Genomic DNA, 72,089 nt, shown 5'->3' on the forward strand with positions numbered 1-72,089 from the left:
TTTATGCCAACTTGAAATTAGAGTTTGCGAGGTTAAAAAGGGCAAATGTGAATCATTTTTCACATTGAGAGTGAAGAGTTGAAGCAACAGAGCTAGGTGAACCAATTTTCAAGGAGATCAAAAGATTTGAAGCGATTCAATAGAAGCTATTGTGCATTCATCAGGAACAAGAGGTATTTACAGAAGAACACTCTTAACCCTAAATTTATTAGAATGACATCATCTTCTATTAATACTCCTTTGGTAGTTGAGGTTTCAGGGAGAGCAAGGCTGCAATTTAAGAAGCACCCAAGTCAGTCGAAGATGATCCAAATGGTGCCTTCTTGTTCATGCCCTGCGGTGTTTTGCATGTTGATAATGTAAGAGCCTATATTCACAACAATATTGAAGAAATCGGTAATGAGGCAATCCTATCACTTTAGAACCAACATCTTTGAGATAGGAATGGAAATATTAAACCAAAATATGCACAATTGTAGAGGAAGGGTTTCATGCAGTTTGTGCATTTCCTCACATTCGATGAAGATGAGTGGGTAAGATATATTTTGAGCTGTGTGCATGATAAATTTATCTAGCTAGACAAGCCATACAAAATCACCAAGCAAGCCATTCATGCAGTCACATGTCTACATCAAACCGGTGACAAGGCGAATCTAAGGAAGGTAGGTAACACAACTGCGACAAAGGAAATCGGTACAAAATTTGGTAATAGGTCCATGACTATTGATGATATCTGAGAGCATGAAGTGAGATTTTCATCCATGATCATTGGCTACAAGGTCTACCAGTCTAGTAGACTGAACTCAGTCTCTGAAACAACCATCTATGCAACATACCAAATAGGGAAAGAGGACATGCAATATGATCTTTGTTCAGTCTTTTTTGAAGAGCTTCTCAATAATCTAAGGAAGATTAAATCAGATAAGAAAAATGTATTTAAGTTTGATTCTCTAATTGTCTATCTGGGATTGTACTTCACGAATCAAATTCCTGGTACAGGCAGAGTGCAATGGGAATTTGATTTACCGGTGGCCACCTAGATCAAACAAGGTTTGCAAAGATTAGGAAATAAAGAAAATCATACAACAACCTTGTGGAGTTTCTTTAAGAATTTCCAAGGCTGAATGAAAGACAGAGAAAGGATTCCCAAAGATATTGTTGAGAAATATGAGAAAACTATCTACATCATGGTGGACAAAGACCAATGTCACATGGAAGTTGTGGAGCCCAAGATAGTTTGGATTTTGCCGATGGGTTATGAGGTGGATGGTAAGACCCTTGAATCTTATGTTCAACACCTTCTGAGAAAATTGGTGGACCCCAAAGAACCTAGGTTTGGCACCTTCAAGGAGAAGGATATAGAGTTGTACAAGTAGTTCACCGTGCTTGCAAGGAAGATAAAAGTATCTAAGATGGCTGAAGAAGTGGCTGTGCAAATGGGATTTACCATAGAGGAAGTAAAGAAAGAAAGGGAGAAGCATGCTCAGATGCAATCTAAGGAGGAATCCAAGAAGCCAAAGGCTGAATCGGTTCCCTTCGAAACAAAACCAAAGGAGACCAAGTTTTCCCCTACTTTGGTAATACCATCTACAAAACAAAGCTCATCCAGGAATGGAGTTTTGAAGCAAAAGGAGAAACCCAAACTAACTTATGTTGTTGTATCTCTAGTGGCTTCTAAGACTAAATCAGATGAAGAAATAGAAAAGGCCAAAAAGAAAGAAGATTTTGTAAGGGTGGTGAGGAAACCACAATCCGGTGGTTCTGTGTAGAGCAAGAAGGCTAAGTCAGAACCTACCCTTATCGGAAGAACCAAGAGGGGAAGGAAGCTCAAAAGTTAACTTGATGATGATATTGAAACTAATAATGTACAAGGTAAGTATACATTTGTTCCTCCAATGACAACAGTTCAATTGATTGATGAGATAATTGTTGATGGAAATTTGAAGAATCTTGGTGCATACTATGAATATATAGCTGAGGTAGATCAAAGAAAATTTGAGGAAGCTATTGTTTTGTACTTACACAACTTTAGTAAAACTTTGATTGAACTATAGCGTAGCATCCCTAAGGATCTATATAATAAAATTGATGTGAGGAGGTTGACAACTAGCAAAATAGATAAGGAAATGAAGGATAGAAAATTAATCAATGTTTGCACTTGTATCTCTTAAGATGAAGCTAGAAGGCTCATTGAGGAAGTAAATAAGAAGGAATTCCAAAGTAGGAATAGGGTGAATAAATTAATGATTGGCAGGGTTGAATAAGTGAGGAAGGAAACTGAAGAAATCTGGAGAAGGATTATAAAGAACAACCCTTTATACAATGATGTAGTTCAAACTTCTCATTTGGAAGTAAAGGAAGCTGTCTCTGGTGATCAGAAGGATGAAACTCAAACTGAGGGACATCTGGAAGATCAAGGCCATGCACCACTTGATGCTGAGATTAGTGTGAATCCTCTAGTGGTAGAGAATATTGAAGTATTCCTTAAGAATCCAAAGGATGACGTTGCACCAAGTGGTAACATCAGTGCACATGATAAAGGGAATAATGCTAAGGAAAAGGAACTAGAGAAGACAAAGGTGTAGGGTGATGAAGTAGATAGAGGGAAGAGAGTTGTTGATGCTCTGACAATTGACACTCCTCTAGTCAAAGGGACAAGGACCCTACCACAAATCTCAATCAATCTTGATGGCCCCCTTGATATTGGACAAATGTCACCAGCTGAGAAGCTGATGCTTGTAGTAGTCGTACAAGCTTAGGCCAGTCAAGATCTAGTCAAGTCTGAGAATGAAGGCAAAAAGCTTATTCAGATGTCGGTTGATGTGTTGCAGAAGGTGGTATTGGGTTTTCAACTAGATCCTAATTCTAGCCCCTCTACTAAATTATTGTAATTAATTAATAATGTAAATACCAATTTTGATTCTTTGGAGAAGTCTACCACTAAGTGGGTATTAAATAGATTCAAAGAGGTTCGTATGCAAATATTCCAGAAAATGATAGAGGATGATAGAGTTTGATTGAATAAAGGTCTGCAGACTATTTCTGAGGCACTAACTGAAGGCGATACAATATAATAGTCTTGTCTTATTTTGCCAAAGTTCACAGTAGATATGGACAAGCAGATTGGTATTTGTCAGGGTAAACTAGCTGGTATTTCACAGTCTTTTGACTCTAATGTAGCCTAACTGGTAGTATAGAAGGGAAGGTAATGGCTCTCAATGATTAGATCTCAAGCCTAAATGTGGAGAAGGACAAAATTTTGAGGAGAGTTGGTGAACTCCAAAATCTGATTGCCCCCTGGATGGACACCATGTTGAGTAATAAGGTAGATTGTATGAAGGCTATTTGAACTCTTGTTCCATCTAAATTGAAGGATGTGGAGATTCATGCATATGTTTTTAGTGTAGTCATTATAGTTTTGGACAACTTGAAGATAGGGTGGGATAACCACTTAGGATTTTTGAAGACCATTTTTGCTGATATCTTCAAGTATATGTAAAGTCTCTGGTAGATATCCCTGTTTATAATTTTTGGACAACACCCCATCTTTGGCATTGCTGTCAAAAGGGGAGAGTAAAGGTAAAAATGTATAGTGAATAAGGGAATGTATAGAGAATGTTACAAGTTTTTGAGTTCTTGATCTAAGGGGGAGTCTTAGAAATTTTGATCCGATATCCAGGTTGTTTCAACATTTAATCATTTTTTACGAGTGTTGCCATCAATGCCAAAGGGGGAGATTGTTGGAAACTAACACTCATCCGATGGATATTGATGCTTGATTATTGGTTTAAGGGTTGTCATTGATGGCAAATCTTCATGGGATTCTATCCAGTAGTTATAGATCTTGATAACCAAAAGTGGATGTGAACCAGTAACCAGTTAACCAATATTTCAGGTTGAGTAGAGCAGTTTTGGTCTGGAAGCTTTCTGGTGATTGTGGTGTTATGAATCATTCATGTGATGATAGGGCCAACATAGAGACACCATTTTATCATCTTTTTGGTGATCCACTTTTGTTTTTGATGATCTGGTCAAGCCGACTCAATTCTACACATTACTCTACAAGCTGACTTGATAATTATCTATTTTGTGATTGTGAATATATAAGACCGATGTAGAAGATCTTTTTGTGTATGGAATGAAGTAATATGAGTGAGTAGTGATCGAGAATCCCTTTTGGTGTAGTTTTACGTCTGCATTCTTGATCTGGTAGCTGATTGAGACAATAAACAAAGTAGAGTAGAAAAGGTGGCACAGTCAGAGTTTTGCACTTAACTGAAACTCATCCAGGCATTGCTAGATGCTATTTTGGAGTTCATTCATTGTAATTCATCATTGTAGATGATCGGTAAGGCAGTGAGCCTTCCGGGGTTGTAGCCCTTATTGTAATTGAGCTGTAAGCTCTAGGCAATGTGCCTGAATGCTAGTGCATTCCCCTTCATGTAATATTGTTTTGCTACTGGCCGTAGTGGAATAATATTGTGGGTTCAAATCCCACTGTGGTTTTTCCCATTGGGGTTTCCACGTAAAAACCCTAGTGTTATGATTTTTTGGTTGATTGTTTCGTGTCTCTACATTTCAGTTTCATGCTTATGCTTCCGGTGGTTTAAGGTTAAGTTAGAAAATTTAACAACCGGTGGAACACTGATTCACCCCCCTCTTAGTGTTCCTTGATTCCAACAATACATACACATATACATACATATGCATACATATATATACATGTATATACATATATGTGTGTGTGTGTATACATACACACACACACACACATATATATATGTATGTATGTATGTATGTATACACATACACACACACACACATATATGCATATGTATATGTATATGTATATACATATATATATATATGTACACACACACACACACACACACACACACACACATATATATACATATATGCATGTATGTATGTATGTGTATTTATATGTATGCACACACACACATATATATTTATGTATATGTATATGTATGTATGCATATACATACACATATATATACATATGTATATATGCATGTATATATATACACATTTATACATATATATATATATAAATACATATATATATATATAAATACATATATATATATATATAAATACATATACATATACATATACATATACATATACATATACATATACATATACATATACATATGTATGTATGTACATATACATATATGTGTATCTATACATATATATACATACATATACATATACATTCATATATACATATACATATACATATACATATACATATACATATATGTATACATATACATATATATACATACATATGTATACATACATATGTATACATACATATGTATACATATACATATATACATATATACATACATATATGTATATACATATACATATATATACACACACACACATATATATATATATATATACATATACATACACATATACATATACATATACATATATGTATACATATACATATACATATACATATACATATACATATACATATACATATACATACACACACACACACACACACACACACACACACACACACACACACACACACACACACACACACACACATATATATATACACTAACGCGGGAGCATCTAGTGGTGTAAGGGCAATCTTGCATCACCCCCAAAAAATTCCTTTTGTTTGTTTTATTTTAATGTTTTTTATATTTTTGGATACCCATTTGGGCAAAAAAAGAATTTCCAACTATTATAATTGTCCAACTGCTTTTTCTATTTTTTGAAAGTTTCCATTTGAAGGTAGATGGAGCCTGAAATTTGCAGGAAGCTTTAGAACAGAAAAAATAAGCACTTTGGTGAAAGAATCAGGTCAAAATCATTCATGGTTTGAAAGTTATTCAAGTTTTAGTTTCTCAAAAAACTGCTAAAAAATCTTCCTAGTCATATTTGAGGAATTAAACGGTCCTAAAAAGAAATGAGAATTGACAGAACAAATTCCTATCATATTATTCACTCAGAGAGATTTCTGATGGTTCAAATGGTGTGTTAATTCGACTATTGGATAAAAAGTTATGACTGCCGGAAGTTGGACAACTTTTCAAAAAGTTTAATTTGGCTAAATTTCAGAATTTCCGATTTATGTTTTGGTGCCACACCACCAAATTTTAAATTTTAAATTGTAATTTTGGGTTCAAACCATAGGGAGCCTATTTAGGACCCATTTTGGGGAAACTTGTGATAGTTTTTGGGTTGGAAAATTTTAGATTGTGGGAAAGGGTAATCTCCAAAAAATTATGAAAGTTGTAATGTGTCGTAGCCTGTGAGGATTTATTCCTCTTGTTTGTAATTGCATTTAATTAACAACAGTGTTTTTTTGTGTCTTTGGTTCTACCCTCATCAAGTGGTATCAAAGTAGCTTGTTCTTGAGCATGTGGACAGATCGCCGAACATGATGTAATTCGCACCAGGACTTGTGGTTGTGGGCTCAAGGTCAAGATGCCTCCAAGAGTGATGCGTGGGGGCAGAAATGTTGGTGGAAGAAATGTTTTGGCAGATGAGGGTTTTAGAGCCCTCTAGAGATAGATCTCGATTCATTGCAAGAGGAGTTGAGAAGAGGGCTTAATTAGAGAAGATGATAGAGTGAAGATGAAGAAGAGAATGAAAATACATCTGAGGAGGAAGTTGAAGAGGCGGTAGATCAAAATTAGGTTCGACTATTAAGGGCCATTTCTTAGATCGGGAAGAGACCAAAAATTCAAGTTTTCAATTATTCTGGAAATATGAACCTGGAAGAGATAATCAATTAGATAAATGAGTTGGAGGAATATTTTAAGTATAAGGAGATAAAGGACCCAGATCAGGCCAAGTTTGCAAAAATGAAGTTGAAGGGTCATGCAATTATTTGGTGGAAAGAGGTCCAGCTTGAAAGAAATAGGAGAGGAAAGGGAGATATCACCAGATGAGATTGAATGGTTGAGAAGCTAAAGAAACAATTCATTCCAATGGATTATGAGTTGGATTTGTTGAAGAAATTGCAAGTGTTAAAGAAAGGTAGCAATTCAGTTAAGGAGTATACAAAAGAATTTTACAAAATGATTATCAGAGCAGGCCATGTAGAGGCCAACAAGGAGAAAGTCACCCGTTAGCTTAATGGGTTGAGGCCAAGCATTCAAGAAGAGTTGAGCCTGGTTAGAATGACCAATATTGAGGATGCATATTAATTTACATTAAAATTTGAAGAGAAGCTAAATAAAATATTTGAAGGAAAGTAAAAAGGGAAAGATCAAGGTGGAAGGGGTGGTGGAAGATCCTTTGGGAATCAAAATGAGGATCAAACAAAAAATAAAGATGTGGGTACCAACTGAAATTAGAAGAGAGATAATTTCTATCACCCCCATGATCAAAACAATGGCAAACAATGAGAAAGAGGAAAAGGAAGACCTGGACAAAGATTTGGGAGAGGTGGTTTCAAAGGAACTCGTTTCCAGTGTGGTGAAGATGGGCATAGAGCCTACGAATGTCAAAAATTTTGATGATGCTGAAAGGGGGAAGCCCTAGTGGTTAGGATAACCTTGATAAATGAGGAGAAAAAAATAGATCAGAGGAAGAGTCTATTTTGAACCAGATGCAAATGCAAAGATAAGTGTTGTGATGTGATAATTGATAGTGGAAGCATGGAAAATTTTGGTGTCTAAAGAGTTGGTCACAAAGTTGAGGCTGAAGAGGGAAATACATCCAAATCCAAATCAGATTGCTTGGTTGCAGAAGGACCACAAATTTTTGGTCAATGAGCAATGCCTGGTGAAATTCAAGATTGGCACTTACTATGATGAGGTACTCTGTGACATCATACATGTGGATGACTGTCATATGTTGTTAGGGAGGCCATGATAGTTTGATAGGCATCTTGTACATGATGGTCATGCTAATACCTATACCCTAACAAAGGATGGAGTCTGCCATAAGTTGAAGCTCCTAAAGGAGGTGGAAGAAAAGGTATGTAGTAGTGTTAAAACATGTTTTGTTGATGGAAGAAAGTTTTTGGAAGGCATGAAACACAAACCTATGTGTTTTTCTTTGATTCCTAGAGTGGATAAAGAAGATAGTAAAAAGGTTCTTGTAGAAGTTTGTAGTTTGTTGAATGAGTTTCAAGACATTGTGTCTGATAATGTGCCTGAGAGTTTACCACTGGTGAGAAAGATCAATCATCAGATTGATTTGATCTCTAGAGCCACTTTTCCAAATAAGGCAGCCCACATAATGAATCCAACATAAAATGAAGAGTTGAACAAACAGGTTCAAGAGTTTTTGAGAAAAGGATTGATTCGAGAGAGCCTAAGTTCGTGTGTGGTACTTACAGTACTAGTACCAAAGAATGATGGGGAGTAGAGTATGTGTACAGACTCCAAGGCCATAAATAAGATAACAATCAAGTACATATTTCCCCTGCCAAGGATGGATGATCTTATGGACTGTTTGAGTGAAGATCAGTACTTCATAAAGATTGATCTGAAGAGTGTATATCACCAGATATAGGTCAGGGAAGGAGGTAAGTGGAAGACCGCCTTCAAAACCAAAGAAGGCTTGTACCAGTGGTTAGTCATGCCTTTTGGGCTAAACAATGCACTGAGCACATTCATGTAGGTCATGAATGAGGTATTGAAAGAATTTTTGGGCAAGTTTGTTATTGTGTATCTAGATGATATTTTGATTTTTAGTAAGATGCTAGATGAACATTTAATGCATATTTGTAGAGTCTTTGAGAAGCTGGGAGAGGAGAAATTGTTGATTAATTTGAAGAAGTGTAGTTTTGTGAAAAAGGAGTTAGTGTACACAAGGCTTGTTGTATTTGCAGAAGGTCTTAAAATGGACCCAGAGAAGGTGAAGGCTATTCTGGAATGGCCTACCCCAAGGAATGCTATTGAGGTGAGGTTTTTTCATGGTTTGGCTAGATTTTACAGAAATTTCATTAGAAACTTAAGTAATATCTATCCATCCTTGATTAAAACAATGAGGGGATATAAAGGAGTTCAAGTGAAGCATTTGAGCAATGGAAAGTTTTGATATGTTGAAGAAGAAGGTGACAAAGCAACCTGTTTTATCCCTTCCAGATTTCAAGAAGGTATTTCAAGTGGATTGTGATGGTAGTGGTAATGCCATTGGAGCTATTTTGAGCCAGGAAGGTAGGCCCATTGCATATTTTAGTGAAAAGTTAAATGACAGAAAGAAAAAATATTTTGTTTATGATCAGGAATTTTATGCAATAGTTCAGATGTTGAAGAAATGTAAGCATTATCTATCGCCAAAAGAATTGTTTTTGCATACCGATCATCAAGCATTATAGTACTTGAACAACCAAGGGAAATTGAATTAAAGACATCTAAAATAGGTAGAGTTTTTGCAGAGTTACACTTTTTTCTTGAAGCACAGGAGTGGAAGGTCTAACAGAGTTGCAGATGCCTTAAATGGGAGGCAAATTTTGTTGACAAAGATGCAGTTTGAGGTGGTTAGGTTCAATAAACTCAAGACCTTGTATCTTGAGGATCTAGATTTTGCAGAGGCTTGGAAAGCTTGCAAGGATCCTGTTACTTTGGATAGGACAAGATGGTTGGATTTCATAATCCAAGATGGAATGTTGTTCAAGGGAAGCTAGTTGTGTATTCTCAGGGGCTCTATGAGAGAGAACTTGATAAAGGAGAAGCATAGTGGAGGAATGGAAGGACACTTTGGTTGAGATAAGACCATTTCCATCATTAGTGAGCATTATTATTGGCCTCAATTATCACAGGATGTGAAGAAATTTATGCAAATTTGCAAAGTATGTCAGGTGGCTAAAGGAGTGAGCCATAATACATGGCTATGTCAACCATTACCTGTACTAGAGAGGCCATGGGAGGACATAAGTATGGACTTTGTTCTTGGTTTTCCAAGGACACAAAGAGGCAATGATTTAATATTTGTGGTGTTTGATAGGTTTTTGAAGATGGCACATTTATTCCCATGCCAAAAGACCCATGATGTTGTCCACATTGCTGACTTGTTCTTTAGGGAGGTGCTAAGACTAAATGGTCTACCAAAAAATATTATTTTAGATCATGATACCAAGTTTGTTGGATACTTTTGGAGGACCTTGTGGAAGAACTTAAAAATAGAGTTGAAGTTTAGTTTTGCACACCATCTATTAATCGATGGGAAAACTAAAGTAGTGAACAAGAGTCTAGGTAACCTACTGAGATGCTTGGTAGGAGATAAAACCAAGGGATGGGATCTGATCTTACCGTAGGTAGAATTTGTTTACAATAATTCTATCAACAAGAGCATTGGTAGATCACCATTCAAAATTGTATATGGAGGCAATCCAAGGACCGCTCCAGAATTAAGGAATATAGATCAAGAGAAGCATACAAGTGGAAAAGTTGAAGACTTTGCAGAACACAAAGAATATACATGAAGAGGTGAAGACCCACATTAACAAGATGAACTTGCAATATAAGGCAAAGGTAGATTAGAAAAGGAGGTATAAGGAGTTCTAGATTGGTGATGAGGTGATGGTCCATTTGAGGAAATAAACGTTTCTAGTGGGAACCTACAATAAGTTGAAAATGAATAAGTTTGGTCCCTACAAGATTTTGAAGAACCATGATTCAGGAAACACATATGAAGTAGAGTTGCCGGATGGAATTAATATTTCCCCTATGTTCAACATTGTAGACATAATATAATATCATGAAGGTGGCATAGAGGAGGAATCAGTGTTAGAACAATGTAAAATTCTTGCACCTACTTCAGAAAAGGAGGAGATTGAAGAAATCCTAGATAGTCGTGTGGGAAGGAGTACCAAAAATAGGTTGTACGAGGAATATCTAGTGAAATGGAAGGGAAGACCTATTGAATATTCATCATGGCTACCTAAGGCAGAGGTTGACCATTTGGGTTTTCTTCAACCAGGTGAGACATGATGGGATCACTTCTCAAACTACCCCAAGTGTCTGATGCAGGAGCATCCAGTGGTGTAAGGGAAATCCTTCATCACCCCCAAAAAAATCCTTTTTGTTTGTTTTCTTTTCATGTTTTTGCATTTCTGGATACCCATTTGGGCGAACAATAATTTCCAACTATCAGAATTATCTAGCTATTTTTTCTAGCCAAGCTCCTATTTTTAGAAAGTTTCCATTTGAAGGCAGATTAAGCCAGAAATTTGTGGGAATCTTCGAAACGGAAAAATAAGCACTTTGGCGAAAGTATCAGGTCAAAATCATTCACGGTTTGAAAGTTGTTCAAGTTTCAGTTTCTCAAAAACTGCTAAAAATTCTTTCGTCAGATTTGAGGCATTAAACATCCCTGAAAACTATGAGAATCAACAGACCGGATTCTTAGCATATTCTTAACTTAGAGAGATTTTCAACAATTCAAACGATGCATCAATCCGACTGTCGGACCAAAAGTTATGGCTGTCGGAAGTTGGACAACTTTTCAGAAAGTTTCCAATTTTCAAATTTGGCTCAATTTCAGAATTTCCAATTTCATGTTTTGGCACCAAACCGCCAAATTTAAAATTTAAAATTTTAATTTGGCCTCCAAATCTTAGGGAGGCTATTTAGGGCTCATTTTGGGGAAACTTGTGATAGTTTTTAGGTTGGAAAATTATAGATTGTGGGAAATGGTAATCTCCAAAAAATTCTAAAAGTTGTAATGTGTCACAACCTATGGGGATTTATTCCTCTTGTTTGTAATTGCATGTAATCAGCAATTAAATAATCTTTCGGTTGTCTATAGTTGTTTTTTTATGTGTCTTGGGTTCTACCCTCATTATATACATATGTATACATGCATGTGTGTGCACACATACATATACATGCATAGGTATATATATATGTGTATATAAATGTGTATATTTGTATATACATATACACATATACATATATATACATACATATAAATACATATATATATACACACACATATAAATATACATATACATATACACATACATATACATATACATATACTTATATATGTATATGTATGTATGTATATGCATATCTATACATATATACGTATACATACACATACACATACACATACATACATACATGCATATGTATGTCTGTATGTATATTCATATGTACATGTTTATATATACATACATATATATATATATACATACATATATACATATACATATATATACATACATATATATACATACATATATATACATACATATATACATACATACATATATATATGTATATATATACACACATACATATATACACACACACACACACACACATATATATATATACATACATAGATACATATCTACATATACATACATACACACACATATATATGTATGTATGTATGTATGTATGTACACACACATGTGTGTGTGTGTGTACATACATACATACATACATACATACATATATATATATATATATATATATATATATATATAAAAGCAAGATGAGCAAGATGAACGACTATTACTTACTCCTCAAGCCCCTCAAGACCAGGAGCAACTCCTCAAATAGCTAGAGGGAAGTCAATGGAAGTAACTAGATGAAGAGAATAAAGAGGCCTTTGAGCAAGAGGTGGGTGAAAAATTGGAAGAAATTTCTAAGCAACACCAACAAGGTTCTGAACAAGTGCTTCAAGCAAACCTTGCCCAACAACTCTCTCATCCTCCACCACATCACATGGAGAAGCAACATGAGAAACACCAAGTTGTAGATGTGGGAAAACAAGAAGAACAAGAACAATAGTTAGAACCCCACATAGTAACTGCCCAAGTCACCACACAAGGTGAACAACAAGAATCTTGTTTGCTTCAATGGTTAAATTTCAGCTTCCAAAAGAAGGAAAATATTGTCTTTCCAAGTATTACCTTGTAAGAAGCAGTTGTCGAGTCACCCCACAGAGCCAAGAAAGATAAGACTCTTCACCATCTTTCAAGGAGTGACTCTAGAGACATTATATTCAGCATTGTTGCTCCCGCACAAGATATAGAAGAAGAAGGACAAACTTCCCCAAGGTACCAAATGTCCCTAGTAAATCTTGGCAAGCAGATCAAATGGGGAGAGATAGCTTCTTTAGATGCAGCCACCACCTCCATTAAAACACATATAGAAAAGGAGCACAAATCTAAGAAAGAGGTCAAGGCTCAGCTACACCAATATAGACAGTTGGTCATCGAGATGTCAAAACCATTGGATTCAAGGCCTGGTGATGCTCTACCTTCCACCTCAACACTCCCATAAGAAGAGGCTAAAGAATTCTATGAAATGAGAAATTTTAAAACTTCGACAAGAGATAACTAAGCAAGGTGAGAATTTGTTTACAAGACACCATGGAGATATACAAAGATTCTCACTTCCTTGAGAATGGCCTCATTCTCCTTTCTACATGGTAGGAAGCTCAGTCTGATAGGTTCTTGAAACATGCCAAAGTAATCATGAAGATTAAGGGATTGGGAGAAGATATGATAAGGAAAGAAGACTTGTCAGGGGGAGAAGACCTCAACAACTTGCAATCATGCATTAATAATTTGGAGTTGATCAATGAAAAACTAGGCTTCTCAAAGAACATTTATCTTTCTTTTCTCTCTTGGAAAAATATGAGCAATATGTAAAAAAAATGTTAGGAAAATATGGAACTGACTTGATGCAGTTCAACACACATTACTAAGAAGTGGTTCTCAAGCAGTGGGAGGCGTATGCAGTTGAATACTTCTCCCCAACCACTGAGTTTGATGTCACGGTCATGGACAGGTATATGCACTTTTTTCTCTATTATTTCCAAGCTACACAAATGTTAGATGAGCTGGTTGATAAGATGGAAGGGGTCAAGGAAATTCTTGGAGTTTCAAATTTCCAGATTGAGTATGTATTTGATCCACCATCTACCTCCATAGATTGTTACATAGGAAACTACTATAACTACAAGGAAAATAAACAAAAAAAAGTGGTTGAAATGGAGTACACACCCAATAGAAGGCACGACCTTATCATTAGTGACAACTTTGAAAAGAGATCCAAACTACACTTGTCATGCACAAGCACCACTGCCAAGAAGACATACCTATGTGGAGAGTGCAGGCACAACCACATCTGAAGAAGAATCGTTGCTCTCATGCATGTAGTGTTAATTGAGCAAGGTTTAAATATAGTGACTTGCATGACAACTGTGACCTCCATCATTTCATAATTGAGTTGTAGGCATAGTTTATTCCTAGAATATAGGGGACCAGATACTATAAATGTAATGAATTAGGCCATTTTGGGGGTCCAAAAATTGAATATTGGAGGCCATAGTTAGGATTTTGTTTATAGTATTTTCATTTCTAGTATTTTAAATTTCAAACTTTGTTAAACTCTCTCAGTATCAGTGCTTGTTGGTACTAGGTAAAAGTACAAACTTGTGTCACACTTTTATAAAGGAAAAGGTTAACACAACAATAACTGTTCAATTTTGATGACATAAAAGTGGCATTTATATTTTTAATTTGAAGATGACGTAAATTGATGAAATATGTAAAATTTGATGAAGTTTGAGTCTATTATTTTTAAATTTTTTTTGTCAAGGATTGATATGTTTTTTTTTTACTTTTAAAGTCAATTTTTTTATTGCTAAAAAGTGCTGAAAATCAGGGGGTTAAGTTCCCACCAAAAAAAATTTATAAATGAACTTATTTTTTCCTAATTTTGATATCCCTAATAGATGACATAAATATACAGTGCATAAAAAATAAAAAAATAAATTTTCGATGTATATTATCTTAGTTATAACATTTTAACATACCTGAATTTGACAGTTTTTATCTCCCACCATATTTTTTTTATTTAATTTTTGATAGTCAAAAAATTAAAAAATACCCTTTTGGAGAAGACTCTCTCCTCTAGTGAGCCATATTTTTTCCAATATTTTTTGAGGTGATTCAATATTTTTGTTTTGTTTTTCGAACCAGCCTCTTACCAAACATTAGAATACCTACTTGTAGTATTTTTGAAATATATATTAAATATAATCAAAACATCATAAAAATTATATGAGTAGATTCTTGACTTCATTCTCTACAAAAGGGTATTTTTTGTTTTTTTAATAAATTGAATTTACTTGTAGAATTTTATTGCAGAAGTAAGAAGTTTAAGAAATTTGTCTAATTTGGTGATGTGGTTGCCACTTAGGAATTTCCAACCAGAATCGTTCCGGCTGGAAGGGTTCTGGCCGTAACACTTCTGGTAGAACATTGGAGGCCAACGCGACTGGTCATTTCAGTGACCACGCCTCTTAAACTCCATAAAAATAATGATTTATTTTTTTGTTTTTAAATATAAAAAAATCAAGGAGTGTGAATTAATATAATTAATTTTTGAATTAAATCAATTTTTTTTTTGCAAATAAAAGTGACATTGTTGATATAAAGCAACAAAGATTTCCAATTTTTTTGAAGATTTTGGTTGAAGGCTTCTACTTTTTTCAAGTATGTTACTTTAATTTTTTTTGAATTAAATAATATCCAATATTAGAAGGCGTTTTCAAGTATGTTATATTAAACTAAATATTTTTTAGATTTTATTAAACCTTATTTTTTGGATGCATAATTTGTTAAAAAATAGTTTGCATTGAAATGTTATTTACCTTTTATTTGTGGACTCATTTATGTAATTGTTTCTTGAAAAACATTTTTTTGATTGTTATGATCTATGATTTATTTTTTATATATGATATATATGTGTTTGTGTGTATAGGTGCTCAATTGAAATTGAATTTGAATATTTTGTGCAATAGGGAATAAGAGGACTAGATCAAGGTTGTATGATCGAAAAAGGGATGATAATATGAAAGGTCATACAAAACGTAATCAAGAACAATCCATTGATGTTCAAGATCAACCTATTGATGTTCAAGAAATGAAAACTTGGGTACAAGATGAAATTGGTACATCGTCATGTCAGGTATGAAAATTTTGATGGAAATGGATGAAGATAGTCTTTTCAATGAAATTCCTTCTAAAGATATGGTACCTGAAAGCACAATAACATTGCATTGTAAGAAAATGTGAGATGATTATTTTGAAAATAAGTCTATTATTGGAAGGACACAATTATTTGCTAAGTTATTTAGGGAAAGAGAAATGACCCCTGTTTTGGAGTTGTTAGGTGTTGATAATAAGAAAAGATCACATGATGCATCAGTAAAAGATACTATAATTGAAAATTTGTAAGAAGCATTGAAATGTATTGACAACACAAGTTGAGGTGTTGAATTAAGTGCTACATGTAGAGCATTAATGACTATGATTTATAGTAAGAAATTATCTCTTAAAAAATAAGTTCATGCAATTTCTCAATTAATGTAGGTATCTAGAAGAACTGTTCAAGGATATATTAGGAAGAGAAATATGTTAGATGAAAACATTGAAAACAATTGGGTAAATATCTGTAGGGTTCCTCGAAAAGACATAATTTATGAAGATGTAAAAATATAGGTCGTTGATTATTGGACCAACCACTCTTGTGTTTCTTCCTGTTATCACTATTTAAGAAATGGGTTTTTGTTTCCCATGATTGGCTAGGTTTTTGAAATTTTGAGTCAGATATGCTATTAACTGCTTCAAATCTATTTTAGGTCTTTAAGGGTTCAGGGTTTTAATTTTAAATCGCTCAAATATTTGATCAAAACCCTCTGGTTTCTATTCCTGCGTTACTTTATTCACTTAAGTAATGGGTCTTGGGGTCGTGTGAAGTGTTCCCCCTTGTTATTTACCTAGGCGGTCGTTAAATAATCATGAAAAATTTATGCCTTATGTCTTTTGCATTCTAATGTTGTCGGGTCTAGTAAGTGTCGCGCAACTTCCAGATGAATCTACGACTTTCACCATTTCGTGAAGTGAAGTTGCGGGTGTGTTAAGCTATGTGAGATAGCAAAAGGAAAAAGCATGTTCAACTATGTGCATTTGGTCTGGTTTAATGAGACTCCATCTCGCTCAAGATTTAATGGTTGGCGTTGATTCACAACCGAAACTAGTGAGTGAATTACCTTTCACAAAATGGCGAAAAGGCTTGGTGGGACCCGACGGTGAAGACTTTTCCATGGCTAAAAGGTGATCAAGTTCAAGAGAAATCGACGGTTCGCATTGTTTTGTGGCTGATAGATGCTCACGTGTTATGCCCTGCAAAACAGCGAAAGGTTTTTTGGCTCGGGCAAAAAAGGTTCATAAGAGGCATAACAGATGCACAGGTTCCTAAAGATCTAACGGCTAGCACAGTTTTGCAGGAGAGAGATGCTCGAAAGATGACTATCGTGAAATAGCGAAATGACATGGCGTTCCAGGCAAGCAGTCTAGCTGGTTGAGATGGCAAGTAAGATAATGACATGTGGCCAAAAATCAAAGTGGTCAGCGAATTGGATTTAAGGATTAAAAGGTGGGCCTGAAGAGCAGAGAAAGCATAAAGGTAAAAAAGGATCAACTCTATTTTGATCCAAGGGTTCTCGTTGTTTCGTGGCTACAAATCAACTGAGGATTAAGGCCTACGAAATGGCGAAAGAGAAAGAGAGTTTCTTCCTAGCATGACGTGGAATGACAGCTGTTACTTCTTGTGAGGATTGATGGTGATGTGTCGATTGACACGTAGTTTCAAAAGGTGATTCAGGGCCTGCCAAGGTGTAACCAGTGGTTATGCAGGAGATAAGACATGTGGTTGACTCTAAAATAAACTCAAAGAGTTCTCCAGGGCTAATGGTCGAATGCCATGTGGCATTTGTTAACCAGTAAATAAGCGGGGTAAGTAATGAAGGTCTCATTTAAAAGATGTCCATCTCAAGATTGATCCAACGCTCCTCGTTGTTTCATGGCCTGAAGGTGTAAGTGGATTAACCTCTGTGAAGTGGCAAAAAATTGTTAGCTATCAAGATGAGGCACGGTTAGTGAAAAAGTTGATGGTCTCAGTAGGAGTTAAAAGCCGGGCGGTTAGAATTCCATCTAACGCTTCACATAGCTTTGCAAAAGGAAAGTGCTCGAGGGATAAAGCTTGCGAAATGGCGAAAAGAGGTAGGGCCCGATGCAAAGGCAGAGAGGTTAACATAGTGTAAAGACCAATCAAGTCTCATCTGATCGGACGGCTGGCACGATTTCGTTATGCGAAATTGCTAGGACGTTATGCTCTACAAAATGGTGAAAGAGCGAAAAGGAAAATACACAGGCATGTTATGACCCGTTGGAGCAAATTTTTTGAATTCCTTTATGAATTCAATTCTAAAGGAATGACCGAAGCATGCGGTATCAATGTTGCAGTTAAGAGCCCGACTACCATATATGATTTCACATCAATTGAATGAAGGCATCATTTTGAAGAGTAGTTGCAGAGAAGCGATTGCAGAGAAAATTTCTTCAGTCGCAGAGCAAATTTTTTCAAGCAAAAAATAGGTTCTCTTATACTCTTGTTTGGCAATTACTTAACAATGTGTTTTAATTGAGGTCTTGATTTGTCACAGAACAGTTGGGGGTAATAGTTAAATTGCTTGCATAGTTTTTAAGATGGCACCTAAATGAGAATTCTCAGGAAAGGTTTATTACCAGGAGAGGGTTATCTATGATGACTTCCTTGAATAGTTGACATTGTCAACTAATGTGGCCGCAAAGGTAAAAGAACTTGTGCCAAGAGCTCCTCCCCTAAAAATAGGAGAGGGATTATATGATAAGGGTAACTGGCTAAGAGACCCTCAAATTGGGTTGTCTGTGTTGGGATTATTTAAGGTTGGATTTGGCATGAGAAACTCCCCAGCCCCACATAATAGTATCTGGGAGTTAGATGTAGGCAAATTAGTGGTCCCTGGAGTATTCATGGATGTGGATCTCCTAACTTAGATTGCACACAACTATGACCCAATTACAAGAAGTGTCAAGGATATAAGTGGGAAAACCCTCATTGAAATAAATAGTGAGGAGTTCAAAAATGCTTTTGGGCTTAGTGAATTTACCAATTTTATAGAGCCTATTAATTTTAAATCACTAGCTCAGGTTTACAGTGTGCAGAGGAACCACCTTAGAAATGGGCCTCTTAAAGAATTCTTTGTGAAGATAGGCGGGTTAACAATTGTAGGTGTTAAGGAATTTAGATCAAAGATAGAGAATACAATAGTCTAGTAATATGTAGTGAGGATAGACTTTAATAAGATCACTGCAATGAATATGTTTTACCTCCGATGTGTATATACATATATAACTCTAACTGCTAATCTTCTATGATAATATCGACAGCTTGCTGGTTCGTGAAACTGCCACAGTTATTGGTTTCAGTTCACAACAAGTGTCAATGCCTATAAATAAAAGGATGAAGATTCATGTCCATGTAGGGGCATGACTTCTACGTGGCTTATGCCACATAGAGTCATGACACTATGGTGACATGACCCTTCATTCAATGTCGTTATATATTACCTGCTTCAATCCGAATGAAGCTATAACCTTAACACTCCCTCTTAGCGAAAGAGGATTGAATTTCATAATTAAGTTTTAAGGAACAACATTCTAGATATACACATTCATTTGACATGATCATTCATGTAGTAACACTTACTAGTGAAATACTTCATATCTCAAAGAGATATGGATTATCTGATATCCAACACTCTGGGACAACAACTACTTGAAGTCTTATCAGATTACAACCTTGATTCTAGTGACACTTGTAACATTGTCATTATCACAGGTGAAATAATTTTAGTATCATGATATCCGACACATTCCGGGACAACAAATTAATGTAGTCAATCATAATGTGATTGTTATCATAATTTCCAACATATTTCAGAACAATCATTTAATGATAACAATTCAATAACTCATCATAGCAAATTTAGTATCAAGATTTTCGACACATTCCAAGACAACAACTTAATGTAGTCAATCTTGATAATAGATCAGGCTATTGTGAAAGTCGTCACCTTATAATAGAGATCTTACACTTGCATCACATGAAAGATCATCACCTTCCATGACATAACACATACATGCAATATTGCATTCAATATATTCATGAATATATCAATTACATATGATTAAGATTAATATCAGAAATTTCCATTATAATTTAGTCATACTAGGTTTACCTCTAAAGTACTCCACTTTCAACTTTGCAAGAGGTTTGGTGAATATGTCGACACTTTGCTCTTCAGTGCTGATGTAGGTCAATTTGATGACATCTCTATCTACCATATCTCTTATGTAATGGTATGGGATTTCTATATGCTTGGATCGATTATGAAAAACTAGATTTATAGAAAGTTTGATGCAGCTTTGATTATCACAGTGAATCACATTGGGGTTTAGGGGCTTCCCAAATAGTCCAACTAGCAATTTCCTTAACTATACTGCCTCACGTGCTCTCATGGAGGCAGCCATATATTTGGCTTCAGTGGAACTTTGAGCAATTGCTGATTGTTTACTGCTAAACCAGGATATCATAGCTGATACAAGACTAAAACAACACCCCGTTGTACTTTTACGATCAATGGAACTTCCTGCCCAGTTGGAATCAAAATACCCTTGGAGTTGTATCTCAACATTTTTATACTTCAGGCCAAGTCCAATAGTGCCACACAAGTATCTTAGAATATGCTTAGCAGCCATTAGGTGAATCTTCTTAGGTTCACACATGAAATGACTTAACACATTGGTAGCGTAACAAATATCAGGGCGAGTGTTTACCAGGAAAATAAGAGATCCAATAATGTGTCTATAGTATGTAGGATTTGTAGGTTCTGAATCTACTGCTTCACTTTTGAGCTTATGAAAATTTGTTTCCATTGGAATGGATAGAGGCTTATAATCTATCATACCAAATCTGCTCAAGATATCAGTGGTGTATTTTCCTTGATTTAGGAAAATATAATTCTCTTTTTGCCATACTTCTAGGCCCAAAAAATAGTGCAGTAGACCTAGATCCTTCATATCGAATTCAGCCACAAGATCTTGTTTGCATTTTGCAATGAGGTGATCTTCTCCTATTATCAACAAGTCATCAACATAGAGAACAAGTATTAAGGTGTCACCATTCAATATTTTGGAGTATATGTTAGAGTCTGCTTCATTTTTGGAATATCCTAGTTTGGAGAGAGACCTATCTATCCTTGCATACCATACCCTGGGAGCTTGCTTAAGGCCGTAGATAGTTTATTTTAGTCTACACACATAGAGATTTCTATCATGTGTAGCAAAGCCTTCAGGTTGTTCTATATATACTTCTTCCCTAATAACACCATTCAAAAATGCGGTCTTCACATCCATTTGGTGTATCTTCCACCCTTTGGAAGCTACAATGGCAATGATGGTTCTTACAGAAGTATATCGGGCAACTGGAGCAAATGTCTCTTCATAATCAATTCCAACCTTTTGAGAGAACCCCTTGGCAATGAATATGGCTTTGTGTTTGTCAATACTACCATCTAGTGCATATTTGATTTTGAATAAAAACTTTGATGAGACAACTGATTTGTCTTTTGGTCTAGGTACAATGTCCCAGACATCATTTTTTAAGATAGATTGGTATTCCTCAATGATCGCATCTTTCCAAGCTTGACATGTTAAAGCCTCTTCAACATTTGATGGTTCAGATTTTGTAAGTTCGGTCATGAGGGCAACATAGCATGATTGAATTCTTGTTTTCTTATTCTCTTTGAAGATTTCATCGGGTTCCACATTATTTTATTCAATCATCTTTCTTGCCCATAGTGGTCTTTTCTTCTTGTTAGGATTTTCAGCATTCTCAAAATTAGGTGATTGAAGTTCATGATTTTCTATGCTATTCTCCCTCTGATTTTCAATTATAGGATTTTCATCTGATTCTGCAGTTAGATCATCTTCTGCACTTAGAGATAGTTTATAAGTAGCATCTTCTTCAAATTTGACATCTCTACTGATTTCAATGGATCTTCATTCTGGAATATAGACTCTGTATCCTTTAGTGGTTTCACTGTAGCCAACAAATATGCCTTTCTTCCTAGAGGGTTCTAGTTTGGTTCTCTTTTCTTTAGGAACATGAATATACACGTGGCAACCAAAGATTCTTAGATGGCTTAAATCTGGTTTATTTCCTATAAAGGCTTCTTCAAGTGTTATATTCTCTAGGATTGAATGAGGGCATGTATTTTGAATGTACACAATTGTATTTGAGGCTTCATCCCAAAATGAGATATGTAGATTTTGATCATGCATCATGGCTTTAGCAGCTTCATGATGGTTCTGTTTTTTCTTTCTGCAACTCCATTTTGTTGAGGATTATAAGGTACAGTACACTCCCTCTTAATCCCAACAGAAATGTAGAATTCTTTAAAATTTTTAGAGATATATTCACCCCCATTATCTGATCTTAGAGTCTTTATTTTCTTCCCAGTTTGATTTTCCACTAGGGCCTTAAATTCTTTAAATTTCAATAACACTTCATTTGATTCTTTGAGTTTTACGAAATAGATCCAAGTTTTCCTAGAGTAATCATCAACAAATATCACATAATACAAGAATCCCCTTAGTGATGGTAATGACATTGGACCACACAAATCAATGTGGACAAGTTCTAGTACAACTTTTGATTTGTGTTCACTTGAGGGAAAGGACCCTTTTGAGTTCTTCCCTAGAGCACATCCTTTACAAGTTCCAACATGATCAGATTTTAGATTGGGTAATCCTGTGGTAATTTTTCATATAGAAGGTAGGGCACTAAATGGAAGATGTCCTAATCTTCTATGCCAAATTTCATTAGAGTTTGATACTTCATGATTTAGTGCTTCTTTTTGAGTATAACATAATTTGTATAAACTACCATCTCTAGATCCTATAGGAATAGCATTCTTTATGTTAGAGTATTTAGGCCAGAGTAGAACTTTATCTTCATGGAAGGTGACATGATATCCTTGATCAGCTAGTCCTGAAATAGAGACCAAATTCCTTTTGATACCTTGTACAAAGAGAACATCTTTCAATTGTAATGTAACTCTTGTTCTTAATTGAATTGAGCAGGTCCCAATTCCTTTCACTGGATAGGTAGAATTGTCTCCTATTGTAACTTCTTCAATTGAGTGGCCTTCAAAGGTTTCAAATTGATCTCTAAAACCGGTTATGTGTCGAGATGTTCCACTATCGATTATCCACATATGTTTGTTTGAGTTTAGTTCACTTGATAAGGCTAAGAAAAATAGAGGATTCTCTACTTCCTTGACTTCAGCTATGGTTGCTTGAGCTTTCTTTCTTTCTGGGCAGAACTTGTGAGTGTGTCCAAATTTATCACACTTGTAGCATTGAATCTTGGAGAAGTTTTTGCTTTTGTGATTATTTCCTCTCTTTTGTTTGAACTTCCTTTACTTCCCTTTGTTGTTTGTGTTAGCATGTAGTGCTTGAATTTCTCCCCCTTTGTTTGGACCCAATCCTCTTGTGATTAGTCAAGATTCTTCTTGAGTACAATCATTCTTGAGTTGATCGAATTTTGGTAGTGTCAGACGAGCACTAATGCCTTGAATAAAGGATTCTCAACTGGATGGTAATCCCTTAAGTGCTATTAGAGATAGCTCCATATCATCTATATTATTCCCAATAGTTGACAATTGGTCTTTTAATTCTGAAATCCTCATGAAATAGTATGTGATTGTTTCTCCTTTGTTCATGTAGATATGCATTAATTATTGTTTTAAAGTGAGCAATCTGCTTGCTTTATTTATTTCATATGAGTTTTTAATGGTCTTGAACATATCATAAGCTGAAGTTAGTTTTGAGATGGTTGGAAGAATGTGATCTTTAACAACATCAATTATGATTTTCTTAGGCTTGTTGTTGTGTCTTTTCCAGGTTGTTTTCTCTTGCTCGTCTTTGGGCATCTTAGTATCTTCTTCTATGTATGCATCTAGTTCAAGTTCTTGAAGAATTGGTATTATTCGAATTCTCCATGAGACGAAGTTGGATGCACCTTCGAGTCTATCCTCCACTCTAACACTGTTCACCATGATTGATTTTCCTTTGATTCTAAGTGCAAGTCTGAATTTTTTTTAGAAAAGAGGTGTCACTATTTTATTATTTCTCTACCAACATGGCTCTGATACCATGTTAAGGAATTTAGATTAGAGATAGAGAATACAATAGTCTAGTAATATGTAGTGTGAATATACTTTAATAAGAGCACTGCAATGAATATGTTTTACCTCCGATGTGTATATACATATATAACTCTAACTACTAATCTTCTATGATAATATTGATAGCTTGCTGGTTCGTGAAACTGCCACAGTTATTGGTTTCGGTTCACAACAAGTGTCGATGCCTATAAATAAAAGGATGAAGATTCATGTCCATGTAGGGGCATGACTTCTACATGGCTTATGCCACATAGAGTCATGACACTATGATGACATGACCCTTCATTCAATGTCATTATATATTACCTACTTCAATCCGAATGAAGCTATATCCTTAACAGTAGGACCTAACACTGAGGAGTGTTTTTCTTTAAATTTGTTTATCCTTAGGGCCAAAGGATTATATTGGTCACTCTACCAAATTCTAGGAGAAGATGCTGAGGCAAATATGCATACTCATTACATGCTAATGATTGCTCAAATTTTGAACCCCTCTTTGGCAGTGACCTTTGATTATGCTTCCTTTATCATTGATGCTATCCATGAAGGACTGATAGGAATAAAGAATGGGAAAGTGGATAGGCCTTTTGGATGGTACTCCATCCTCATGCATTTGTTTTTATTCAAGGGTGGTGACTATTTTGCAAGTGGGATGGATATTGTGAAAGAGAAAAATGGAGAGAAGATGCCAGTATAGTTATGGAGTACATTGCTGTCAGGGGACAGAGAAGATGCAAGCTTCTTAAAGTTTGATAAATGTTTTGCATCTAAAATTAGGAATCTTATCTGTTCAAAGAATCAAAGAGTCCCTAAGGTTCTTTTGGAATTCATTAGGCCAAAAGAGTTTGCTGAGAATGTTAAAATTGTCCACAATTGGGGTGATATCTACTTATACCCCGTTTCCACAGTTTTCAGAGTATATGGTTTCAAAGGCACTCCATTTTTGTTATGCTATCAGGTCCCTCTTAAAGTGGGAATTGTAGAGATCCTCAAGCAGATTGGTGGTGTGCAGGAGGCAGAGTTAACAGGTAGAGGTAAAGGTACCTTTTTCCCTATAGTTACCATAGCACACCAATTTGTGATAATTAAAGGAGGTTGGAAGTGTTTTGAAGATTTTATTCAACCGTATCATTTGTCAACTGCAGTATCTTGATGTGCTGACCCTGAATATTTATTCAATGACATGTTCAAAAAGAGGGCAATATGCAAAGGTAGACCCCACCAATTCCAGTTTCCTGAAGACCTCATTAGGAATGAGTTTGATTTAGATAAGCAAGAGCTGAGGAAGGAAAAGTGGGTGGCCTACAAAAAGGCTTTAGACTTTGTACACCAATTTTACATTAGCTATGACCCTTTGTCTAGCTTATACCCTTTTGAGGAGAAGATAAAGTTCTTAATTCTTTTCTTTGAGGATGTGATGCAAACATTGAAAGAAAAGAGGGAGGTTGTAATTAAGAACAACCCTGAGAAAGCAAGACTGGTTTTGAATAGGTCTGCATCTACCAGAGTAATCCCTCTTGGTGATTAAATGTTGCATAAGAAGTCCAATTATAGTGTGTTGATGCCAACAATAGGGGAGCCCTCTACCTCTAAAGGAAAGAGGAAGATACAGGATGTCATTGACATTCAAGATAGCCCAAAGAAACAAAGAGTGGGAACAGAAGTACAATCTGATGAACCTTTGTACTCTCCATCTCAATCCCATATTCATATAGGAGATGAACAGACAGCAGGTGTACAATTGTTACAGTTAGGTAGCCTTGGAGAGATAGCATACACATATGATGAAGTGGAAGAGGGAATGCTAGAAGAGCCCCTTACTGCTGAGATGAACATCACTGCTAATGAGTTCAAAGGCCAGGAGTGGGATTTTGAGGTCAAGCAGGCCAGTGAAGATTCCTTGGCTGATAATAATTTTGTTACATTAGGAGCTTTCATGCAATTTGTGTGGAAGTAGAATATTGATAAATTTAATGCTAGGTGTGAAAAAAGGAAAAGTGAGCAGCCCCACAGAGATCTAGCTATGGTGGAGGAAGAGATAAAGCAAGAAATGGTTGATGAGTTTAAGACCATCACTCCTGAATAGGGAAGAGACATGGTAGCACAGGCTGGGGTTCTCATTCTCCCTGAATGGGACATAGCAGATGCCTTGGTTTTGGAGGCAGTAAGAAAGGAGACCAAACCTATGGAGGGAGTCACTTTCAGCAAAGATAATGCTGCACTGGTCATGTGGTCTCTTAAAAAAGATGAAAATAAGAGGAATAAGGACACCCGAGGGTCAAGTTACCTTGGAGGAATGATAGTGAAAAGAGTGTAGAGCACTGGGGTAGTGGAAGCTAGTAGCACTGTGCTAGAAACTGCAAAGTTTAGTGTTGCAATAGCAGAAAGGGAGGCTAAGGAAAAGGCAGATCTCCAAGTTAAGTTGGAGACAATTTTAAAAGCTTACAACAATGCCAAGGAAGAGGTAAGAGGTAAATATAGCATCATCGCCAAGCTACAAAGCCAGTTGGCAGGACAATACCATCAAGGTGAGTCCTCAACATTGATGATCTCCTCTTCTCCTACAAGACCTCCACCTACCAGCCCCATTATTGAGTTCCCACCATCTCTAGCACCTTCTAGTTCTCAGTTGATGGAGATCACTCCCCATGAGTTGGAGAATTTAAAACAGGCTCAAGCCTTATATGCAAATAAATATGAAGAGAGGGTAAAGGCTACAATCTTATGTTTTGTTGACACTATAGGGTCTTCACTAATGTACAATAACATGAGTAAGATCTTGGAAATGTGGAATGAGCTAAATGGGGACAAGGCTGTATTAATGCCTATTTTTGATAAATGGAGACCCAGAGAGTAGGTTATAGAATTGATTTGTGTATCCTATGATGAGGCAGGGGCTGACCCTATTATTAAATCTACAAATGATATGATAAAGGATTTAGTAAAATTGGTAGAAGGAGTAGACAATGCAGATAGAAAGATCAACTTGTACAAGAAAGAGTACACTGATCAAGTTTTTGAATTACTCCCAGGAGGTTTTGTCAGCCCAAACCAATTAAAGGACAAACAAATATGGCTTAAGGAATTGGAAGCCAAATTGTCACTTAGAATAAAAGGAATTGTCAAGTCAGAGGATGCATCCATATTTGTCAAAGCAATTGAGGAGATTGAGAAAATCAAATCTCATTATGGTTTCTTGAATTTAGAGGTTAATAAAATGAGAAATTGTTGGAAAAGATTAGCCAAGACAAAAGAAAAAGTAATTAACTTCTCATGGCTTGCTGATGAGGTGTATCAGGAATGGACAAGAAAATATGCCGTGCTTGATGTGGAGTAGTTAGAAAATGTTGTAACAGAACAAGAAGAAGAAGAAGTCGCGGATGTTGAAAGAGACTTGTAACCGCATTTGTAAAATGTTTTGTAACTTCTTCTTAAGAAGTAATGATTGTAACAAACTCTCCTAGGAATGTCCGTAGCTATGTGTGCATCCATATTGTTATAAATGGATACCAAGACTAGTAAAAAATGATCGCAAGGAATTGTAAGAAAACGCTGCAGAAATTTATCTGAGCTTTTCCAGGTTTTAATGGAGAATATTCAAAGGTTTTTTGTAATAATTTTTTGAAGAAAATATCAATATACAGACCATTGGTTTTTAGTTTAAACTTTATGTTGTCTTCAAATATGTTTGCAAGTGTTTACTGTTTCATTATGAGTAATCTAGGGTTATTTCATTTGAATAGGGGTTGTAAGGAAACTTTCAGCAGATATGTTTCTTATCTTTTCTCTTTAGGAGGGGAATTAAATACATAGCAATCATTTCTACCAGTAAATTCTTTGCGGGACACTTTGAATTTTGATGAACAGAGTTTAGTTTGATATGAATAAATTCTTATGTGTTTCAGGCAAGTATAAGGATCTGCAAAAGCCAAACTGATGGAATATGTAGAGATATTTGATTGTGGAAGTATTGTTTGAACTTAGATGACTCTGTGACCTTGGATAAGGCACTGGTGTAGATCAAGGTTGTCTATTACATATCTTGTAGGTCAATACTGAACATGAGTACAATTTTCATTCCTTTGTTTCAGTTCATTTTAAGGTGATTAGATCCACTGGTTTTCAGATTGGTTTGTTGTGGATTTATCTTTTAAAAGTGTGAATTCAGTTCACAAATGTATACCCGCCTGAACTTTGAATAAGTTCAAAGTGTAGAAGGTTAATCAAACCTTGTCATATGTTGTCCTAAAGGTTTCCTTCTCTTTAATCTTTCTTCTGCATACAGAGTTATCATACCATCATAAGGATTTTAAAGTGAATCAGAAAAAGAGAACAACAAAAGTGGCAGCTTTGCTGGGGAGAGTCATAGTGAGAATCCAAATGCAGATTTGTGCCTAAATTTATAAAGAAAATCATTGTGTGTTTGTGGAATAGGTTGGTGTTTCAGGGAATATAGCAGTGGTGTCTAGAAGTCTCGTTTTGAAAAGTTCCCTCTATTTTCTTGATGCATGATTTTGGTCTGAAGAATTGTGACATTTCTTTCAAAGCTTGTTTTCATATTTCCCATAGTCTTGTGGGTGGCGACTTTGTTATCTTGGAACCAGTCCTTGTGAAATACATAAAATTTTAAAAGGAAGACAAGCATAATGCAAGGAGGAAAAAACACCAGGTCATTCATGAAGAAGCATCCTTGTGAAAATTTGCAAGAAGGTTTTCTAGAATAGTCATGAAGAGGCCAGAAGAGGTCAGTGCTTCACGAACCATCAAATGTTGCTTGGGTGCAAAAGAATAATAATACCGGTAAGATACCTAATCGACCTGTTTATGCAAAGTCTAATTCTTCTTCCAGAGATTCTGAACATGATATATTAGGTTTCCATTCTTGATTGTTTGGAAATATAGATAATGCTCATGCTTGAAATAAAGATATATCCCATGTTAGTGTGTCTGCGAGAGATAGGACTAGTTCAAATGCAATCAGACATTCTGTTCCTAGAACAATTGATGGAAATATCAGCTTGATTGATATAGATCAAGTCAATATATTTGACTTTGAGGAGAATTTCCTTGATGAAGATAAAGTGTCACAAGAAATAGAAGATTTAAATAGGAGGGTTCACCACTTATCTCCTTAAGAGCTCAAAAGGAAGCAAATAAGGAGAAGGAGGTTAAAGAAAAACTAATGGAGTGAGATAGGCTTCTTAGACAGATAGCTGATCTTGAAGTATTGGCCAAGGAAAAATAAAAGAGTGATGAGGAAGGCCCTGTGATCAGAGAAATATTGATCCCCACGGCCAAGCCAGCATATAGGTCAGTAATCCAGCCAAACAGGGCAATGTTTAGTGATTCACAGCTTCCTAGGAATAATGTTGATAAAGGAAAGCAAAAATGGGTGGATGATGGAACTGGATCTAGAAATACAGAAGAGTTTTCTCATAGGCTATCAGCACATGAGAGAGAGATGGAAAGAATGAGGAAGGAAAAGAGGATCTCCAAATGGAACTACAGAAAGCTGAGTTGGAAGCAGCTAATCAGGAAGTGAAAAGAAAAATTAGCTACCTAAAAGCTCCCCCTATTATTTTTCCATCAGAAGATCTTAGTAAGCCTGATCCTCAGCAAATTTCCCTTCCCCCAGTTAAAATTCAGCCTACTGTGCCTACTAATATAGCAACAGTTAGTCAAATCCCTGTGAACAATCAACATAGCCAAATATCTTAGTCACCAATTCCAAAAGTCAGAATGAACATGGGAAACAATAATGTTGCTAACCCTTTTCAAAGGAGACCTATCAATTTGGAGCAGTATAGACAATTGTTCTTTGATGGGATCCCAGGATATCCCAACCATGTTCCCACTGAGTTAAGGGACATACTCCATAAGTTTGCTAGAAATAACACAATTAGTGCTGAAGAACATTTAAAATCTTTTGGGGACCTAATAAATGATTATGAGATGGTGGATGAAGATGTCATAATGGAATTGTTTGTTTAGTCCCTGGTTGATGATGCAAGAGATTGGTATAGAGGTATTCCAGTTAATAGCATTGGGTCATGGGGGGACTTTAAGAATTGTTTTCAAGAACAATACAGTGATAAAACAAATGTGAGCTTCATGCTCAATGAATTTAATAACATCAGAAAATCTGATAATGAAATGGTCACCGATTTCAATGCCAGATTTCAAAAGGCCATGCATAGATTATATCAGGTGATGAGGTTAGATGATAACATGTGTTTGAACACCTACTATAATGCATTTGATTCTAAGATGGCCTATATCTTGAGGGATAAAAATCCACATAACTTGAGGGATGCATTTAGGATTGCCATTAATGTGGAAAGTAACAGAAAAGCATCTGGGAAGTTAGGAAGGAGAACATATGGTAGGTTATGGCAAGAAACAAAACAACAACCTAGCAAAGCTGCTAAGGAGGAAGACAAGATATAAAAGTTGGTCATTGCTATGAAGGATCTGACTGCCAAGGTAAACAAAAATGACAAGCCTCATTATAACTGGCAAGATAGACCCCCTAGACTGCATGACATGCCTTATAATACCAACTGGAAAGATGGTAAACCCCAGAATGAGAAACCTAAAATTGCTCAAAATTAGGATACTCCAGATCTCTTAAAAGGGAAAAATGTCCATAATATAGAAAATACTCCTTGGTGTATTGCTTGTGATGGGCCACATTCTCCTCATCAGTGTGTGGTAGCTCAAGCTCTTGAAGAATCCATGAGACAAGAAGCTGAGCCTGACATTAACATGTTTGAGACTATTATAGAAAGTGATGGGGAATCTATATAAAGTGAATACAGTGATGTGTTGGATAATGAAAGGTTTGTTCAAGGACAACTAACACTGGACTAGCATCCTACCTTGGATGTGGTAACAATTGAAGATGAAGAAGTTCATCTTAGAAGGCCTAGTGAGGAAGAAGTTAAAAGTCTCACCAAAGATGCTATTGCTAAAGCAAAACACAATTATAACTTAAGGAGCACCAACAAGGACACTGATCAGGGTGAACCTGGTTCCATGTTCATAAAAGAGATTACTCAAAAGGGGGAAACAAATAGTGCTACTACTGTCCCTAAAATTGGTCAAGAAAAGAAGGAACAGGTTAAAGATGTACCCAAGAGTACAAATGATAAAAATACTAGTGATATACAAGGAGCTGCCACAACAAAAAAGGCAAGTCAGCTTAAGGCAGAAAGAGTTAGAGCTAATACTGAATTAAGCAGTAGTTCCACATTTGACATGGCTCAAGCTCTTACACAAATGAAGGTTACTGTCCCATTAGTAGAATTATTGAAAATAAAAGAGCATAGGGATGCAACTTTGTCTTTGTTTTCTAATATATCTGACAGTGACATAGTCCTACCCATCGGTTCAGCTAAAATTGGAAAAGATCAGGAACTCCAAACCCCAGAGGTTTATGTTGGAACCACTATCACTCAAGAGCCTTCACAAGTAGATCCTTTCTATGTTACTTTGTTGGTAAATAACCAGTTGATAAAAAACTACATGATAGATTTAGGAGCTGCTGCTAATGTGATGCCCTATGGTGTTATGAAAGAACTAGGACTGTCAGTAACCACTATATATGGAAAATTCTACGCTATGGATAACATGGAAGTACCTGTGATAGGTAGAATGAGAGATGTTGAAGTAAAGATAGCAACATTCCCTGCGACAACTTATAAAATGGACGTTATTGTTACTGACACTAAACCCCATTATGGTATGTTGTTGTCCAGGCAGTGGACAGCAGCAGTAGGGGGAAATGTCCAACTAGATTTATCTTATGCCACCATTCCAATAAATGGGAATCAGGTCAAGTTTTATAGAGAACCACATGCTCCTAGGGTAATTGAAAATGTAGACCCCAGTATGCTCAATTGTATGATTGATGTGGATCTTGATAATTTCAGGTTACAACCAGTTTTGCCTCAGTTGAAGAATATTGACCCCATTGTGGTCGAATTAGAATCACAACAGTATGGTTTATGGCAGATGCATTTTTATGGATCTTGCTCCAAAGAAGGATATGGAGCAGGGGTTCTTTTTGTATCCCCATCAAGTATAACTTTTAAGTATTCTTTCTTATTGGCCTTTCAGTGCACAAATAATACTGTAGAGTATGAAGCCCTATTATTGGGGCTTGAGGTTGCAAAAAGGCATGGAATCCAGCTATTGACAGTGTTAGGGGATTCAAAATTTGTTGTTTCTCAGCTAAGATCCAAATATGCATCCAAAAATGATAGATTAAAGAGATATAAACATGCAGTTTGGGATCTCATTGAGCATTTTAGAGCATTTTCTATTAATTGGATAGAGTGATCAAAGAATATTATGGCAGATTTTTTAGCTAATGTTGCATTGAAAAATGATGATGCAACACTAACCGACATTTCCACTGTGGAAATAAAATCTAGGCCTACCATCCCTGATAATGTATATAATTGGCAAGTTTTTGCTACTGATGAAGATATTCTTAGGTTCATTCAATGTGTTGATGATTATGGTGGATAGAAGATTGATTGTAATGCACTAGTGGAGGTGGTTGATAATAAGGAAACAATGTTTGGAAACGACTTGGTCCAGTTGGAAACAAATAAGATACCTAAAGGATTGGTAGAATTAGAGAGCATGTTTAGTTACAATGACAGTCACTTACATCAACAGTCTACCACCAAGTTGGAAGAATTGGAGGAGGTAAGGCTGGGGATTGAATCATCCCCTAAGTTAGTATACATTGGAAAGAAATTACCCCCTCATGTCAGAATTAATCTTATTAATTTATTGAAAAGATATAAACATGTTTTTGCTTGGTCTTATGAAGACCTAAAGGCGTATAGACAAGACCTTTTTCAGCATGAAGTTCCTTTACTTCTAGATGCTAAGCCCTTCAGATAGAAGCAACGACCTATTAATCCCCTGTTAGAGACTAAGATGCAACAAGAATTGACCAAGTTAAGAGAAGGGGGGATTATCAAACCTATAAGACATTCTTCATGGGTCTCCAATATGTTCCCAGTAAGAAAGAAAAATGGGGACATTAGATTGTGTGTGGATTTTAGAAATTTGAATGTTGCTTCTTTAAAAGATAACTACTCTTCCCCAAATATGGAAGCTATGCTGCAGAGAGTAACAGGTTGTGATCTTTTGTCCATGATGGATGGTTTTTCAGGATACAATCAAGTGTTAGTGAGAGAATTTGAACAGTTTAAAACTACTTTCACTACTCCATGGGGAACATATGTCTATGTAAGAATGCCATTTGGATTAAAAAATGCTGGAGCTACATTTCAGAGAGCTATGGATGTAGCCTCCAAAGAATTCATCAATATCATCATGGTGGTTTATCAAGATGATTTAACTTGCTTCTCTAAAAAGGCCGATGACCATTGTGGACATTTGGAAAAGGTGTTCAATAAAGCCTTGGAATTTGGTGTGTCATTAAATCCCAAGAAATGTCATTTAGGGGTCATTGAAGGAAAATTATTGGGGCACATTGTTTCCAAGGAAGGGGTAAGAATAGACCCTGAAAGAATTGAAGCAATAAACAAAGTGTCTGAACCGAAGAACGTTAAAGGTATTCAATCCTTTTTAGGCAAAGTAAATTTTGTTAGAAGATTCATTGCAAACTTTGCAGAGATAGTGAAACCCATTGTCAAGTTGCTCAAGAAGGATACCAAGTTTTGTTGGGATCAAGAAGCCTCAAAGGATTTTGCTGAAATTAAAAAGGCCATTTAGGAAGCACCAGCACTGAAATCTCCTGATTACAGTAAGCCCTTCTCTCTATTCTCTTTTGCTTCATACCATACAGTAGCTGCAGTGTTGTTACAAAAGGATAATGAGGGATATGAACATCCCATAGCTTTCTATAGAAAGTCTTTGCAAGCAGCAGAATTAAAGTATGAAACCATGGAGAAACAAGCTTATGCTTTAGTTAAAGCTGTTAAGGCTTTCAGGCCATACCTGGTGAATGCAAGAATCACTGCTTAAGTCCCACATGCTGCAGTTAAAGATATTCTATCCCAGTCTGAGGTTACAGGAAAAAGGTGCAGATGGATCAATAGAATCCAAGAATTTGACCTGGAAATAAAGATCACCAAATTGGTGAGAAATTTAGGTCTGGTCAAGCTCATGACTGAATCTAATTTTCTGAATGTTGAGATAAATAATGTTGAAATCAAGAGTACTTCAGTCACTAGTATTGAAAGGCAACCTTGGTATTCAGAGATAGTCCGATTTTTAAGAGATGCTACATTTTCAGAAGGAACAACACATAATCAGAGAAGAACTCTGAAATTGAAGTCTCAGAAATATGTTCTCATTCAAGGTGACTTGTTTTGGAGAAATAGAGATGGAAGGTTACTCATGTGTTTAGATGAACTCCAAGCAAAGAAAATGCTGATTGAAATGCATGATGGAATATGCGGAGGTCATTATTTTGCTAAGACATCTGCTGGGAAGATAGTCCGAGCTGGGTATTATTGGCCTACCCTGTTCAAGGATGCTCATGAATATGTCAGGAGATGTGACCCATGTCAAAGGTTTTCATCCAAACTAAAATATGAAGGAGCTCTGCCCTTGAACCTAGTTACAGTGGAAGTACCTTTTGTCCAATGGGGGATAGACTTCATTGGAGAGATTGTTGGGTGATTAGGAAGAGGTCATAGATGGATCATAGTAGCCACTGATTATTTTACTAAATGGATTGAAGCTATTCCCACCAGAAGAGCTACAAGTAAAATTGTTATTGATTTCTTGATGGATTGTATCATAACTAGATTTGGAGTTCCTGTAAAATTAGTAATGGACAATGCTATGAGTTTCAGGTCAGAAGAGTTTGTCAATTTTTGTACTAGTCATGGGCTACTCATGTCTTACTCTTTACTCTTCATCTTATCATCCTCAAGGAAATGGGCAAGCTGAATCCAGCAATAAAAGCCTCTTGAATATTATCAAGAAAATCTTAGAAGAAAACAAGAGGTCATGGGATCAAAAGTTGAAACTAGCTTTCTGTGTAGACAGAATCACTGTCAAGAAAGCCATTGGAATGTCACCATTTGAATTGGTATATGGTACACATGCCAGAGTGCCTGTAAACAATCTTCTTCTAGTGTACAAGTTCTTGCAAGCTGAGGACATGGATTTATCAGAGCCTATGGAGGACCGAATGATCCGGATGGTCGAAGTGGAAGAGATCAGATCTCTAGCTCATAAGAGAAATCTGAAGACCCAATTGCAGTCCAAGTACCTTTTTGATAAAAGGACATCAATAAGGAAGTTTCAAATTGATGATATTGTTCTTCAGTGGAATGCAAGAGGATAGGACAAGGGAAAGCACAATAAATTTGAATCATTATGGATTGTCCCTTTTGTGGTCTATGATCTAAATGGAAAGGATTCTTATTTTGTGAAAAATATGAATGATGAAGTTCAGGAATTTCTAGTGCATGGACAATTCATGAAACATTATTTCTCTTGAAGTCCATGCACAGTAGGTCCTTTATTTGTATATATTTTGTTTGCTTCCTATTGCTTTTGTTTGGGTCTGTGTTTTGGTCTATTTCTCCAGAGTTTTTTGAGTTTCTTGTGTTGACCTTGCGATCAACCATCCCTAGTCAGAGCCGCTGTTATCACTATTTAAGAAATGGGTTTTCATTTGCCATGATTGGCTAGGTTTTTGAAATTTTGAGTCAAATATGCTATTAACTGCTTCAAATCTATTTTAGGTCTTTAAGGGTTCAGGGTTTTAATTTTAAATCGCTCAAATATTTGACCAAAACCCTCTGGTTTCTATTCCTGCGTTACTTTATTCACTTAAGTAATGGGTCTTGGGGTCGTGTGAAGTGTTCCCCCTTGTTATTTACCTAGGTGGTCATTAAATAATCATGAAAAATTTATGCCTTATGTCTTTTGCATTCTAATGTTGTCGGGTCCAGTAAGTGTCGCGCAACTTGCAGATGAATCTACGGCTTTCGCCATTTCATTAAGCAAAGTTGCGGGTGTGTTAAGCTATGCGAAATAGCAGAAGGAAAAAGAATCTTCAACTATGTGCATTTGGTCTAGATTAACAAGACTCCATCTCACTCAAGATCTAATGGCTGGCGTTGATTCACAGCCGAAACTAGCGAGTGAATTACCTTTTGCGAAATGGCGAAAAGGCTTGGTGGGACCCGACGGTGAAGAATTTTCCATGGCTAAAAGGTGATCAAGTTCAAGAGAAATCAATGGTTCATGTTGTTTCGTGGCTGATAGATGCTGACATTTTATGCCCTGTGAAGCAGCGAAAGGACTTTTTGCCCGGGCAAAAGAGGTTCATAAGAGGCATAACAGATGCACAGGTTCCCAAAGATCTAACGACTAGCGCAGTTTCGCAGGAGAGAGATGCTCAAAAGATAACTTTTGCGAAACAACGAAATGACATGGCATTCCAGGCAAGCAGTCTAGCTGGTTTAGATGGCAAGTAAGATAATGATACGTGGCCAAAAATCAAAGTGGTCGGCGAATTGGATTTAAGGATTAAAAGGTGGGCCCGAAGAGTAGATAAAGCATAAAGGTAAAAAAGGATCAACTCTGTTTTGATCCAAGGGTTCTCGTTGTTTCATGGCTGCAAATCAACTGAGGATTAAGGCTTACAAAATGGCAAAAGAGAAAGAGAGTTTCTTCCCAGCATGACGTGGAATGACAACTGTTACGTCTTGTGACGATTGATGGTGATGTGTTGATTGACACGTAGTTTCAAAAGTTGATTCAGAGCCCACCAAGGTGTAACCGGCGGTTATATAGGAGATAAGACACGTGGTTGACTCTGAACTAAACTCAAAGAGTTCTCCAGGGCTAATGGCCTAATGCCACATGGCATTTGTTAATCGATAAATAAGCAGGGTAAGTAATAAAGGTCTTGCTTAAAAGATGTCAATCTCAAGATTGATCCAACGCTCCTCATTGTTTTGTGGCCCGAAGGTGTAAGCAGATTAACCCCTGCGAAGTGGCAAAAAACCGTTAGCCATCAAGATGAGGCATGGTTAGTGAAAAAGTTGCCGGTCCCGATAGGAGTTAAAAACCAGGTGGTTAGAATTCCATCTAACGCTTGGCGTAGCTTTGCGAAAGGAAAGTGCTCGGGGGATAAAGCTTGTGAAATGGTGAAAAGAGGTAGGGCCCGATGCAAAGGTAGACAGGTTAAGACAGTGTAAAGACTGATCAAGTCTCATCTGATTGGACGGCTTGTGTGATTTCGTTATGCGAAATTGCTAGGACCTTATGCTCTACGAAATGGCGAAAGAGCGAAAAGGAAAATACACAGGCATGTTATGACCCGTTGGAGTGAAATTTTTGAATTCCTTTATGAATTCAATTCCGAAGGGACGGCCAAAGCATGCGGTATCAATGTCACAGTTAAGAGCCTGACTACTGTATATGATTTTGCATCAATTGAATGAAGGCATCATTTTGAAGAGTAGTTGCAGAGAAGTGGTTGCAGAGAAAATTTATTTAGTCGCAGAGCAAATTTCTTCAAGCAAAAAATAGGTTCTCTTATACTCTTGTTTGGCAATTACTTAACAGTGTGTTTTAATTGAGGTCTTGATTTGTCACAGAACAGTAGGGGGTAATAGTTAAATTGCTTGCATAGTTTTTAAGATGGCACCTAAACAAGAATTATAAGGAAAGGTTAATTACCAGGAGAGGGCTATCTATGATGACTTCCTTGAATAGTTGACGTTGTCAACTAATGTGGTCGTAAAGGTAAAAGAACTCGTGCCAAGAGCTCCTCGCCTAAAAATAGGAGAGGGATTATACGATAAGGGTAACTGGCTAAGAGACCCTCAAATTGGGTTATCTAGGTTGGGATTATTTAAGGTTGGATTTGGCATGAGAAACTCCCCAACCCCACAGAACAGTATTTGGGAGTTGGATGTAGGCAAATTAGTGGTCCCTGGAGTATTCATGGATGTGGATCTCCTAACTCAGATTGCACACAACTATGACCCAATTACAAGAAGTGTCAAGGATATAAGTGGGAAAACCCTCATTGAAATAAATAATGAGGAGTTCAGAAGTGCTTTTGGGCTTAGTGAATTTACCAATTTTCTAGAGCCTATTAATTTTAAATCACTAGCTCAGGTTTATAGTGTGCAGAGGAACCACCTTAGAAATGGGCCTCTTAAAGAATTCTTTGTGAAGATAGGCGGGTTAATAGTTGTAGGACTTAACATTGAGGAGCCTTTTTCTTTAAATCTATTTACCCTTAGGTCCAAAGGATTATATTGGTCACTCTGCCAAATTCTAGGAGAAGATGCTGAGGCAAATATGCCTACTCATTACACGCTAATGATTGCTCAAATTTTGAACCCCTCTTTGGCAGTGACCTTTGATTATGCTTCCTTTATCACTGATGCTATCCATGAAGGACTGATAGGAATAAAGAATGGGAAAGTGGATAGGCCTTTTGGGTGGTACTCCCTCCTCATGCATTTGTTTTTATTCAAGGGTGGTGACTATTTTTCAAGTGGGATGGATATTATGAAAGAGAAAAATAGAGAGAAGATGCCAGTACAGTTATGGAGTACATTGCTGTCATGGGATAGAGAAGATGCAAGCTTCTTAAAGTTTGATAAGTGTTTTGCATCTAAAATTAGGACTCTTATTTGTTCAGAGAATCCAAGAGTCCCTAAGGTTCTTTTGGAATTCATTAGGCCAAAAGAGTTTGCTTAGAATGTTAAAATTGTCCACAATTTTGGTGATATCTACTTATACCCTGTTTCCACAGTTTTCAGAGTATATGGTTTCAAAGGCACTCCATTTTTGTTACCCTATCAGGTCCCTCTTAAAGTGGGAATTGCATAGATCCTCAGGCAAATTGGTGGTGTGCAGGAGGCAGAATTAACAGGAAGAGGTAAAGGGACCATTTTCCCTATAGTTACCATAGCACACCAATTTGTGATAATTAAAGGAGGCTGGAAGTGTTTTGAAGATTTTCGTCAACCATATCATTTGTCAACTGCAGTATCCCGATGTGCTGACCCTGAAGATTGCTTCAACGACATGTTTAGAAAGAGGGCAATATGCAGAGGTAGACCCCACCAATTCTAGTTTCCTGAAGACCTCATTAGGAATGAGTTTGATTTAGATGAGCAAGAGCTGAGGAAAGAAAAGTGGGTGGCCTAATAAAAGGCTTTGGACTTTGTACACCAATTTGATATTAGCTATGACCCTTTGTCTAGATTTTACCCTTTTGAGGAGAAGATAAAGCTCTTAATTCTTTGCTTCGAGGATGTGATTCAAACATTGAAAGAAAAGAGGGAGGTTGTAATTAAGAACAACCTTGAGAAAGCAAGACTGGTTCTGAATAGGTCTGCATCTACTAGAGTAATCCATCCTAGTGATTACATGTTGCATAAGAAGTCCAATTACAGTGTGTTGATGCCAACAACAGGGGAGCCCTCTACCTCTAAAGGAAAGAGGAAGATACAGGATGTCATTGACATTCAAGATAGCCCAAAGAAACAAAGAGTGGGAAAAGAAGTACAATTTGATGAACCGTTGTACTCTCCATCTCAATCCACTATTCATATAGGAGATGAACAGGAAGCAACTAAGCAACTGTTACAGTTAGGCAACCTTGGGGAGATAGCATACACATATGATGAAGTGGAAGAGGGAATGCTAGAAGAGCCCCTGACTGCTGAAATGAACATCACTGCTAATGAGTTCAAAGGCCAGGAGTGGGATCCTGAGATCAAGCAAGCCAGTGAAGATTTCTTGGCTGATAATAATTTTGTTACATCAGGAGCTTTCATGCAATTTGTGCAGAAGCAGAATATTGATCAATTTAATGCTAGGTTTGAAAAGAGGAAAAGTGAGCAGCCCCACAGAGATCCAGCTGTGGTGGAGGAAGAGATAAAGCAAGAAATGGTTGATGAGTTTAAGACCATCACTCCTAAATAGGGACGAGACATAGTAGCATAGGCTGGGGTACTCATTCTCCCCGAATGGGACATAGCAGATGCCTTGGTTTTGGAGGCAGTAAGAAAGGAGACCAAACCTATGGAGGGAGTCACTTTCAGCAAAGATAATGCTGCACTGGTCATGTGGTCTCTTAAAAGAGATGAAAATAAGAGGAATAAGGACACCCGAGGGTCAAGTTACCTTGGAGGAATGATAGTGAAAAGAGTGTAGAGCACTGGGGTAGTGGAAGCTGCTAGCATTATGTTAGAAACTGCAAAGTTTAGTGTTGCAGTAGCAGAAAGGGAGGCTAAGGAAAAGGCAGATCTCCAAGTTAAGTTGGAGACAGTTTTAAAAGCTTACAACAATGCCAAGGAAGAGGTAAGAGGTAAAGATAGCATCATCGCCAAGCTACAAAGCCATTTTGCAGGACAATACCATCAAGGCGAGTCCTCAACATTGATGATCTCCTCTTCTCCTACAAGACCTCCACCTACCAGCCCCATTATTGAGTTCCCACCATCTCCAACATCTTCTAGTTCTCAGTTGATCAAGATCACTCCCAATGAGTTGGAGAATTTAAAACAGGCTCAAGCCTTATATGCAAAGAAATATGAAGAGAGGGTAAAGGCTACAATATTAAGTGTTGTTGACACTGTAGGGTCTTCACTAATGTACAATAACATGAGTAAGATCTTGGAAATGTGGAATGAGCTAAATGGGGACAAGGCTGTATTAATGCCTATTTTTGATAAATGGAGACCCAGAGAGCAGGATATAGAATTGATTTGTGTATCCTATGATGAGGCAAGGGCTGACCCTATTATTAAATCTACAAATGATATGATAAAGGATTTAGTAAAATTGGTAGAAGGAGTAGACAATGCAGATAGAAAGATCAACTTGTACAAGAAAGAGTACATTGATCAAGGTTTTGAATTACTCCCAGGAGGTTTTGTCAGCCCAAACCAATTAAAGGACAAACAAATATGGCTTAAGGAATTGGAAGCCAAATTGTCACTTAGAATAAAAGGAATTGTCAAGTCAGAGGATGCATCCATATTTGTCAAAGCAATTGAGGAGATTGAGAAAATCAAATCTCATTATGGTTTCTTGAATTTAGAGGTTAATAAAATGAGAAATTGTTGGAAAAGATTAGCCAAGACAAAAGGAAAAGTAATTAACTTCTCATGGCCTACTGATGAGGTGTATCAGGAATGGACAACAAAATATGCCGTGCTTGATGTGGAGTAGTTAGAAAATGTTGTAACAGAACAACAAGAAGAAGAAGCCGCGAATGTTGAAAGAGACTTGTAACCACATTTGTAAAATGTTTTGTAACTTCTTCTTAAGAAGTAATGATTGTAACAAACTCTCCTAGGAAATTCTGAAGCTATGTGTGCATCCATATTGTTATAAATGGATACCAGGACTAGTAAAAAATGATCGCAAGGAATTGTAAGAAAACGCTGCAAAAATTTATCTGAGCTTTTCCAGGTTTTAATGGAGAATATTCAAAGGTTTTTTGTAATACTTATTTGAAGAAAATATCAATATACGGATCATTGGTTTTGAGTTTAAACTTTTTGTTGTCTTCAAATATGTTTGCAAGTGTTTACTGTTTCATTATGTGTAATCTAGGGTTATTTCATTTGAATAGGGGTTGTAAGGCAACTTTCAGTAGATATGTTTCTTAGTTTTTCTCTTTAGGAGGGGAATTAAATACACAGGAATCATTTCTACCAGTAAATTCTTTGCGGGACACTTTGAATTTTGATTGACACAGTTTAGTTTGATATGAATAAATTCTTATGTGTGACAGGCATATATAAGTATCTGCAAAAGCCAAATTGATGGAATATGTAGAGATATTTGGCTGTGGAAGTATTGTTTGAACTTAGATGACTCTGTGACCTTGGATAAGGCACTGATGTAGATCAAGGTTGTCTATTACATATCTTGTAGGTCAATACTAAACATGAGTACAATTTTCATTCCTTTGTTTTAGTTAGTTTTAAGGTGATGAGATCCACTGGTTTTCAGACTGGTTTGCTGTGGATTTATCTTTTAAAAGTGTGAATTCTATTCACAAAGGTATACCCACCTGAACTTTGAATAATTTCAAAGTGTAGAAGGTTAATCAAACCTTGTCATATGTTGTCTAGAAGGTTTCCTTCTCTTTAATCTCTCTTCTGCATACAGAGTTATCATGCCATCATAAGGATTTTAAAGTGAATCAGAAAAAGAGAACAACACTTCCAATAGAAAGGACACTATAAAGATGATAGATGAAGATGGTACAAAAATTTCACATCCCAAACATTTTCTAGATACAACACAAAGTGAACTATTTCAAGCATTCAAGCAAGAATTTTTAGATGTGAAGATTTGTCAAAGGATGTTTGAGATATTGCGTCCTTGCTTTGTACGCATAAATAAGGTACATGAAACTTGTTGTTGTCGAATTCATGTTGAATTTCATCTACACTTGCAAGAATATATAAATTTCATGGCAACAATTAATCAAAATTTAGTCATTCCTACAAGTATAACACAATTTTTGAAATCTATTTTATGTGATAAATTAGAAGATACATATGAGTTCAAAATACAGTGTATAAAAGGTACATTCATTGATTGTGGAGATTTGAGTAAGTTTTTATTGCAAACTGAGAATATTGATATTACAATGCAAGTTATGTGGAAGAGAATTGAATATGAGACATACCAAGCTAAGTGAGGAGTCGAATCCAAAAAAATTGTGTTGAAAGAGAGTGATTTCCCCTACATTGAGTTTATGACTAGATTTCGTAGTATCATATATCCACATATCCAACATTGTCATGGTGCAAGATGGCAAGCTAAACATTTTCATGAGTCAAATAATTGTTTTCCACTAGGTTGTCTTCTTTCAATTGTAGATTTCTCCAAGAACTATACATTCAGTCCTCACATAGAAATTCAAAGTCAATATTATCATTCCAAGCAAGTTGCAATATTTGTACAAGTTTTCTATAGACATGGACAATTTCAAGTGGATGGTATAGAGAGTACTGAAAATGAACGCATTATCATCAAGGAGGTTCATTTCTATATCAGTGATGATACATGTCACGATAGGAGCTATGTAGCACATTGTTTTGGAATGTTTTTTAAAGATATTAGAGAATGTGGGATAAATTGTTCACAACATTAGATTTGGTTAGATGGATGTGCTGGTAAGTATTCTTCTAAAATTATTTTTAAATTTTCTTATGTGTTTTAAATTTTGAGTTTTGATTTGATTTTAACACAAAGTACACACACACACACACACACACACATATATGTAACTATTCATGTCAGGACAATTTAAGTTTGCAAAAGCTTTTAACTGGCTATCCTTACAATATGCTCGACATAGCATAAAGTTTTTGTGGAACTTCTTTGAGAGTGGACATGGAAAAGGAGAGCATGATGGAGCAGGTGCATGCGTGAAGCGTGCACTTCGCCAACATGAACTTGCAGGTACATTCTCTTCATTTCCTTTAATTTTTAATTTATCTTTATATCAAGCAATTTTTAAATATATATGGGCAAGTCCACTTTTCTAAAGCAATCTATCTTGTGTATAGGTAACACCATACATAATTCAAATGAAATTGTTGAATGGTGCAAAATTCATTTTGATAGTCGTGATACAACATACAACAAGCGTTATTTTTGGGAAGTTAAAGACATTTATTCTTGTGTTTGAAAATTATTTTAAAATTCAACATGACATAAATGAAAAGTAAATTAAATTAATTTTATTGAATTGTGAGTTTGACATGTACATTTATTTATAAACTATGTATTGAACTAGAAATGTAAATTTGTGTGTTTCTAAATTCATAAATTTGTTTAACAAATATTGATCAATCAAATCTTTATAATTTTCAAACAATTAATGGTATTAGAAGTTTACATCAAGTCATGACTACGAGGCATAGCAAGCCTCTTGTTATTCCTGTAAGAGAAAAATCATGCTTTTGTGTTGATTGCATTGAGAACAACACAAATACTCAATGTGAGAACATTGGAGATGGATATGTTTTACAATGGGAAATGAAACAGTTAGTCACAATGCCTCCTTATGAAGATAGTGACATTACTGATATTCATGATCCTCTATATTTAGTTGATTACGAACGTGTTTATGATTTAGTTGTTACAGGTGCGTGCATGCATTTATTTAAAGTACGTAATTTTGTTTTTAAATTTTCTTATTTTGTTCAAATAATTTATGTTAATTTTGTTTGAAATATATGTGGTCTATGTGCAAAAGATGGTTTGCAAAAAAGTGGACACACACCTAACAAAAACTTGAAAAAATAGGCAACGTGATCATGGTACTTAAAATTCAAATCACCCTGTACGCGCTAAGGTTCGTTGTCGCCGAGCCTAATGAGACAAAAGCGCGTATGGGGTTCCTTTAGAAAAATGACGGCATACACGCTGCTTTAGGACTTAGAACCTCGTACGTGGTTTTAACTCCTAAAGTAGCGCGTACGTGGTACCTGCCAATATATATTTTTTTGGTTGACTGTTTCTTATTTTTCACGTGGCCGTGAGTTGATAATTTGGATTTTTACTCGCCAAACCATGCACGGGCTCCCTCTTTTCTCACCCAAACGCCATGGATCAAGGTTGGTTTTGCTTGATTTTTGTTTTTCTTTCACATTTGTTCAATTTTTTTTACGTTTTGAATTTAAATTCATTTATTTTGATTAGGTCTTTTAATTTTTGTTACACAAACTAGATTCTAAAAATCCACTACAACAACAACAAGATGCACCTCCTCAAAACCCTGAACAAAACCCATAGAATACACCTCCAGATCCTCCTTTTGACCATATACCTGATACATAGGAGAAATTGTTTAATTAGTTAGGGCAAAACATAGCTAAAATAAATAGACTGATTAATAAATTAAAAAACATTTGAGCTTGAGCATGAATCCCTCACCACTAGCCTAGAAACATTAGCTGGTGGTGCCAGTGCAATTTACACTCAAATTACAAAATGGGGAAACTATAGGGATAGGTGTCATCAATATTATTCTAGTGGGTGAAAATCCAAAAAATTAGTAAACAACAAATATGTGCCCTTTTTGTTGATCCTAAAACTGGTGAGTTGTTACCTCTTAATGCAAAGAGGTTTCCCATACATAGGTGTACCAATGTGCAGATGAAGAATCTTTTATGGCAGAGGTTGTGGATGGTATTTGACGAACCACCTTGTAATAATTTTGAGGCGCCATTTTATTTTTTGAAGAAAGTATACCATGAGTTTGTCCTCAATGTGCTGCCTAATTATTTTGACTTGAGAGAGTTCCATCGTAGAGGTGGTGGCTATGCCCAATTATTTTCTTGATTTGATGATTATATGCACGTGTACATGTGAACTTGTGATAAATTATAATCTTATCATTTTTTCATACAAGAAATATCCTTAGTTGCTTCATCAATGGTGAGCCCTCCTCCATGTACTGGAGAAGCATCTCAGGCTCCGGTACACTTTTGTTTGATATATTACATTAATTATTTTTAACCTACAATACTTATCATTATATTAATTGTATTTAATCTTTGATAATTTTTTGTACAGGTAATAGTTACAGCTACTCCATCAATGGTGAGCCCTCCTCGGTCTATTGGAGAAGCATCTTAGGCTCCGCTAAACTTTTGTTCTCTATATTATAGTTTTTTAGTGTTTTTGATGTATATATGTTAGTGCATTGTATTAATTGTATTCAATCGATAATAGCCCCCTTCGCGGTTTGGCCATAGCTTGGAGCCTTTGAAGAAGGTATTCAAGAGAACTCCTATGGCTGACAAGGAGAAGTGATGCAGGAGTACCAGAGTAGTTCAAATTGGCTGGAGTAGTTAACCCTAGAATTGCTTGGAGATCGTGGGATTTCTTCACGTTTGAGAATTTAGCATTGTGGATTTGGATTTATCACCTTGAGTTTTCTTTCTTTATCATATTCAAAATTCATGGCATTTGGATTTGATTCTGGTATTGGTTTGGTATTGGTGTGTTCTTACCGGTTAGTCTTGCAGTGTGTGGAGCGAAGCCGAATTGGGTTGCGGTTGATTCCTGTGACTTGTGGATCATTGATCGATTTTTCTTGAGCCTTGTCTGATGTTCCCAAAGGATCACGTGAAGTTATAAGCATTTTGGTGATGTTCTTGGTGATTTGGGTCAATGTGTTATTGTTTACACGTTTCATCATGAACCGGTTGGTCTTTGGCCGACTTGATCGAGTTGTTATTGCTTGTAGATGGTATAAAGGGAAATTTTAGAGATTCATTTTAGGATAGAAGACAAAAGATAGAGGATAGAGGTTGGAGAAGGAAGAGATCAAGTGAAGATGTAGATTCTGGCAAGATTCTAGTTCGGCAGGACTGAAGCAAGGATGGCTGAGGTCCGAATCAGTGCAGAATAGTGGAAACTATTATCAGATGATGATTTGTTGAGAGCATGATCTGCGGATCATAGACGTAAGTTGTAAGAGTTGTTTTGTAATCTTGGGTTGTGGTCCAACATGTGACATATGTAATTCATTAAAATATTATAAGAATTGTTCATATTGTTTACCACTTATGTATTTTGTGGTGTTATCGATTGCTCTTTCTGCTTTATCTGGTGTTGTGTTACTGGTTACTGGTATATCTTGCATGGTGTTTGTCTTTAGGCTACAATGAAGGGATTTCCTTCATTGGATCTCCCTACCTTGATTGCATCAAATGGTATCAGAGCGGGTTTGTGAACCTATTGATCGAGGAAGACCCGGTTATGTACCGATTGGTTGGAAAGGAAGTTGAGCCAGCTTGTAGACTTGTTCAGATCATTGAACATGAGGTAGAGCAAGGCTTGCAAGTAGACCACTGAACCTAGAGCTTGAGTTTGAGGCAGTTAGTGGGTAGAGACTTGAACAGATCATCGAACAAAGGTAGGCTGCAGAGTGGACTGGTAGATCACCAAGGAGAGGCAACCAGAATCTATAGTTAGACCGACGAATCCCTAAGGCAGTTGCAAGTACCTACTAACCGATCACTAAACTAGATCAGGTGATGGGACTCACTTTTCAATTAACCTTGAGAGTCTGATGTAGGAGCACCAGAGTAGTTCAAACTAGCTAGAGCAGTTAACTATGAAATTGCTTGGAGATCGTGGAATTTATTCATGTTTGAGAATTTAGAGTTGTGGATTTGGATTTATCACCTTGAGTTTGTTGTCTTTATCATATTCAAAATTCATGGCATTTGTATTTTATTTCAGTTAGATATCGATTCTGGTATTGGTTTGGTATTTTGGTGTGTTCTTACCGGTTAGTCTTGCAGTGTGTCAAGCGAAGCCAAATTGGGTTGTGGTTGATTCCCGTGACTTGCAGATCATTGATTGATGCTGCTTGAGCCTTATCCAATGTTCTCGAAGGACCGTGTGAAGTTCTAAGCATTTTGGTGATGTTCTTGGTGATTTGGGCCGACGTATTATTGTTTGCACATTTCATCATGAACCGGTTGGTTTTTGGCCAATTTGATCGAGTTGTTATTGCTTGCAGATGGTATAAAGGGAAAGTTTAGAGATTCATTTCAGGACAAAAGACAAAAAATAGAGGACAAAGGTTGGAGAAGGAAGAGATCGAGTGAAGATGTAGATTCTAGCGAGATTCTGGTCCGGTAGGACTGAAGCTGGGATGGCTAAGGTCCGGCTCAGTGCAAAATAATGGAAGGTATTATCGGATGATGATTTGTTGAGAGGATGATCTATGGATCATAGATCTAAGTTATAAGAGTTGTTTTGTAATCCTGGTCTGTGGTCCAGCATGTGGCATATGTAATTGATTAAACTATTATAAGAATTGTTCATAATGTTTACCGGTTATGTAATTTGCGGTGTTACCGGTTGCTCTTTTTGCTTTATCTCGTGTTGTGTTACCGATTACCGGTATATCTTGCATGGTGTTTATGTTTAGGTTGCAAGATGGGGATGTCCTTTATTAGATCTCCCTGCCTTGATTGCATCAAGAAGACAGTAGATCCTAGAACAATAGATGAGGTAATCTACATTTCTATTGAAAAGAAATTATAGTTAAATGCAGAGCTATGTTGATAATTGTGAACTATTTTCTACAAAAGGATTCTAACTTGGCTTTTGAATTGTGGTTTCGCAACCATCTAGAGAGCTGTGTAATGCATCAAAGAGGCTTGATTTTGATGATCCACCACAAGTATAGGATCATATAGTGTTAGTTGTGGTCATTGAATGGCTAATACATGTAGATATATTCTACATTTTTATTGTATATCGATTTGGACATGGCATATGCCACAGTTTTGTAATACTTGTATTGACTTGGCATACATGCCTTTTTTGATATATATGAATGTTGATATTTGATCCAATAAATGTGTATTGAGTTCATTATTGTGTATTCATTGTATTTGGTGGTTGCCCTTTTATAAAGTTAAATGATTATTTGCCTATTTAATCAATAATATGAATATAAACAACAAAAATCTATAATATAAAACATTGCAATAGTGGAATATAATTTGATAAAATTTCTAAAATGTTGAATTAACCCTACAAAACTCCTTGTATCAAGTTCATTATTGTGTATTCATTATATTTGGTGCCTGCCCTTTTATAAATTTAAATGAATATTTGCCTATGTAATCAACAATATGAATATAAACAACAAAAATCTATGATATTAAAGATTGAAATCGTGGAATATGATTTTATAAATTTTCTAAAATGTTGAATTAACCCTAAAAAACTCTTTGTTTCAATGAAAATGAAATTCAATGGTAATGGTTAGATTTGATCCATGGTAATGATCAGTGGATGCTTTTGATTCCTTTCATTTATATTTGTCAATGTGTTTGGTGCGAGAGCACCCTAATTCTCGCAATGGTCAAATTTTGGTTCTCGTCTTGTTTTACCATTGTTTTATATAAATAAGATAATTTAGGACCATTAATGATCATTTGAAGCCATTTGTGAAAGTTTGGGCTCATTTGGATAAAAGATGTAAAAGTTGCTCAGTTGTTGTCAAAGTTGTCAGAGTTGTCAAAGTTGTCAAAGTTGTAAGATAAGATAGAATTGATTTTGTTTTTCATATAGGAGTTGAGAAAATACAACACCACAGGAGCCCAAAAGATCTCTGCAAGCTTGAAAAACCTATTACAAGGAGAAGCAAGGAAGCAAATCACAGAAGGAACAAAAACATAGGAAAAATATGCTCCAAAAAAGAGAGCTCAATAATCTCCAAAATGTATTGTCAGTAATAATCCTTCTTCATACAATGAAAAGAAATAACTCAACCTTTAATAGGTCAAGAAATCCTAAAAGAGAAAACCTAGGTTTGCACATAATAATTAATTCTATGCACCTAAAGTTAGCTTAAGTGTAAAAGAGATAAAGGGAACTTAAATAATTAAACAAATATCGTTTAATTAATCAAGTAAGTACCCGAATACTCTAACACCCCCCCTTAAGCTAGACTTAGGGAGAAGATAAAACCTAGAACAACTATTGAAAGCAATAAAGATGGGTCCCGACAACAAGGCCTGATCAGGTACCCAAATACAATGAAATCTCTATGAACTGGAGAAATAGAGAAAACCACATGGGAATAAAACTCTACTCCAAAAAGAGATGGAAAAGAACACCATTGATGCATGAAGAACCTGCAAACTCTGTCGAAGAATAACTGCTGATCTGAAGAACCTCCACTGAAATAGAACATGACCAGGTAGAGAAGACTATAATTTGTATGAGTGCCCTCAAATGACACTACTCGAATCAGAAGGCAAACAAGGAAAAACAATTGAAATCGAAGATAGAGATGGCATGAGACACCAAATCCTAAAGAGTTGATCAATCGGACCATGGAAGCATTAGAACCAACAGGATAAACCTCCCCATAATGCAGAAGTGGGAGAGGGATAGGAACACTGAAAATGATAGCCAAGAAGAACTGCATGACGAAGAACCAAGAACATCAAAGGTGCTGAGAAAAGTACATGGTGTCGTGGAAGGAACACTCACTTGACACACATGATGAGGTGAATTTCATGGAAGGAACACTCACTAGACAAAGGAAGATGGCAAACAACAGGCAAACATCAACCCCCTCATGGCACTTTATCAACAGTGCATGTACAACAAGGCACAAGATGTGCATGATCCAAAGTAAACAATGCATGATGGCACTTTATCTTAGTGCATTTGCATAAATACAAGCTACAATGATAAGAAGACTAGAAAAAGAAACGCGAACCAAAATAGAGACATCCTACTCAGAGAAGAGATCCCAGGACTTGAAACAACCACGATATCCACCAGAGTGCTGAAAAGCAAAAAACTGAATAAAATATTCATGGACCAGAATCTATACATAAAACTTAGATGGCTGGAAAGTACATAGCACACACTTTCTGAAAATATAAAGTTTTAAAAAAACGGAGGTCAGATGCTCATTCTATGGCTCCCGAAGTGCAAAAATAAGACCTCACTTTGACTGGAAAAAAACATAGTGAAATAGAAAAATTAGAAAAAATTACCAAAACCATGAGGTTGGGCTCAGAACTAGCTTTCCGATGCCTATTTGTTTTTGAAAAAATGACTCCGTATGCCCAAGATAGAGCCAAAAAACCAAACCCCCCCTGAAAGAGGCAAAAAAGAGAGTTTGGTGGCTGGGTGGTGCTTCGGTGGCTAGTGGGTGGTGCTCCGTTGGTGGCTGGGTGGTGGTCTAGAGGTTGGGAGGAGCTTTGGTGGTGGACTGCTATTTCCGGTGGCCAGGGTGGCGGTCCGGTGGCCAGGAGGAGCTCCGGTGGCGGAGTTGGTCGAAGGTGTTGCAGGCGGTGTTCGAGGAGCGGAGCGACGGTGGGGAGGTGGGCTGGGGGCTAAGTACGGTGGCTGGGAGCTGAAGCAGCGGTGGCGCCAAGAAGCAGTGGTCACAGGGAGGTGAGCGCAGGCAGCTGGCGGAGTGGCGGGGTTAGAGGAAAACTGTTGATGGGGGTCGGTGAGTTAGGGCTGGCGGAGGCCAGAGGCCGACACCGACAGGGGGCTGGGGGCCGAGGCTGATAGGGGGCTGGATTGACATGTCTGGTCGCCGTACGGTGGCCAGACTGTCAGCCCGGTACCCTGCGAAAAAATACAAACCCCAAATTTTTTTTTTTTTGCAAAAAAAACAACAATCGCCTTTTTTGATATTTTTTTTATTTTTATTTTTTTTTCAAAAATATCAAAATCCGGCCTACATGCTGTAAAAAGGAAAAATATTTTTCTTTTTTGAATTTTTTTCTCGATCTGCATGCCAGGGCCGTACGACTTGGATCTGAGAAAAAAATACTCCTAGAGGCTCAAGAACCAAAATAGGTCGAATTTTATATGACCATAGGGGTTTTCGGGCCTTCTGAGCATGATGGTGAGGTTTGTTTAGGCCCAACATGCTCAGAAAAAAGGTCAAGCCCTAGGTACATAAAAAAATTCCTGAAACCCTAGATTTGCTTCCAAAGCAAAAATTCTCAAAACAAGAACAAGTAGCTACAGATCTGAAGCTCTGATACCATATAGGAGTCAAGAAAATACAACACCACAAGAGCCCAAAAGATCTCTGCAAGCTTGAAAAACCTGTTACAAGGAGAAGTAAGGAAGCAAATCACAGAAGGAACAAAAACACAGGAAAAATATGCTCCAAAAAAGAGAGCTCAATAATCTCCAAAATGTATTGTCAATAATAATCCTTCTTCATATAATGAAAAGAAAGAACTCAACCTTTAATAGGTCAAGAAACCCTAAAAGGGAAAACCTAGGTTTGCACATAATAATTAATTCTATGCACCTAAAGTTAGCTTAAGTGTAAAAGAGATAAAGGGAACTTAAATAATTAAACAAATATTGTTTAATTAATCAAGTAAGTACCCGAATACTCTAACACCCCCCCTTAAGCTAGACTTAGGGAGAAGATAAAACCTAGAACAACTACTGAAAGCAATAAAGATGGGTCTTGACAACAAGGCCTGATCAGGTACCCAAATACAATGAAATCTCTATGAACTGGAGAAATAGAGAAAACCACATGGGAACAAAACTCTACTCCAAAAAGAGATGGAAAAGAAAAAATTGTCAAAATTTGATGGACTATTTCTCCCAATCTAGGATGCATATTATTGATCCATTTGAAACTATAGGGTCACATGAGGCTCCTCTACAATGATCTATCTTGATTATTGATGACTCGAAGGCATTTTCAAATGGTAGCATTTTTTCACCTGCTACAAAAATTGTCAGTGGTAGGCAATGCAAAGTTTCAAGATAGGCTAGATTTGATTCCGTTCATCATGGGCACAAACCAACATCACAAGTGCATCTGGGTGGGCAGGTTTATGCTAGGCATGCTCCTGTTGTGCCTCCCAATGCGCTAGAACGTCGAGATCCATACCCTACCAGTGCGATCTCTCAAGTGCCCCGAGTCCAAAAAAAGTCAAACTTTGATGAACTATTTATCACAATCCAGGATGCATATGATTAATCTATTTAAACCTATAGGGTCATTTGAGGCTCATCTACAATGACCTCTCTCATTTTTTGACGACTCAGAGCCATTTTCAAATGGTAGCGTTTTTCACCTGCTGCAAAAACCGTCAGTGGCATGGAATGCAAAGTTGTAAGATAGGCTAGATTTGATTACATTCATCATGGACACAAACCAACATCACAAGCACATTCAGGTGGGCAGGTTTACACTAGGCATGCTCCTGTTGTGCCTCCCAATGTGCCAGAATGTTGAGAGCCATACACTACCGACGCGATCTCTCAAGTGCCTCGAGTCCAAAAAATTGTCAAACTTTGACAGACTATTTCTCCCAATCCATGATGCATATGATCAATCTGTTTGAATCTATAGGGTCACGTGAGGCTCATCTACAATGATCTATCTTAGTTTTTGACGACTCATAGCCATTTTCAAATGGTAGAATGTTTTCATTTGCATTAGGTTCATATGGTAAATCAAATGTCTCTTCTTCAATTGCATTAGGTGCATTATGTTCATTTGGTAAATCGAATTGAGATGTTGAGGATGAGATACCTTCTTGTCCCATTGTTCTTATGTCATGTAATTTCTTCATATGCTGCCTTTGTCTTTCCTTTTCAGCTTCTTGTTGTTCTTTCCCATGGTTGATATTGGTTGTCCTAAATAGAATCATATTACATATATATGTAAACAAAAGTTCATAAACAATCAAATAACCATAAATTTGAGAATTATCATTGTTTTTTTTGAATTAAAACTATTAAACAACTACAATAACATTGACAAAACTAATAAGAAGAACAATTCAATCATTTGAAATCATGCAAAAACAAAAAAATCACTTACTTCTATGTATAAAACAGTCACAAAAGCACAAACACAGTTGTAATGGGGCCTTCAATGACCTAAAAAACTTCTTTTGAGGCCATTGAGGCGGTTGGGTAACTAAAAGTATATGTCCTAGTACCACGTACGCGGCCTTTTTAGTAACCCCGTATGCGCTGTTAGGCCCTAAAAATTTTTGCAGACCAACGTTAATATTCCCATTACCCCGTATGCGCTTTTAACATATAAAGACCCTATATGTGCTGTTAGGCCTTACAAATATTTAGCAGACTAGTAAACTAATAGTCCCAGTACCCCGTACATGCTTTTTGTAGTAAAGAAAATGTGAAGGAAAAGGGAGGGAGGGAGAGGGAGAGGGAGAGAGGGAGAGAGCGGAAGGGAGAGGGGGAGAGGGTGAGAGAGAGAGAGCGAGGATTAGAGGGAGAGAGGGAGAGGGAGGGAGAGGGAGGGAGATAGAGAATGGAAAGGGGATAGAGAGAGGGTGGAAAAGGGAGGGAGGGAGAGGGGGTGGAAAAAGGAGGGAGGGAGAGTGACTGAGAGGGGGAGAGAGGGAGAGAGGGAGATAGAGAGAGGGAGAGAGAGGGGGAGGGGGAGAGAGAGAGAGGGATATAGAGAGAGGGAGAGGGAGGGAGGGAGAGAGGGAGAGGGAGGGAGAGATAATAGAAAAGGGAGAGAGAGGGTGGAAATGGGAGGGAGAGAGAGAGAGAGAGAGAGAGAGAGAGAGAGAGAGAGAGAGAGAGAGAGAGAGAGAGGATGGAAAAGGGAGGGAGGGAGAGTGAAGGAGAGGGGGAGAGAGGGAGAGCGGGGGAGAGGGAGATAGAGAGAGGGAGAGGGAGAGGGAGAGGGAGGGAGGGAGAGGGAGAGCGAGTGAGAGGGGGAGAGAGGGAGAGAGGGAGAGGGAGAGAGAGAGAGAGAGAGAGAGAGAGAGAGAGAGAGAGAGAGAGAGAGAGAGAGAGAGAGAGAGAGAGAGAGAGAGAGAGAGAGAGAGAGAGAGAGAGAGAGAGAGAGGATGGAAAAGGGAGAGAGGGAGAGCGAGTGAGAGGGGGAGAGAGGGAGAGCGGGAGAGGGAGAGTGAGTGAGTGAGTGAGTGAGTGAGTGAGTGAGTGAGAGTGAGTGAGTGAGTGAGTGTGTGTGTGAGAGAGAGAGAGAGAGAGAGAGAGAGAGAGAGAGAGAGAGAGAGAGAGAGAGAGGATGGAAAAGGGAGAGAGGGATAGAGAGAGAGGATGGAAAAGGGGGGAGAGAGGGAGAGAGAGAGATTAAAGTTTAATTATCATTAATAAAATATCTATACCCACATCTTTTAAAGAACTCTTATTTATTTGACATGACTACAAAATGTGAGAATATTTTTTTGATGTGACTGCAAAAATGTGAGAATATTTATTTGAGACTGTTAGCTAGACCGTCAGCTTGGAAACAACTCTATCGTGTGGCTCTTAGTAATCTGAGAATTGCAGGGGAATAAATTGGAAAGAAAAAATGTGCATTACCAAAGATTTCCCAAAGCCCAACAACATGAGGAGTATGGTTGAGGGATGATGCACAATGGGTTTTGTACACTGATTCAAATGCTAAGTATATCAAGGAAAGCATAGCCTCTGCTGCTCAAATTGTGGACCTTGGGATTATTAGGTCTATTGTTCATCCAAATGGTGACCACTACATGGCAGATATAATTGCAATACAACAATATAAAGTAAGGGAGATAAAGGGGGTAGGGGGAGGGAAAGAGTGGGGAGGGAGAGGGGGAGAGGGAGAGAGAGAGAGGGAGGGAGAGGGGGAGAGAGGGAGAGAGAGGGAGAGGGAGGGAGAGATAATTGAAAAGGGAGAGAGAGAGGGTGGAAAAGGGAGGGAGGGAGAGAGATAATGAGAGAGAGAGAGAGAGAGAGAGAGAGAGAGAGAGAGAGAGAGAGAGAGAGGATGGAAAAAATATGCATTACCAAAGATTGACCAAATCCCAACAAAACAAGGAGTGTGGTCGAGGGATGATGCACAATGGGTTTTGTACACTGATTCAAATGCTAAGAATATCAAGGAAAGCATAGCCTCTATTGCTCAAACTATGGACCTTGGGATTATTAGGTCTACTGTTTATCCAAATGGTGACCACTACATGGAAGACCTAATTACAATACACCAATATAAAGTAAGGGAGATAAAGGGGGCAGGGAGAGAGAAAAAATGGGGAGGGAGAGAAGAATAGAGAGAGGGATGGGGTATGGAGGAAGGGAGAGAGGGGGAGCATGTTGGTTTGTTATTCTCTTAAGAAGTATTGGTACTGCTTTTTATATTGTAATAATGGTTCATCTTGCCACCTTATGATACTGTATGACCCCTTAGGATGTCATATGCTCCCAAAGGGTCATGTTGTGTTATGTGGGGTCATACAGTGTCCTATGACCCCTTAGGACACCATATGACCCCTTAGGTGTCATTATGGATCATGTAATGTATCTTTAGGGGTCATATTGTGTCCTACCACCTTTTAAGACACCATATGACCCCTTAAGACACCATATGGTGTCGTTATGGGTAGTATGGTGTTCTAAGGGGTCATATGGTATCCTATGAGCCCTTAGGACACTGTATGACCCCTTAGGTGTTGAATTTTGTAAATAGTATTGGCACTACATTTTATATTGTAATAATGGTTCATCTTGCCATGTTGGGACACTGTATGACCCCTTAGCACATTATATGCTCCTAAAGGGTCATGTTGTGTTATGTGGGGTCCGAAGGGAGGGAGGGAGGGAGGGAGAGAGAGAGAGAGGAGAGAGAGAGAGAGAGAGAGAGAGAGAGAGAGGAGGAAGGAAGGGTGTTGGCATTTTGATGATGTTTTGATTGTCATTGATGGACACACAGTTTCTTGATGTATGAGTTATGCTCAACCGGTAAATGTTCCATCTGATATTGTGTATTATTGAATGTATAGTCTTTAGACTATCGATATTTTGCAAAAAATGGTTTACTGGTCATAGATTGTATGAAGACTGCAAACAGTATGAAGATCCCAAGCAGTATGAGGATCCCAAGCGGTTCGAGGAGCTCAAGCGGTATGAAGGTACCAAGCGGTAGTTAACTTTTTATCGAAACACTACGATCTACCAGTCTTCATTTTTGACAACTGGTAATCGGTTGTATTAACCGGTATTACTCTGTGATGAGTTACCAACCGGTATTACTGTAATGTGTGATGAGTTATCATCCACCGACACTTTGGCGGTGATTTTGTGCTGTGTTACCAAATGTGTCTAGATGCACTGTACCTAGGAACTTGTAGTCTAATTCTATTGGACCAACATGAAATCAGATTCCTTTATAAGGACATCATGTCTAGGGTTTGCATATGGATGAGATAATGTATGAGAGATAGAATAGAAAAAGGTTATGTGCAATCATCGAAGAGAAGATTAGGTTTGTGTGAAGAGATAGAGTGTGGAGGTATTGAAGACTGAAGTAATGCTGAAATGCATTAACAATGAGTTGTCAAGGATCTAATTAAGCATACTGTGCTATTATCTAGATCATTCACTTGTTGATTACTAATATCTTCGACAAGTCTGAAACCCTTAACCGGGTAGGCCCAACAAAGCCTTTGTAAATCCTCTAACAAGGTGGTTCACAACCGTGGATTTGAAATCCTTTAACAATGTAGTCTTTAACATTACTTATCTCCTAACAGAGATCTAGTTTCCTAACATGATATGTTCTGGTGAAGAACATTGTATGAGCTTAACCGGTCCGACGTTAACCGGTCTAGTTTCTATTCTACAGATAGTTACCTGTGAGTTTCTGCTCACCATGGTTTTTCCCATTTGGGTTTCCACATCAAATATCTTGTGTTGTGGTGATTTTTCTCTTGTGGGTGAATGCTTTGTTTGCTATTTGGTTTGCATTTATCTTAACCGGTTTATTAGTGAATCTGCTGTACCGGTTATCTGCTAAACTGTTTAAAAGTTTGTTTACAGTATTTTTTGGCATACTAATTCACCCCCCCCTCTTAGTATTCATCAATTGGTATCAGAACCAACCTTTCTATAAACCTAACCACTTGGAAGGAGATATAGGGGAATACAATGTGAGGGAACTTACTCATCGTCTCACTCAAACTGAGAGAGCCTATGATGAACTCAAAGTCAAGTATAAAGCCTCTTTGGCCAAAAGAAGAGAGCATGCTGAAAAAATGATGGAACTTACTGAAAATAGCTCTTCTGATGAAGTACACATGGATGCCCTAGTTTAAGAAGTTGAAAAACTAAATGAATCTAAAGCCAATCTGAGAAAGGAGTTGGAAGGACTAACTATCAGAATGTGTTAAGAGCTTGAGAATAGAAGGAAAGCTGAAGATCTGGTAAAAGACAAAGATCATGAGATCTCCAAGCTAAAGCAAGAAATCAGTACCCTTACTGCTCATCTCCAAGAGAGTAATGTGGAAAAAGAAGAAATGCAAGGTGAACTAAACATGGCTATTTTTGAGAATGCAATACTGATGGAATTCAATGCTGCTATTTCCAAGGAACTTACTGAGTCAAAGGAGATACTTGCCAAATTCAATCAGAGTACTGCTAAGCTAGAGAAAAAGCTAGAATCAGCAAAGCCAGTAAAGAATACCACTGGAATTGGTTTCTCTAGATGTGAGGAAGGTGAGACCTCTGGAACAAAAGCTGAAGCATCAAAGAAGCAATCAACATCCAAGGATAAAGGTAAGAAAAAATTTAAACCTATTTGCTTAAAAATTTAAACCTGTTTGCTTTAATTGTCTCAAAGAAGGACATACTGCCAATGTGTGTAGAAGCAAGACCTACAACAATTTTCCTTATTTTCAAAACAATATGCCTAGATCCAATAGATTCAATGGAAACTGTTATGCATGCAACAAGTTTGGGCATAGAGAATTTGAATGCAGGTCGGTTTTGCACAACATTGGGAGATATCCTCCAAGGAATCAATGAGTCATCCCGGAACCTTCTGTGAACTGAAATCCCAACTGGTACAATACCTATGACCATCGGTCAGGTGGTTATCAAGCGGCTAATAGTTGGAGAGTAACTTGTTTGATTTGTCATGGTAGCGGTCACACTGCTGCAACATGCAAAAGAAAGAATGGTAATATGAATAACGGACCATGGAGAACACCTGGAATGGTATGTTATCATTGCAACAAGCCAGGACACACTGCTAGAACTTGGAGACTGAGAAAGAACCTATCGGATGATATTACGATCACTCTAGAAGGGAAGATTGATGTTGAAACTATTCAGGTGGAAATGAATAAAACTTGGAAAAAGAAATCAGAAGAAGAGTCACAGGTTGAACCTATTTCTGCACCTAGTGTGGAAGTCTCTGAACCGGCAAAATGAGCTTCAGAAATGCTTAGGGGGAACATATCGGTGAAATATTTTGAACCCTTGGTTTATATCAGTAAAGACCTTAACCAGTATATGTTACCTGTCAGTTGACAAAAGACTTGAAGCAGTAAAAGGCAAAATTAGGGTTTGTGCCCTAGCGGTGATGCATTTATTATGGTAGGTGAGAATTTGTTTAAAAGGGTTTTCGTCATTCATTTTCACTTATCTATTTTTGAAAGAAGAATTTTTTAGGAGAAAAGCAACCATTGCGATTTGTCTAGCAGTTGAAGAAATCTTGTAACCATATTCAAGAAATTAATGAAGAACTCTAAGCAGTGAACTTGCAACGGAAGTGGTGTTTTGTGTGAGACATTGGAAAACCTAAATTCCAGTTTGTGAAGGTATTTTCTGAAATTCTTACTTATCATTTGATCATGGCTTCTGCATCACGCTCTAGTTCTAGTGCACCTATAGATTAAGCTGAATTTATTCAAAAGAAAATGAAATACAATGCCCTATCTCAAATACCCGTCGAAGTTATTATTGAGGGAGATATTTCAGGGTATATAGACTATAAATTGGAAGACCTAGGATCCCTAGTGATTCATTTCCAGATAAGTCTATTTTGTGGGGATGACAAGAAGATCAAACCTGAGTATAGTGTCCTTGAGAAGATGAAACTGCACAATGCGGTATATTTTCTAAAAGAGTTCACAAAAGAACATATTCACATCATCCTTAGAAGAGTGCATGGTGACAAGATGTATCTCGAGCGGACCCATGACATCACATCGGAAGCAATTTATGCCGTCACTAGTTTCTGCAATATTGGAGAGGTACCAGCTCTACGGAAGGTCACCAAAACTGAAATGACAAAGCTCAACAGTTCTATGAGTGACCAACAGGCGATGACCGTCAACACCATCTTTGATGATCTGGTAAAATATGCTTGCATGGTGATTGGTTACCGGATATTTTATGCCAGCAGAATGAATTATGTCCCTGCTGCTGCAGTGAATGCTTCTTATAGGATGATCAAGGAAGACACTACATTTGAACTATGTACCTGTCTACAGAAGCAATTGCTATTGAATCTGAAGTCCATCAAATAGGACAATTCTCTAAGGTTCAGGTTTGGCCAACTTCTGGTCGGTTTATTCTTCTACTTTCAAGGTTATTTCCCTGAAGTAGGTGATGTTCAATGGTCTACTGACCTACCAGTTTCCAGACAAATTAAGGAAAGTCTACAAGTAGTAGGAACTTCATATCCTAGGGTTCTAAATAAGTATTTTGATGAATTCAAACAAAAGATGAACCAGAGAATAAAGATATATGGTGATATTGTGAAGATGTATGAAGATGACATCTGCTTCACAATAAGGATAGATGACTGCATAATGGAAGCTGTGGAACCAATAAAGGAAGTAGTTGAACCTATGGGGTATGAAGCGGTGAATGACATGTTGATCGGGTATGCCTCTACCCTACTTGCCTCACCACTGGATGCAAAGAAAAAGAGAACCGATACCTACGTGGAAAGGGTCACACCGATTGAAGAACCAAAAAAAAAAAAGGAAAAGCAGTGCCATTAGCATCTGCACCGGTTACCTCTGCCAGTGCAAAAGTGACCAAGCGGTCACCAGCCAAAAAGAAACCTAAGATCATTCTGACTAAAGTATTTGAGAGGAAGCGGAAATCCAAGACCCACTCACCAGAGGAAGAAGACACTGAACCAAAGATTCAAACAAAGAAGACAAGACAATCAAGCAAAAAGAAAAATTCTACCAGTAATGTACCTGCAACTTCTGCACCAGTAAATATTGATATTTCTTCTTATAAACCAATGACACATTGTCAGAGGAAAATCAAGAATATTAGGAGAAAATTGCTTGATGATTTAAAAGAACATTTTGATGATTTTAATGATAATGAGAAAGAAGAGGTAGAATAGGAAATCATTAAATACTTATGTATTAATGATAGGTCACCATCTCAGATTAGTTTGGTTACACTAGATTCTTTGTATAATTCTTTAGATAATAAATGGCGCATTTCCATTGAAAGAGAATAGGAGATCAGGGAGAATTTTTTTGCACAATACTTTCCTGATGCTTCAAATTCTAAATTATGTGAAATAATGGATAAGAACAAAGGAATCTTCTTCATGAGAAGGAGAAGACTCAGGCTACTAGAAGGTAAAGCTTCTGAAGTGGAAAAGGACACACATATACATGTTAAAGCTACTGTCAAAATACACTGGTTAGTTGAAGCCACTAAGAAGACTGAACAAGAACCTAACCTATCATCAGGAAATCTAGATGAGGTATTTGACAGTAGAGGTGAAAGAGTGACATAACAAATTGATCCTATTGATGTTGATGCATTAAATAATGAGGACGTCACTCCTGACAAAGAGAAAGAGAAAGAGGACAAAGAAAAAGCTGCAAAAGAGAAACAAGACAAGGAAAAAGCTGAAAAAGAGAAACAGGACAAAGAGAAAGCGGAGAAAGAGCAAGAGGAAAAAGAAAGGCAAGAAGAAATCAAGAGGAAAGAGTCAAAGAAAAAGAAAGAAGAAGACAAAAGAAAAGATGAAGAGAAAAAGAAAGAGGAAGATAAGAGAAAAGAGGTAGAGAAGAAGAAAGAGGAAGAAAAGAAGAAAGAGGAAGAGAAGAAGAGAGAAGAAGATAAGAGAAAAGAAGAAGAGAAGAGGAAGGAAGAAGAAAGGAAGAAGGGGGAAGAGAAGAAAAAGGAAGAGGATAGGAAGAAGGAAGAAATGGAGAAGAAACAAGAAGAGGAGCAAAAGAAAAAAGAAGAGGATAAGAAAAGAGAAGAAGAGAAGAAGGAATCAGAGAAGAACAATCAAGCGGAGATCAAAACAAAAGAAGGAGGGAAAACTCCTAAAGCAATAGGTGATCAAACGAAACAGGTTGATACCACTAGTCCTATTGATCTAACTCTAGTTGTCTGACTCAATCAGCAGATGAGTCTGAGCTACTACGAAGCATCAAACTTGCATAGGAGAGATTGGAAGAATTGTGAAGGTAGAAAGAACAGGATGTCATACAAACTGCAGTTGACACCCTTACCAGTCTAATTCCCGGTACCAACCTCCCCAGTACCGATTCCTCTCTATCCAAGCTCAAACTTCTTTGTACCGTAGTGGAGGACCAAGTACAATGCTTGGAAGATGTTGTTGAAGCAGCTGCAAAGAATAACCATGAAAAGGCACTCAATGTTGCCTTAGTCAAGCAAATGAATGAACTGGGGACAAAACTACTGAAGCAGCATAATGATATCAGTGTTGCTATGGGTGAAGGTAAATTACTATTGAGTAAAATCTGCCAACCCCATCTATTTTGTGACGATGTGCTTAAATAGAAAGTTAAACTCCAATTGGAGTTACAGGCATATATCAACAATTTCAAGATGCCATATGATTCATTCACTACCTATGGACAAACTGTTCATCATTATCAGCATCAGACTGCCAAGATGGACTTAGAGATCAACAACCAGACTAAAGATTTGCAGGAGCTTCAATTGCTCCTATTGCCAAGACTGCAGATTCTTCAGAAATGTTTTCTCAACCTGGAAGCTATCACAATAACTCAAGAGATGAGTACCATTGATGCAATGGAATAAATCGCATTCAAGATGAAGACTGAAAGTGAGGTTGCTACCTCCTTACTTGAGTCATGGACATTGGCCATGAAAACTTTTGGGTAGGACTTTAAATCTATTTTTGAGAAATTTCATTCCTTATTGTCATGAACATCTACTCTATTTTATTATATAAGCAAAAAGGGGTTACTTTGCATTACTTTGTCATTGTTGGCAAAGGGGGAGTAGTGTACATTAAAATTTTGGCGAATGTTACCATTTCATGCACTTTCATGTTACCATTTTGGGGAGTAGTGTATATGCTTAGGCGGTGTAATTTTGATTATGGCATTTTTGTTGTAAAAACACTTAGATGTCAAAATTTTCTTAAGTGTTGCCATCAATGCCAAAGGGGGAGATTGTTGGCATTTTGATGATGTTTTGATTGTCATTGATGGACACACACTTTCTTGATGCATGAGTTATGCTCATCTGGTAAACGTTCCAACCGGTATTGTGTATTATTGAATGTATAGTCTTTAGACTATCGATGTTTTGCAAAAAATGGTTTACCGGTCACAAATTGTATGAAGACTGCAAGCAGTATGAAGAGCCCAAGCAGTATGAGGATCCCAAGTGGTTCAAGGAGCTCAAGTGGTACGAAGGTACCAAGCAGTAGTTAACTTTTGATCAGAACACTATGATCTACCAATCTTCATTTTTGACAACTGGTAATTGGTATATTGTATTAATCGGTATTACTCTGTGATGAGTTACCAACCAGTATTACTGTGATGTGTGATAAGTTATCATCCACTGACACTTTGGTTGTGATTTTGTCCTGTGTTACCAAATGTGTCCAGATGCATTGTACCTAGGAACTTGTAGTCTAATTCTATTGGACCAACATGAAATCGGATTCCTTTATAAGGACATCATGTCTAGGGTTTGCATATGGATGAGATAATGTATGAGAGATAGAATAGAAAAAGGTTATGTGCGATCATCGAAGAGAAGATTAGGTCTGTGTGAAGAGACAAAGTGTGGAGGTATTGAAGATTGAAGTAATGCTGAAATGCATTAACAATGAGCTGTCAAGGATCTAATTAAGCATACTGTGCTATTATCTAGATCATTCACTTGTTGATTACTAATATCTTCGACAAGTTGGAAACCCTTAATCGGGTAGGCCCAACAAAGCCTTTGTAAATCCTCTAACAAGGTGGTTCACAACTATGGATCTGAAATCCTTTAACAATGTAGTCTTTAACATGACTTATCTCCTAATAGAGATCTAGATTCCTAATAGGATCTATTCTGGTGAAGAACATTGTATGACCTTAATCGGTCTGGTTTCTATTATGTAGATAGTTACTTGTGAGTTTTTACTTGCCGTGGTTTTTCCCATTTGGGTTTCCACATCAAATATCTTGTGTTATGGTGATTGTGCTCTTGTGGGTGAATGCTTTGTTTTCTATTTGGTTTTCATTTATCTTAACCGGTTTATTAGTGAATCTGCTTTACCGGTTATCTGCTAAGCTGTTTAAAAGTTTGTTTACAATATTTTTTGGCATACTAATTCACCACCCCTCTTAGTATTCATTATAGGGAGGGAGAGAGAGGGAAAGAAAAGGGAGGGAGGGAGATGGGGGGGAGGAATACATGTCACATGATGTCATTAGGGGTCACATGGGGTCCTAATTGAGCCACACATGTGTTACAACACCATATGACCCTTTGAGATATCATACATGGTCCGAAGAGGTCATTAGGTGTTATGTGGGGTCTAGAGAGAGTGAGAAAGAGAGAGAGGAATAGAATAAAATACAATAAGATATCAAAGGACAATATATATCAATATATGCACATACACATAAAATATCAAAAGGCAATACACATACATACACACATATATGTGTGTATATATACATAATATATTATATATATTACACACACACACACATATATACATACATGAAATATCATATTTTACATATTATACATATACATATATGTATGCACACACCCACATTTTAAACACAGGTAGAAGTGCGTACGTGTTGTTTTAGCTTTAACATCGCATACACGCTTCTTATTGTAAAGACACTTTGTACCCGCTGTTTATAGTATAGGGATCCCATACGCACTTTGGACTATTTAGGCTTGTGAATAGGCCTGGATGACAAAGCTGCAGGTTGGAAGTTTGATTTCCCTCCATTTCCCTCCTTTTTGACGTGTTTTGTTTTATCAACTTGGTTTCTCAACTTTGTCATCATCAGGTTTACACTTCATCAAGTGGGTATTTCTAAAATTTCCACCATATTTTCACCCATCTTTTGAGCTTTCTAACCATATAATTTTTTTAAAATTTGAACAACAATAACATATTATTATTGAATTTGTTTTACTAGTGTCTCCATAGTTCTAAGAGACATACGTGTACCATTTTTTTAATAACTTTTGATCTAATTATCCAAATTTAAAAAACTTTATATATTATTATAGTGCACTTGATTATTTACAATTTAAAAAAAAATAAAATTTTTGTTTGTTTTGGTGCAAGTTATGCTTCATGCACGAACATGTACCTTATTTTCAGGACGTGCTCGATTGGAAAAATCATCAAAAAAAAAAAACTCAACAAAAAATTACAAAAAAGTACACAACTTCTAGTGCTCACTCTTAACTATCTTTCTGCCAAAGGATTTGTCAAAGTACTAAATTTAACTATGACTTTTTTGATGCGCACGTCAAACACTATATTATGTTTTTCAGAAAAAATCAGGGTCTATTTTTCGTGCACGAAGGATTTGACCCCCTTAATCTTATCCAATTTTGAAAAAGTTTGGTATTTTGGAAACTAGATTTAGAGTAATATAATATTTGTTCTTTGATTATCTACATATCTTGAGTGGATGAATTTCAACTTTCGCCTCCAATTTCAGGTTCACCTGATTTCAGAAAAAAAGTGTCCACTTATACCCCCCTTTTTTCACACCATCTTTGTGCACTTACCCATGTAGGTGATATTTTTGCGGTGGTTGCTGATCTTGAAAATACCCAAGGTGTTGATTATTATCTATTGAGATGCACAACACCAAAATGCAAGTTATTAGAATCAGTCACCGATGGTGATGGACAACAATATCCCATCGGTTCAGTTGTTGTTGAAGGCACTTATTATCAACAAATAAAGATAGATAAAAATGGTGTAACATTTATTGATTATATGCCAGGACAAAAAATTCTACACTATAGTCACTTCGTAATAGTGACAAGACTGCATTTTGAGACATTGCCAAAAAGAGGACATGGCAACCAAAAGTGGAGGTTGCTTATTGAAGATCATGAAAAAATATTAGAGATTATAAAAGATAGGGAGGATACAGATTATATGTACCAGGAGCTTTAAACTTTAACTTGTCATGTTTGAACTTTTTATATTAGATAGGTCGTACTTCGATGAACTCATATTTTCTAGGACAAGATCATATCTATCTATCTAGATATAGACATACACATTTGTTTGGATAGTGTGGATGGTTATATATTATATATATTGCACATGGACATTTAATATTGTGGATGCATTGAATTTGTATGTATGTATGGATTTGAACTTTTATGTGTATGTATGTGTATAGATTCATTTATATAAATACATGTATGGATTCATTTATATGTTGTCTTAAGGGACCTCTTAAGGGGTCTTAAGGGGATTTATGCAATGGGGTCATAGTACATGTACATAGTTACACCTAGATCATAGTGCATATTTTTTTTGGATGCATAACTTGTTAAAGAAAAAACTGTGCATTGAATTTTTGTTTTATACTTAAATATATTTTGTGGAGGCATTGAATTTGTATGTATGTATGGACTTGAATCTTTATGTCTATGTATGTGTATATATTCATTTATATTTACATGTACGGATTTATTTATAGGTGGTCTTAAGGGCATTTAAGGGGTCTTAAGAAGATTTATGCAATGGGGTCATAGTGCATGTGTGAATCACCTATAAATCATCTTTATGTATGTATACATGGATGGATTCATTTTTATTTACATGTATGCATGGATTTAAATTTTTATGTGTATGTATGTGTAATTATTCAAAGTTATATTTACATGTATGGATTCATTTATATGTGGTCTTAAGGGTTCTTAAGGGGATTTAAGGGGTCTTAAGGGGATTTATACATGTGTGAATCACCTATAAATTATCATTATGTATGCATGGATTTGAATTTTTATGTCTATGTATGTGTATTGATTCAAATTTATGTATGGATTTTAATTTTTAAGTGTATGTATGTGTATGGATTAATTTATATTTACACATGTATGGATTCATTTAATTATGTTGTCTTAAGGGGTCTTAAGGGGATTTTTGCAACGTGGTCATAGTGCATGTTCATAGTTACACCTAGATTGAATAGTGCATGTGTGAATCACCTATTTAAATCATCTTTACATGTATGTATACATGTATCGATTCATTTATATAAATACATCTATGGATTCATTTATATATGTTGTCTTAAAGGGTCTTAAGGGGATATTTGTGTTGGGGATATTTACATCTATATGGATTTATTTTTTATTTAAACATCTATGGATTAATGTATTTTTTATGATCTTGTATCTATTTCAATGTAATTTTAATGTATTTAATTATGTACCTTAATTATATTCATCATGCTTAATGTAAAATTAATGTATTTAATTACACCAAGTAAGTATATTCATCATGCTTTTAATTCATGTAAAATTAATGTATTTAATTAATTTGTAAAATTAATACATATTTAATTACACCGTAAGTATATTAATTACACCTTACTTTTGTAATTTGATAATTATAAGTTCATGATTGTTAAAAATGTTAAAAGTGCTAACAACTTTAATAAGTACCAGAGCACAAAAAATAAACATCAATTAGTTTAACAATGAACTACTAACACCGTATTACTAAGCATGTCATTTACACTATATATATATATATATATATATATATATATAAAACATTTAACTTTAAAAAATGTAAGATATATTTAAACACAAAGTAGTATGAAATGTCTAGATCTCTAACACATACATACATGTACATATAATGTTCTAAAATATACATCAAAGAAATGTTGAGCTAAGAAAATAAATATATATAGATATATATAAAATATGTCTATTAAAATGTCTAGAAAATGTGTGCACATGCACATACATAAATAGTGGGTCAGTCAGGGCCCTGTCCTGAACCATGTCTCGATCCCTGCACCTGCAATAGAGTACATATGAACTCATACATTAAACATTCATACTACTAAATTTTTAAGAGTTATATTTATCTATCTAATCGAATTTGAAACATTCATACATACAATTTATCTAATATAATTTGAAACATAGATTAAGAACATACATGTACACACGTTGTAGATAAACATACCTCAGGGTCTCTAGCATCTCCAACACATGCATGTAGGACTCTAGAACATCTATGTGATGAAGAGTTCAACCTGCGTGCTAGTCTCTCATCCTGCAATGTTGAATTTTTTTTAGATATATAAATAACTTGAAATTAAGATCAGTACCTATCCCTTTAAATATAATTTAAAAACAAACAATTAATTTAAATTTATATATATACCTATGTCTCCTAATGAACAGGGTCAGTGGTAGTGTGCAAATCTCCATACATGGATCCTAATAAAATTCCCTATAGTTCACAAATTATAATTAAATAATTAAAAAATTAAACATCTACAATCAAGTAGGGATAGTTTTTAAATTAAAATTAACTTTTAAAAATTCAAACTTGATTTGCAGCATCTAATGCTTGTCTAATCCTGTTGATGCCAGAATCGTGCAAGGAGCTCACTGCAACATCACCCTCAATGTTTGACTCCATAAGTAGACTAGTGAGAAACCTCTGAACTCCAGTACTAGGTGTTGTGGAATCAATGGATGTATGAATAGGAGGAGGAGGCATATCCTCTCCAACTGATGTATGTTGGGGAGGGGCAATCTGATGTGCAACAACAACATGTTGAGAATCTATAGGCTCACCACCATGGCTACAAGTAGTTGGTCTACCAAGTACACGTCTAACATATGCTGAGGCCTCCTCTAGAGAGATCCCATGCTCCATAGCAATAACCTGATATGCATCCAAGAGATCAATGGACAAACATGCACTCATCTATTGTAAAGGATCTATCTTGCATATGCGTGCAACATTTATCAGTGATGGTATGTCTGCTTGAACATAGGGATCATAACTCTCTAATGCATCATTAGCTGTAGGAATCCTAGTATGTGAGCGTAGCAAATATCTACCTACATGATTTGATGTCATCTCATCGACTTGTGTGGCTATGGTAGCAATACTGGAAAAAATAGATTATTGATTGTCATCTGGTGCACTATCCGCTGCACGTGCCAGTTCCAAATGTTTTGGAAGAACCAAAAGGTTTGGACCAATCAATTCCCAATTATTAGTAGGCTGTGGTGCATCAGTTCCTCTAAACTTATCTAAAAATCTTCCTCTCCCCTGCTTAGCATGTGCAGGAAAATCTATGTAGTCAACATTGTACCCCAAATGGAACTCTACAAATAGTTGTTTGCAGAAATAAAGGGGTAGCTCATCATTTTGGGGCCACATATGATGAGTGGCCAACCATCTAGGATATATGAATGGTGCCACTAGTACATCTATGCACCTGGAAGGCATATAACCCTTCACCCTACCCATGGACTGATAATGAGAGAACATGGTCTTTACATCAATGGTAGAAACCTTATCATTGATTGTTTCCCATTTTATGGTACCACAAACACTACATGAAAGGGAGTTATAAAATAAAGTAGTGTTAATCTCATCATATGGATTATAAGTATCAACTACATTAATCATATGATGTAGCTCATCTCTATTGATCTCTCCCCTTTCCTTATTTATACAGTTAGGGATGTTTTGCAATGTGTTGTTCAAGTGATCTAGAGCATGTTGTAATGCCTATGCTCTCTGATCATAAAGATGTTGCCTATCCTCAAGATTTCTTGCAGACCTACGCGATGTCTTCTCACTCACTCTTGGATTAACACTGGGCGTAGATCCAGTGTTATGTGAGCTAGGCTGATCAGACATGATGATAATATAGGAAATGTATAGATATATCTACATGTGCATGTATGTGTTAATGTGAGGATTGGTTAACACTAAGAGGGGGGGTGAACCAGTGATAACAATAAACTGCAAACTTTCACCAATCTAAACAATACTTCACAAAATAGTTCATAACCAGTATCAGTAGCTGATATAACAATCACTTAATGTAGATTTACCAAAACATTACCAATAACAACTAAAGTGTTCATCAATAAGTAAATACATCAAATGCATAATCCATCACAACATGAACACAAGGATTTTTCACGTGGAAACCCAAATGGGAAAAACCACGCTAGGAATTGGTACCCACAAAATATTTCACTCTTTCGGAATGCGCCCCGTTAGGAGACTAGCCCAGTTAGGAGATTTACAACAATGCCCGGTTAAGAGTAGACCCTATTGGGAGTCACCCGGTCAAGGGATTTTACACCTTAGCTTTGTTAGGAGATTTACCCTATTAGGAGTAACCTTTGCTGGAGGATTTAAACTCAAGTTGTTGAGCTACCCGGTTAAGGGATATATACAATTAGGTCCGTTAGGACCTACCCGGTTAAGGGATTTTAAAGCTGCTGCAACTGTTAGGAAACAACAAATAAATGATCTGGACTCATCACTTCATAGCTTTCTATAATAGATCCTTGTCAGCTCCAATATGCTTCTCTTATGCAGACATCTCAATCTAGTTCGACACACACACACACTTCTCTGATTACCGGCACACTTAACCTTCTCAAACTTGACCTAAATAGGCTTTACAATTAGGTCGGTTACAAAACCCTAACCTACAATGAATCTACATCATAGATCATATCAGATCATTATAAATCATTATAGATCAAGATACAGATCATTACAACAAATTACAAGACAATTACGGTCGTTGAATGATCACAACTTATCATCGCACATCGATCTGATAAGTTGTCAAACCCTTATCACATTCTGCTAAGCACTTCGCTACTTTCCAAGAAATTTGATCCTTGTATGTGCTAAAACATCATCATATCTTTTCATACAGATTTTGACATGTGATCATCATTTTATGAACATGAAAAGAATCACCGCCAAACCATAAATCATCACCGGTCAAAGATCTTGATACCAGTTCTCAAACCCTAGCTATTTATACAACAGTCAATAACAAACATGACTTTCGATTCTCCAAAAATGATGCGGTTCAAGTCATAGACTCCTTATGATGTCATAAGCACACATTCCAAACCACAATACCTAACTCAACATGGATCACTACCACAATCATTTCCTTCTCTGTTCCTACTTACCGGTTCACTGTCACATAATAGTTTTGCTTTCCAACTCAATCCAATTCAATCCATTATCGGTTAGACTTAACCAATAGACTTTAGATGACATACCAAGCATAAACAAACATGGATAAATATGGTTGCCATTAATGACAACGCAAATAACTAATCATCATATCATAATTATATCATCATCAACAGTCCATCAATATATCATCACCAACAGTCCTTTAATATATCATCATCTCCATTAGTTATGCCAATATGCCAACAGTATGTACATATGTATTAAAATTTATATTAAAAAAATTGTACTTAAAAATATAAAAAACAATAAAATATAATTTACATTTTTAATCTAAAAATTCTAGAACAAAATAAAGTGCAATTTTTCAAACAATATAAATGTCTAATTTTTACATACATTTTCATTATTTTAAGCATATATTTAAACATATATAAAAATAAAATTTACACATAAACATACATTTTCATCATCCTAAGTTAATATGAACATATAAAAATATAAAAAGAAATTTAAATACATATACATGTATTTTCAATATTTTAAACATATTTAAGTTCATAAAAAAAGATATTTAAAATCATAAAAAAGAAATATTTAAGCATGTGTGACCCCTTAGGACCACATATGATCCCTTAGGACACTATTGGGTCCTATGGGGTTAAACTGGGTCCTAAGGGGTACATTATACATAGTAGGATGCTATAAGGGGTCATAGGTGGTCCTAAGGGGTTATGCATGTGTTAGAACACATGCGTGACCCCTTAGGACCACATATGATCCCTTATGGGTCCTATGGGGTCAAATTGGGTCTTAAGGGGTACATTATACATACTAGGATGCTATAAGGGGTCATATGTGGTTTTAAGGGGTCACACATGTTTTAGACCACATGTGTGAACCCTTAGGACCACACATGACCCCTTAGGACACTATTGGGTCAAATTGGGTCTTAAGGGGTACATTATACACACTAGGATGCTATAAGGGGTCATAGATGGTCCTAAGGGGTCACACATGTGTTAGAACACATGCATGACCCCTTAGGATCAAATATGAACCCTTATGGGTCCTATGGGGTTAAATTGGTTCTTAAGGGGTACAGTATACACACTAGGATGCTATAAGGGGTCATATGTGGTCCTAAGGGGTCACACATGTGTTAAAACACATGCATGAC

Source organism: Cryptomeria japonica, chromosome 5 (genome assembly GCF_030272615.1).
Source record: "Cryptomeria japonica chromosome 5, Sugi_1.0, whole genome shotgun sequence".
NCBI lineage: Eukaryota > Viridiplantae > Streptophyta > Pinopsida > Cupressales > Cupressaceae > Cryptomeria > Cryptomeria japonica.